We start from the raw sequence: 72,089 nt of genomic DNA on the forward strand, positions 1-72,089 counted from the left end.
CCCCTTATTTTCAATCTCAAGGTGTCTTTAGGTCTAAAGTGGGTCTCTTGTATACAGCATATAGATGGATCTTGTTTTCTTATCCATTCTGTTACCCTATGTCTTTTGATTGGAGCATTGAGTCCAGTGACATTTAGAGTGAGTACTGAAAGGTATGAATTTATTGCCATTATGATGCTTGTAGAGATGGAGTTTCTGCTGGTGTTCTCTGGTCCTTTCTAATCTTTGTTGCTTTTGATATATCTATATCTATATCTATATCTATATCTATATCTATATCTATATCTATATCTATAATGAGGAGAATTGCCCTTAAAATTTCTTGCAGGGCTGGTTTAGTGTTCACAAACTCCTTTAATTTTTGTGTGTCTGGGAAACTTTTTATCTCTCCTTCTATTTTGAATGACAGCCTTGCTGGATAAAGAATTCTTGGCTGCATATTTTTCTGATTCAGCACATTGAATACCTCCTGCCACTTCTTTCTGTCCTGCCAAGTTTCTGTGGATAGGTCTCCTGCAAACCTAATCTGTCTTCCCTTGTAGGTTAGGTACTTTTTTCCCTTGTTGCTTCATGATTCTCTCCTTGCCTGAGTGTTTTGTGAATTGGACTATGATATACTTTGTTGATGGTAGGTTTTGTTGAATCTAATGGGAGTCTTCTGTGCTTCCTGGATTTTGATGTCTGTGTCTTTCCCCAGGTTAGGAAAATTTTCCGCTATAATTTGCTCACATAACCCTTCTACCCCTATTTCTCTCTCTTCCTCTCCTGGGACCCTTATGATTCTGATGCCTTTCCTTTTTAATGAGTCACTGATTTCTCTAATTCTTAAATTGTGCTCTTTTGCCTTAATCTGTCTCTTTTCTGCTTCATTATTCTCTATAAGTTTGTCCTCTATATCGCTGATTCTCTGTTCTGCCTCATCCATCCTTACCGCTGCTGCATCCATCCATGATTGCAGCTCAGTTATAGCATTTTTAATTTCGTTCTAGATATGCTTTACTTCTTTTATCTCTGCAGAAAGGGATTTTAATCTATTTTCAAGTCCAGCTAGTATTCTTATTGCGATTCTAAATTCTGGTTCACACATCTTGCTTGTATCTGTGTTGGTTAAATCCCTGGCTGTCGTTTCTTTGTACTCTTTCTTTTGGGGTGAATTCCTTCGTTTTGTCATTTTGAAGGGAGGAAAATGAATTAATAAGGTAGTAAAATTAAAATTAAAAAAATAAAATTAAAAAAATATTAAAATTAAAAAATTAAAGACACACACACACACACACACACACACACAAATCTAATAAACGATGCTAGATCCTAGGAATGTTTTGGTCTGGGTGTTGAAAGTGGTTTGACAGATTAGAAAATAAAAAGCAGGGGGAAGGAAATCATTTGAGAATTTTAAAAAATGGATACACTGAAGTAGACTAAAATGAGATGATGGGAGTAAAATAGAATTTGAAAAGATTTACACAAAAGTAAAGAATATAGTAGAGAAAATTTTATAAAAATATTTTTAATAAAAATTAAAATAAAAATGAATTTTTTCTTTCTTTATTCAAGAAAAAGTAACAAAAAAGAGAAAAAAGAGAAAGAAGAAATCATTTAGAAATTTGAAAAAGTGAATACACTGTAGTAGACTAAAATAAAATGATGGAAGTAAAATAGATTGTGAAAAAATGTACATAAAAACAAAAATTATAGTAAAAGAAATAAAGAAAAATATTTTTAATAGAAATTGAAAATAAAAATGAGTGTTTTTTTGCATTCAAGAAAAAGAAAAGAAATGAAAAAGAAAAAAAAAGAAAATCCTTTGAAAATTTGAAAAGGTGAATACACTGAAGTAGAATAAAATAAAATGATAGACATAAGATAGAATTTGAAAAAAAATTACACAAAAGTAAAATATATAGTAAAAAATTAAAAATGTTTTTAATAAAAATTGAAAATAAAAATGATTTTTTTCTCTTTCTGTATTCAAGAAAAAGAAAAGAAGTGTAAAAGAGAAAAATAAAAAAAAAGAAAGAAAATTGAATAGATGTACCTGCTAACAGATTGAAGTAGGACTGAAATTACTTCGTTTACCCCTAGAAGTCAGTCTATGTAGTGCTTTATAGTCCATAAACTATGCGGCAGTGTGACTGTGTTCTTGAAGAGCAAAGTTGGCCCAGTTGGGTGGGGCTCAGTGTAACAGCTGCGTTCTCCACTAGATGGCGCTGCTAGCCTACTGGGGTGGATTGTTGCAGTGCTTGTAGGTGCATATGCGCATGCGCTGGAGGGGTGACAATGGCACCACCCAGCTACCCAGTCTGTTCTACCCGATCAGCATCACACACCAGTTCTCTGTCTTCAGCTTTCGTCCACTCCCCGCTTTTTCACTCTCCGTGACCAGGCCCCAGGCAGTACCTCTCTCCTGAGTTTTGTCTCAGATGCAGCCGTTTTCCCCGGCCCCTTAATTCTGAAGGACTGTGGCTTTGACCCGTTCCGCCCCTTTGTGGGAGGGTCTTACTGAGCAATGGCCGAATGTCAGCTGCACCCAGGAACGCTTGCTGGACCCTGCTGCTGCTGGTGCCCCGGGACTGTGACCAGGTGCCAGTCCGCCCCAGAAAAAGTTCACGAGATAGTGTAGCAGCAGCATTTCAGGGACTATGGAAAATCACAACACGTATCGGGCACCAGGCTTCACCCTTAAGGACCTTGTTTCGGCACCAGCGAATGTGGCCGTTTTCTGGGGTCTGCTGGGACCAGGTGGCTTCAACAGTCTCTACCAAATGACCTTCCTGCAGTGGAACCGCTTTTCCCAATGTGGCCTGAGAACCTCCCGGACCCCACTCTGTTCCTGGGGATTCACCCTTCCCACCAGAGCACCACCAGGTATGGAGCTGCGGAGTTGCAGCCTTTATGCTCCCCTTGTTTACAGTTTTAGTGGAATTTAAACCCTCTCCTTTCTCCCTTTTTAGTTTAGTCCCTGCAGCTGTTTCCAATTTTCCACTTTCTCTCCAGCTGCTTTTGGGGAAAGGTGCTTTTCCTGTATTTTCCCCCCTCCCTAGTCTCCATCCTCTTTCCATCCACAAAAGTGGTTCCCTACCCTCTGTGGATTCTTGCTCCCCAAATTCACCTCTACGCACCATGTACCTGCTGAATTCTGTGGTTCAGGTTGTGCAAATTGTTGTGTTAACCCTCCAATCAGTTTTCTAGGTGTGTAGGATGGTTTAGTGTTGGTCTGGCTGTATTTCATGGACGTGAGACACAAAAAAAACTTCCATGCTGTTCTGCCATCTTGCCTCCACCCCCGTAAACTATTTTTAACTAACTATAAACATTCTAGGAGGAACCAAAATATGCAAGCATAGACTGTAATAGTTTGGAATGTTTGGAGTTGTTTCATGAGAAAAGCTACAGAAAAATTTTATATCAAGGCAAATAATGTAGCTGCTGAAATATATAGATAATTGTGACTCAGAGAACTCTTTTGAGGTTGACATAAGATAAGGTGTATGAAGGTCCAAGAAATATATGTGATCCATGGCAAAATGTCAGGGATATTCATTTTCTACTTTCCTGTTAAAAAAGCAATTAACTGTTACTAGCTGAGACTCATTTTGCTCCTTCTATCTAAATAGGGCATTGGGAGCTTGACAGATTTTCATGAGAGAAGAAAAGTGAAATCTCAAAAAAAATTACTATGTAAGAAAGCCTCAGTGTTGCAAAAACAAAAACTTGGAATTTCTGATTTAGATTGTTAGTGTCAAATGATACAGTACTTAGGAACAGTGTTCTCAGAACGTCCATTTGTGGCTGGATGTATTTGACTCATTTTTCTTTCCTCTTTTCTTTCTATCCATTTCCTTCCTTCTTTTTTTTTTTTCTTCTTAAAATGTTTTGGTCACTAACTTTTTTTATATTGAGTGTTATACTTTCCAAGTAGATATATATCTAACACAATACCATTTATTTCTTTACATCCAATATCTGATGCTTTACTGTAATCTTTTCTTTCAGCCTCTTCTTGAAAACTTCCACTTATAAGCATTCCATACTTTTCTGACTATTTGACAGTATCCGTTCATCTCTGTTTGTAAATGCTCAGGTCTTTGTATCTTTGATGCACAAGTTCAATCGACTTTTCTTAAGTCATAGACACAGCTTAGATTTAGCTGAACACTCCATCACAATGTAATCATTCCTTTTGCATTATATTCTTTTTTCTGTCTTTTCTTTGAAATGCCTGTCTTTTATCTCTTTGTTCTTAATTTATTAATAATGAGGTGAGGCTCTACTTTTTTCCTTTGAACTAATTTTATAATCAATTCAATTAAATCAGTTTAATTAAAATGACATATATACATAGTGATGAGGTGAGAGAGAAAGATGAGAAAAATAGTGAAAACAAGCCAAGCATAATAGCATTTTTTAAATAATTTTTTGAATGTTTATTTATTTTTGAGAGAGAAGGAGACAGAGCATGAGCAGAGGAGGGGCAGAGAGAGAGAGGGACATGCAGAGTCCAAAGCAGGCTCTAGGTTCTGAGCTGTTAGCACAGAGCCCGATGTAGGGCTAGAACTAGCAAACTGTGAGACCATGACCTGAGCTGAAGTCAGACGCTCAACCAATTGAGCTACCCAGGTGCCCCAGTGGCATTTTTATTTTACTCAGTGTAAAGATTAATAATTCTTTACCTGGGCACATACAGCATTTGAGGTTCAGGTGGGTATATACTCTTTCTGAGAAAAAAATCAGACCTGAGAAAGGTCACGACTCAGTGGCCAAAAAATGAGTGGCTATTTTGTCTCTCAAAAAATATACAAACATTAAAAAAATTTTTTTAAGTACAAAAGAATATAATAGCTACTTTACATGGAAATGCAAGTAAACTCTTCTCGATACCCAAGGAGTAGATATGTGATTGTGACTGTGATCTGAGAAGTTAACATTTAAGATGGGTCCTAGAAAATAGGCAAGGGAAATTGAGAAGAATCATCCCTGACAGTGAACAAGAAAGACAGAAAAGTACATTCACACCATATGATTGGTAATAACATCAGACTCTAAGTTAGCACTTTCCATGTTCTAAGTGTTGTATACATATTAACTAATATAATCCTTATAAAAATCTTCTCCAGTTATGCTAGAATTGTCATTTTTTTGATGAGGAACTGAGGCAGAGACATTGACTAACTGGCTTGAATTCAGCAAAACTAGCAAATGATGGAGCCAGATTTTGGATTCAGACAGTATTAGAGAAAGTCACCACCTAGAGGACATGACCTCTGGTTGAGAGAGCTGGACCCGGCCATCAAAGGCTCCTCAACCCTTCCCTTGAGACTATGTGGACTGTACACGTGACTGACTTTAGTTAAAACCTTTATGTAAACTTTTAGGATTCTGGTGGGTGGATACAGAGATGTACTCATCTTGCAGCCACTCAGGACAAACCTTGTATGTAAATTTCTTTTACCTTAAACCTTCCACCTACCAATCTGGAATGGGCTGCCTCTTTCTTTGATCTCTTCTTGCCCTCTGTGTACAGGGTCCAGTTTCAAATTTCACCTAGCCAAACTTGCAAGGTTGAGAAACAACAGAAAAACTGGCTCCATGGCTATATTCTTTACCATTATGCTTTTCTACCTCCACAAGGCAGAACTGTACCATCTCATCCAAGGCAGATCCTTGGATGAGAATGGAAAGCATTACTCTGAATGTTCTCACTCTGCACAGGGCTACTATTGACAGACTTTGGCAATCAGTATTAGCAAACCTTCCCACTCAGCCTCAGGTTGCTTGAGTTAGCATACTGACAACCATTCCCAGTAAATAAGAACTGACTTGGGAGTTGAAAACTATGTGGTGTGCCTGCTAAAGCAGCAAATTCTCTCTTAGTATGAAAATAAAATAGCAGTCTTAAGAGCTGCAGATTGGGAGAATAATAATAATAATAATATATTTTTGTAATAGTCTGGGATAAACACACAAAATAAAACAAATTGGGGCTAGAAGAGTTTCAGTAAAATAGAAAAACACATCATACAGGCATTTTATAATTAAACTAGAAGCTCTCAGAAGGCAGGGCCTGAACCTTGCACATATGTCATAATCCTTTCTCAGAGAAAGAACTTTTTATTCTTGTTTAAGAGTAAAAATTCCACAGATTCTAATTTGGTCTGAGCTTCATAATGTATCATAATAGAAGGTGGGGTGCTAATTTTTTTACCCAGATGGAGAACATGAAAATATCAAGTGTATTAGGAAGGATTAGAATTAATGAGAAGGAAATGACTGTTCAAAATATTAGTAGTTTGAGAATGGCTTGCCCTACGCATAACCTCCTATGGAATTTTGATAGACGAACCCAAGCTTTGCGTAGAATTAGGACAGTAATCCTTTCTGGGTCTTCATATTATATAGGGTCTCTACAGACAAGTTGTGCAGTCTATCAATGTTATAATTTCACGTTCTTTAATTCAGTGTATGTAATGTGCTTTTTATCAGTTTAGGTAAATTTTGTAGTTGCTTTGTATATTTGCTTTATTTGATATCATTTTGCCATTTAAGCCTTGAATATTTAGTAAAGATATATTTTACATTTTTTTTACTGAATGTGGTATGATTTTCTGTACTCAAGCACACATCTTCAATTATTTCACATATTAATAACAGCCTTTAATGAACACTGTGTACCCACAGTACAGGGTATAAGCCTTATAGTTCAGTGTGTAAATATTTGGATTCTGGAGTAAGGAAGAACAGAGCATGTATCAATCTCTACCTCTTTAAGAATTCAGTTTCAATAAGAAACAAAAATCCAATTTAGATGTTTCACAGAAAAGGAAGTTGAGGAAGAGATCACCTGTAGAATACAGGCAGGTTTAAGGACAACAGCAAGGGATGTTGAAGCATCCTAGACCGGCATTAGCAGAAGCCATTAATTTCCTGGGAGCTGGAACAAAGGAAGGAGGAGGAAGAAGAACTGGGGAAGGAAAGGGAAGAGTTGAATGAAGGGCCAACTGGAAGCATCTATAGTCATAGAGTGATACAACTCCTCCAAAGCCTCTAGAAGAAAGGGTTAGTAAACAAACGCCTAAAACATTTTGTCCTCTTTTATTCTAATATATCCATGGCTTTCATTGATGAAACCCAACCAAAAGGCAATGGTAATGCAGGTGCATTCCATAGAGTTCGACTTCTTGAAGCATAAGGCAGGGTAAAAAAAGGGGACAAAAGGTATGGGTGGGAAAAGGCAAACAGATCATTAATTTACAATCAGTTACTCTCTATTAATCTCACTGAACCTCAGTTACCACATCTGTAAAACAAGTACAAAATAGTACCTGTATACCAGATATATGATTATTATATACAACTGAAGTAAGGGGCGCAGAGACTATTCATGTTAGGTGTTCAGTGAAAGAGAGCAGAAAATGAAATAGCTGAAAATGACAGCTTGGTGCATATTTATATTTATTCTAATACTTGGGCTCCAACTGAAATTATTGTAATAAATAAAAATTTAATACATTTGTAAGTGCAAAGAGAAAGAGCTAAGGTTCATTATACAAATTTCAAGAATTTTTTTTTGCAAAGTAGGTCAAGTGGTAACTGACGTGGCTAAGAAAAGCAATGAGTTGATAAAGGCACATGTCAAGTACAGAGCTCAAAACAGAGGAATCATTTGTTTGTTTTTAAGTTTATTTATTTTGAGAGAGAGAGTGAGTGGGAAAGAGGCAGAGAGAGAGAGATCGAGAATCTCAAATCAAAGTGCAGAGCCGGCTGCCAGCTCAGACTCATGAACCATGAGATCATGACCTGAGCTGAAATCAGGAGTTGGATGCTTAACCAACTGAGCCACCCAGGTGCCCCCCGTTTGAAAGACTATAACCATCAAACTAGAACATCTTTGCTCTGAGAAATGACATCAGCAACATATATGTCTCTGAGATAGGGAACAGGAGGTGTATTCTCAGGAGAATTGAACAGGATACATTCACAAGTAAATATGGCAGATATGATGATTTGGAAGTTTGGAGAAAAGCAGATTCTAAAATAAATAGAAAAAAATTGTCAGCAGATCACCAAATCCTCTCCTCTGCTTCAGGTGCTGAACACCAGGAATGGAGCATGAGACTAGAGTGTTCATCTTTCAATAAAATAGATAGAAGCACAGAAGAGAATTCTACAAATTGATATTTGGAGTGCCTTTAAATAAATGGTTTACTCCTATACCTAAACTTTAATGAAACGATTTTCTCCCAATCATCCTGAAATGCAGTCTATAAACCAACAAGGATACCCATAAGCACTTTCCAATCAGTGTTTTTTTTTTAAATACTCCTGAATATGAATAGACAAGAAAGATTCTCAGACTTACGGGAAAAATCCTTCACACCAAGCAGGGGAAGGGGAGAGAGGACAAAGAAAAGGGGAAAGACACCAATGTAAAAACTAGAAAAAATAAATACTTTCAGGGGCACCCTAGTGGCTCAGTCAGTTGAGTGTCCAAGTCTTGATTTTGGCTCAGATCATGATCCCAGGGTCATGAGATTGAGCTCCATATTGGGCTCTGTGCTAACAGTGTGGAGCCTGCTTGCAATTCTCTCTCTCCTCTCTGCCCCACCCCTGCTTGCAAGAATGCACACTGTCTCTCAAAATAAATAAATAAACATTTTTAAAAAAGTTTCAGAAGGAATAGAAATCATAGCAGGAGCATTAAAAAAACAGAAAAAAAATTCTACACTCAGATGTAAGAAGATGTAATAACCATATAACAAGAAAAGGGTGCTACAAATAAATAAAAACAAACTCAGAAAATAAGAAAAAACTTCTAGGGAAATATATATGCATATATACAAATATATACATATGTTTGGTAAATATGTATTTGGCTATTTGCAGTATATGTGATTATTTGAAATATTTAATTCTTCAAATAATCAAACTCAAGCTCACTAATAAGATAATCTTGAATGTTATGCTTCCTGTTGTAATGCATTAAGAGACATTCAATATCATCTGCCCAAACTGTTTAATTTCAGTTTAATTATGGGAAAATAGTCACATATACAAATTGAGGAACAGTCTATAAAACAACAATATTTAGTCTTTAAAAACAATCTTACAAGGAAGAGAATATGAAAAGTGTTATAGATTAAAAGAAGCTAAAGACTTTGGATCCCTCCCGCTCAAAGAAAGAAAGAAACAAAGAAAGAGAGGAAGAAAGGGAAAAACAATCTTGTATTGAGGGATATATGGAAAAATTTGAATATAGATTGTAGATTGAGAAATAGTATTATATTAGTGCTCTGTTGAAGTCAAATTAACTTGCCTCCAAGGGAAAATATTTTTAACCTAGATTCTACACCCAGCCAAACTATTAATAAATAGAAAATAATGGTAAAATTATTTTTAAACATATTTAGATATGGGTTTAAATATCTATATAGACATAGATATTTTCCGTGTTTTATTTCTTCGGGATATTCTGGAGGCCATGCATTCCAAAGCAGGAAGTGTGGGAAAGAATTCCCAAAAATAAAAAGGGGCAGAAAGGAACCTTTACTACATGTAAGCATTCATCCAAATGGCAGCAGGAATCCAGAAAAATCCTATAATGATCTTCAGGGGAAAAAAAAAAACTGTGACATATTAGAAAAGATACATGAATTGAAGTCATAGAATATGTAGAAAGAATTATGGACGCGTATGTACAAAATTATGCAAATGAAAAAGGTGAATTAAATCAAGAGGGTAAAACAACTTTTTCAAGAAAGGATATATAAAATACAGCTTTGGAGTGAACAATATTAAATCATCATAAGGCTGAAAATGGTGATTTCTAACTTAACTAAAAATAGTGAAGTTGCCTAGTGAAGTGACTTTAAGAAGATGGGGAAGAGGAGTTGGAGTTGATTATGCAAGTGAGCTAAGTTTTCATTTCTTTTAAGTGGACCAATCAAAGAAAAAAAATAAGAATATCATTAGGGAAATGAAGATAATCATCAAAAAAGGAGGTTAAAAAGCTCAAATTTTGCAACTGAGTAGCAGGACTGAAAACTGTGCAGTGAAAAATATATATATACATATTATTTTGATGTTTGCCTTTTCTTGCTTCCACTAATAGCAGACCTGAGACAAAGGCTTGTGTGTGAGTAACTTATCTGGGAATGAAGAACGAGGGTTAATGAAGAAGTAGAGTAGGAATAGAAAAACCAACTCAAGTATGTATTATCGTTGGTAGCTGTGACTGGTGGCTAAGTGCTCAGCAGATAACCCAGATGTAGAACAGTCAATATTTCTGTCAGAACTAAAATGAGAAGCCAAGATTTTGAACTAATTTTGCTTGTTTACATAATCAGAAAAGCCCATTAGGTAAAGAAATAAATGAAGGTCAGAAATACTTGAGTAGAGACCATGAATCTCCCTGGGCATCCATTTTCCTGGGCCACTTCCAGAGTCAACTCTTCTCTCCATCTTAAATTGTACATTCTGCATATGAATTGCATATTTCGCCAATTCCTTTACACTTCCATTGGGGGAACAAAACAGAATGGAATCAAGAGACTAGGCCATTCACTTCATATTTGTTCAACTCTGATTTTTAAAATTAGCAAGGTCTTCCAGAGCTTCAATTTTCTTATCTGAAATATAAGGAGATTAGATCCCTGCTAATCTCCCACATGATATAATTCTATCAACTGAGCAAAGAGATTGCAAAATGACTTCATGAAAGGGTTCACAGGTATTAAGTCACCTGAGCTTCATGCAAAATTTCCCAGTTGAGGGCGATCATACAGATAGGATTCAGCAACAGCTGAAGACACCCTGTCTGAAAACTGTGTTGAAGGCAATGCCAACTATCACTTACATCAGTTGTTCCTTTTCCCACTTATTTTCTTTCCAAGTATCACCAAAAATGACAATCCTAATTTGCATTATTTTTTCCCCCACTGGATGCTGCATCGGTGACATGAATTAGCTAAAAAGGAACACAAAGGGGCATTAAAAATTCTGACTTAATTTATGATTTGGATGGCATTCCATCAGTATAAGCCAACCATAGTAGGACACTTAGCATATTAATACCTCATAGTTTTGTTTGCATTTTCATTTTTAATAAATCTATAATGTGCAGCATTCTTGCTGCAGCTGTTTCCTTTGCATGTATTATTTATTGTAGTATACTTAAGTGTTGCTAGTGTGGCTTTTTATGTATTTTAATTAGTTTAATTGTGTTTTAGCCATTAGCATGGGGTAAAAAAAGTTTGGTCTCTTTAAGAAGTAAAGTTTAACAATGATTAAAGTGGCTACAATGAGGAAAAATAATAAAATATTACATAAAATTCTGGCTAACAAAAAAAAAGGAACCGTGAATAGGCTCAATCAAAAGTTCTTTATAAATGAAAACAACAATGAGATACTGCTATGCACATAGTAGAAGGACCAAAATTATTATTATTTTTTAATTGGCAATACCAATTACAGTAGGTGAATAATTAGAACTCTCACTCACTGCTAGTGGGAATGCAAAATGTATAAACACTTTGGAACATAATTTGGTAATTTCTTAGAAAGAAAGCTAAGCATAACCTTGCCATAGGATCCAAAAATCCTAGGTATTTACTCAATTTATCTGAAAAGTTATGTTTACACAAAACTGAATATTTATAGTGAATTTATTTATAATCACTGAAAACTAGAAGCAGCCAAGATGTCCTTCAACAGTTGAATGCCAAGACAAATTATGATGCATCCATACAATGGACTATTATTCAGTAATAAAAAGAAAATATAAAAGCATGAAAAGATATGGATGAATCTTAAATGTGAACTGCTAAATGAAAAAAAAAAGCCAGTCTGAAGGAGCTACATAGTATGTTATTCCAATTGTATGACATTTTTTTTAATATGTGAAATTTATTGCCAAATTGGTTTCCATGCAACACCCAGTGCTCATCCCAAAAGATGCCCTCTTCAATACCCATTACTGTATGACATTTTGGAAAAACAAAACTGTAGCTGAAGTGAAAAGACCAGTGTTTGCCAGGAATCCAGGGATGGGGCAGAGAGTTGATTAGGTGAAACACAGATGATTTTTTAGATAGGCAAAGTTATTCTGTGTTATACTTTAATTATTGATACATGGCATTCGGCATTTGCCAAAACTCACAGAACTGTAGAGCACTGAGAGGAAACCTTAACATGCCAATTTTAAAAATCAATTAGGAGGTCAGTGGAACTTGGGATGTAGAATGAGACAAAACAATAACTTTTTTATGAATGTAAGAAACAACCACATGGAAGAAGCGGGGAGGAAATGGTGCTGACCTAATTGACCTTGGGAACTCCTGGGATCTGTAAGAGTAAGGCAAAAAGAGCTATGTATAAGCACTAGTTGATAAAATTATTTTCCACCAGTGGTTCAGGATTAACAATGTTGATATCATTATACTTATAAACAGGAAATTGACCAATGAAGTAAAGGGTTGGTAGATGGTGGGAGCCAGGTTTCTCACAGTTGGCATACAAGGTTACCAACAAGCAAGAGAGAAGTGGACAGTGATCTATGTGGTGATGAATTAGAGTTGGAGACATTAGTATGAACTTGTGGCTGGCTTATTATAGATACAGATGTTTTCTTATAGAAATATGTATAGGTATGTGTCTATATATGGGTTAATATACACACATATATCTGCTCAGCTGAGATGTCAGCTGAGATGGCCTATAAACAATGACACTCCAGTAGCAACAAACACATTTGAGTCCAGATCTTGATTTCTGTACTATTCTCCAAGAAAAGGAACCAGGGTTCTCTAGAGAGATGGGTGATTCCAGAATTGGGGCAGTAAATGTACAACATGAACCTAGAGCTTATTTCAGTAACATAAAGTAAGAAAGTGCTCAAAACCAAACCCAAACAAACAACACATTGGGGCATGTCAATGGGACACAGGAGCCAACTCAAAGAGCTCCTAAATAGCTAAAATTCCAACAATTTGGGCCATTAAATAAGGCGATATTGGATTATATAATTCAAAATATAAAATAAATGTCAATTAGCCCATACTCATATAGATAAATTATCGAATAAACAAATAAATGGGGACAGAATAGACAAATATTCTATGAATAAGAATTCCAGATGATGTATGTAGGTATCCTCTTATCTTCCTCAAGCAGGTGGAGTATAACTCTCCCCTCCTTAAGTGGGAACTGCACATAGTAACTTCTTCCAAAGAGTACAGTATGGAAAGGGGGGAAAGACTAACTTTACAGTGGAGAAACCTCACAAACACTACCTCACTACCTCACAACACTACCTTTGATCAAAATCAAAACCAACAAAACTAAGTCACACTGATAGTATTTAACCTTGGTATGATGTGATGAAAATGACACTTCACCTCTGGAGTCTTCCTGCCAAAAACACATAACCCCTTATCATTGAGAGAGAATATCAGACAAATTCCAACTGAAGGGCATTCCAAAAAATACCTGATAAGTCCTTTTGAAAACTGTCAAGGCTATCAAAAGCAAGAGAAGTCTGAGAAACTGCTTCAGCCAAGTGGAGTCTGAGGAGGCATTACAACCAAAATCAATACAATATTCTGAATGAGATCTTGAAATAGAAAAAGGATATTAGAGAAAAAATAAGGAAATCTGAATCAAGTGGTGGCTTTTAAAAAATATGTCAGTGTTTGTTCATTAATTGTGACAAATGGACCATACTAATGTAAGATGTTAATAGAGGAAACAGTGCCTAGTGTATGCGAATTCTGCATTTTTCTTTTGTAATTCTAAAACTATTCTCAAAATACAATTTATTTTAAAAATTTAATGTTTGCTTGCAAATTGTCAATCAGTAAGCAAATATTTGTTGAGTCCCTTTGCTTGTAGAACTGTGTAGCCTTTGCCTCAGAGGGAAATTTAGAACCACTGAAGTCAGTCAGGAAACAACAAATCATGGTTTGTATAAATGGACAGGTAGAGATGAACACATTTAAAATCTACAGATACCAGCAATATCATTGGAAACTTTTAGATAAAGGAAAATAAAGTAGTAACAGATTAAAATAAGCACCTAATTGGGGGCTTTGTTGTAGGTAAGAATCCACATCCCCCTAACACTGGATTTGGAAGCAAGAAGGAATGTTTGTATTTTAAATAGAAAGCAAATTCTTAAGAATTCATGATTCCAAACCTCTGAGTATCAAACCTTCCCCAAACCTCTGCCTGCCTACACCCCTAGTTCTTATAAGGCATTTCCCTAAGCTGTGTGCTGTGTGACAAAATCCAGAATTTTTTTAGAGTGCATTTGCAAACCTAAAGATACTGCAATATAAAGATAGAGAGTGTTAAATTTAACAGAAAAGATGACTTTATACCTTAATTATACTTTTAAATCTTGACCCTGGGGGCACCTGACTGGCTCAGTAGGTTAAAGCATGTGAGTCTTGATCTCAAGAGTTGTGAGTTCAGGCCCTATTTGGGCATACAGCTTACTTAAAAAAAATAAAAAAAATAAATAAAATAAGATGGATGGTACTCATGAACATAGAAACATGAGTTTCTTGCATTTTTTAAAATGTCTTGCCCCTATGTCTCTGGGCTGTCTGGCTTAATCCTACCCTAAATAACAATGGTGTATTTAAGGTGTACCTAAATCATTTCCCCCACTTTTATTTCATATCATTATTCATACCTCTAAAAACAATTCACTCCTTGGAGAAAGTTAATAATTAACCAAGCAAAATCTATTTATGAAAGTGGTATATTGATTTTCTCTTTGAAAAGTGTATCTGTTTGTATTAACATCTTCTATTATTGAGCAGACAGCTTGGGTCACAAGGTCTTTAACACAATGAGATCAGTTTGCTTTGAAACTCCATGTCATATTCTGGTCAGTCTAGTGATGTTCCTTTATTTATTCCTGTGACTCTGCTGTTATCCACATGATTACATCTGTTACCAGTGCTTTCCCACTGAATTTTTACTCTCTGCTCTGAGAACTGTATCTTCCATTTGCTACCTTTTTCTATGCCCAGAAATTGATATCAATTTGCAACTCAGCTCCATTCCTTCCATTGAAAGAAAAACAAAATTCTCACACAATCTGCTATATCTGCTAGATATAGCAGATTCTACAGAAAGATTGGGGTGATAAAGGGGTTTACAAGTTACAAATGTAAAATTCAGTATTAACTATCTTTGGTGTAAAAGAATTTATTCAGTCACTCAGCTTCATCCTTCCATCAACCTTCCCCCCTTTCTTCCATCACCCTGCTCTCTGTATGTATAAATGAAACACAAAAAGGCAAAAATAGACATAAATATTTTCTAAAAGCAAATTCTTTCTCTTTTCTTATGTAGAACTGCATTTCTTTCAGGTTTCCTCCACACATTTGGCTTTGGTACAGTTTTTGTATAACCCACTATTTGCGGGATTATGTTTGTACTTACAAGCAAGACAGAATTATTTACTTTTACTCCGGGATTTAATTGTCTAAAATTTCCCCATGAGCTGCTGCTCCAGATATTACAATGGAATTGTACCAAAGCCACAAAACATGTAATTAACTTCATTTCAAACACATGGAAGAATGCCTCCTTTAATGTCCTACACATTGTTAAAATTTACAGTCAAAAATATTCTTTTTCTGATTTGAATTTTCAGAAGCATTTGACAGAGTTACTGACTTCCCCCTTGAAAGTTACTCTTCCGTAACCAGATAATCTTTATCAATCTTTTTTTTTTTTTTTTGCTGATTATCTATCAGCTTTTTGGCTTCTGAATATTGGAGTGACCCAGGGCTCTGTCTTTAGTCCTCTTTTCCCTCTATTTTCACTCCCCAGATGGTATCACTTTAACTCATGAGATTTCTCTATTAACTACAAGTTATGAGCCCCAACTTTTATCTCTGTCTCTAATCTCTCATGTGAAGTCTGCACTTGACTGTCTAGCTGCCTACATAATGTCTTCTTTGTGAAGTCTAGATCCCCTCAAATTTAACATATCCTCATACTGAATGATTTTCCCCCAAATCTTCACCTCCTATATTCTTCTCTTTCTATGTAATTTAAAGCACCCTTCTTCCTATTAAACCCCATGTCTTATCTGTCAGTGGTGTAACAGTGTCTTCTTTTAAAATAAAACCAAAGCTTAACTGTTTCTCACCACCTCACTGCTACCATCTTATCCATACCATTATCATCTCTTCCATGGAGAAATCCTTCTCTTATATTTGTCCTTTTACAGTGTGTTCTCCACGAAGCTGAGGAATCTTATTAAAATGTACGAAAGTATGTTTCCTCACTTCAACACCCCTCCAATGGACCCCAATCTCACATAGGGTAAATCCTAAATGTTTAACATAGCCAAAAATGTTTTGTGTAATTAGGCACTATATATATATATATATATATATATATATATATATATATATATAAAATTAATGTAATCTCTGACCTGATCTCTCATCCACCTCTTGGTCCCACATAATTATACTGACTCTCATGCTGTTTGTGGAGTAAATCAATCACATTCAGTCGGCAGGGCCATTTTACTTGCTGTTCCTCCAATGTTTCTATTCCCTTAGTCCAATTAAATTGCTTTGAAAATGGAACCTTGCCAATGAGGCCTTTTCTGTCCACATTATCTAAAATGATACCCCTTCTCACAAGCAACCTATCCCTCATCCTTCCTTGCTTTATTTTTCTCCATAATACTTTAACCTGGCACATTATACATTTCTTTGTTATATTTTTCTTCCAATTTAAAAGTAAGCTCAGTATCTGGCATATAGAAGATAATGATGTTTATTTAATTTATGAGTCATTTCTCTTCAATGTTTAAAATTTTTCTGAAAGATTTTATAGATAACTTACCATTCAGTGAATCCGTGTGTAGTCCTAAACTGTCCTATAGATACAGAATCTATGCAGAAAGAGCGTGAGTAGATATTTTATGTCTGTTTACTCGTTTCTGAAGAGACATTAAAATGCTGAGATTGTGTCAAAGTTTGAACCATTTTTCTCAGTATGTAATATTTAATATTGGCAGTAAAGGTATATTTAACTTGGATTGGGAAATACATGTTATCAGTAACCTGAGTCTGAAGTTAGGACTCTTTCAATCAAAGAAGCAAAGTGTTAAGATTTCTAAAATAATTTGAAGGATATAAAGGAAGTTATAGAGCAAGTATTTCTATTAGTAACCTCGTATTACTGTCTCTTATTCCTATTCTTGGTATTTATATTGGGACCATTAACTCACTTCCTTTTTCACAGCCCCTGACATTTAACTCTAGGCTTAAGAAAGCTACAATGTCCTCTCATTGATACTACTTTCATGTAGTCACATTATATGTGGCTTATCCCAGCCAATTTTAGCAATCCCAGCAAATTTTAGATAGACTCAATCACAAGATTTCTCGATGCTACCGCAAGGAGTCAATGGAGTGGCCAAAATCTAGATTCAATTTTATGTAGATAGAATTGCTCTGGAAGAGTCATCAGTGAAAAAAATCCACCTAAGGAAATTATAAACCAAAAGAAACAATTTCTTCCAATGAATATACCTACATATCTCCAACTAAGATTCCCAGAAAGAAAGAAAAAAAAAAAACACTATGAATATTCTTTCCTCCTTTCTGTAGAAAGGATTTCCTTATAAGACGAAGTTACTTATCTTTTGGGAAAGACACAATAAAACTGTTTCTCAGAAGTCTTAAATATTCATGGAATGATACATATTACTAATGTAATAATTTAGAGGGTTTTTTTTTTAGTGATGATCTTTGTCCAAATAGTAATTTATTCAACAAATCCAAGCCCTATTCATAAAACATGAAATAGAATTATCTGCTAAATATTCCCAAAGTAATGGTTTGAGTAGACTCACACAGATAATATAGAGCAATGGGAAAATTGGGTGAGGGAAAGTGAGGTGAGGCTTTTTTCATGAACTTTAGGGCTATATGTCTAGGGTTTCAAACCTGGCCAATTCAATTTAGACCATACAAATATTCATTGATACAAAACAATACACATATTTTGGGATGAGCACTGGGTATTGTATGGGAAACAATTTGACAATAAATTTCATATATTAAAAAAGATAATAAAAAGAATAAAAAATAAATAAATAAAAACCAATACACAAGTAAAAGCAAAAATAAATGTGATGTAACTCCAGTCTTCAGATAGCTTATAATTTTAATAGATACTACTAGATATGCAAATTAGAATAATATCAAGGAAAATAAGGTAAGCACCATTAAATATGGAGAATATATCGTGGTAGCTCAAAGTAGTGTAAGATTATATAGATAGACATGTTTTTTTCACATGTCATCTTTCTAACGATCATTTTTTTTTAATGTTTATTTATTTTTGAGACAGAGAGAGACAGAGCATGAATGGGGGAGGGTCAGAGAGAGAGGGAGATACAGAATCTGAAGCAGGCTCCAGGCCCGGAGCTGCCAGCACAGAGCCTGACGCAGGGCTCAAACCCACGGACCGTGAGATCATGACGTGAGCGGAAGTCGGACGCTCAACCGACTGAGCCACCCAGGTGCCCCCTAACGATCATTTCTATTTCTACTTATTTCCAAACAGGGAGCACCTACTTATATTGAAGAACTGCCAAAAGAGTAACAAGTATTAGTGAAATAGCTAAACTTTAATATGTATGTTCATATCTTCTTAAAAGTAAACATGACATTTCTTGATCAAGGAAAATTATTTCCTACAGCAATAATTGCATTGGTTGCCCTTGCCCTTATCTTCCCTTCCTCTGATTCTACCCATGACAGCTAGATGGACATCTCCATGCATACAACAGGGTCTGCATCACAGTAGATGAACTTCCAAATATGAATATGGCAGCTTATACATGTTGCACCTCTACTCTTGAGAGAGAGAGAGAGAGAGAGAGAGAGAGAGAGAGAGAGAGAGATCTCCCTGTTATAAACAAATTATCCTTGGGAGGAGAAGGAAAAGAATCCTGGGTCCTTAGTCACTGAAAGATAAATAAATGTCGACAAGGGGGAGATAAGACAAGAATCTCTGGGCTCACACACGTTGCAGTATTTTTATGGTTCTTGGTTTTATCCCCTTTTGAATATAAGCATGTTCTACATTGAGACAAAACTCCCAGAGTTCTCAAAACCTATTGAATCATCTTTTAATTTCCAAGCCTTGTTTATTTTTTTTTTAAGTTTATTTATTTGTTTTGAGAGAAGGGGGGAGGGGCAGAGAGAGAGAGAGGGAAAGATAGAATCCCAAGAGAGAATCCCAACACAGGGCTCAGACTCCTGAACCTTGAGATCATGACCTGAGCCAAAGTCAGGCGCTTAACTGACTGAGCCACCCAGATGCCCTCCAAGCCTTGTTTATTAACCCAACTTCCAATAAAATTTACTTATAAAGCCCTAACCATACAGAAACATAAAAATTATATCCTCTATAGAACCACCAATATTTTAAATGAAAAAGAATATCATTTTTCATAGTGATTAAATGATAATTGATTTTTATCAAATATCTTCAAGACATTTGTATTATAAACCAATTTGAGTCACAAAGAGAAAAATAATGGCATGATGTTCTCCTAGTCCTCATCATGGGATCATTCATTTTTCTGTACTCATCTATTAATAATTGGAGCTTCTTAAAGTGCATTTTATCCTCCTTTTTTCATTCAGATTCTTTCCCTAAGCTGTCTCACACACACCCATGCCTTGTACAATTCATAAAATTATATTTCTAAAATTAGATCTTTAACCCAGAGCTCTCTTCTGACCTCACATTAGTGCTTTCTTGATACCTTCTTTGAATATCTCCAAGAAACCTGAAACATAAAAAGCCCACTATTGAAATCATGGTCCTCATGACCACGAGGTGCCATTTTCCATGTTTCTTCCTTCAGTGAATGATGTCACTGTGAATCCAACTACATAAGCAAGAAACCAAGTCATCCTGATTCTTCCCATTCTTTCATCTTCATATTTTTTTTTAATTTTTTTTTTACATTTTTATTTATTTTTGAGACAGGGAGAGACAGAGCATGAACAGGGGAGGGTCAGAGAGAGGGAGACACAGAATCCGAAACAGGCTCCAGGCTCTGAGCCGTCAGCACAGAGCCCGACGCGGGGCTTGAACTCACGGACTGTGAGATCATGACCTGAGCCGAAGTCGGCCGCTTAACCGACTGAGCCACCCAGGCGCCCCTCATCTTCATATTTAAGCCATAGCCAAAATCTCTGAAATTTTATCTCATAAATTTTCTAATCTTTCTGTTTCTTTCCATCCCCACTGTCACAAGTGTAATCTGACCTGCTCTCATCTCCTGCTTGAATTATTGCAATAGTTTTTTTACACTGCCCAATATGGTAGCCACTAGTCACGCATAGCTATTTAAGCTTAAATTTAAATTAGCTAAAATTTAAAATTCAATCACTTTTCAGGGTGCCTGGATGGCTCAGTCAGGTAAGTGTCCAACTTTTGTTGTTGGCTCAGGTCATGATCTGACAGTTCTGTGAGTTCGAACCTGATGTCAGACTCTGTGCTGACAGAGCAGAGCCTGCCTGACATACTCCCTCTCTCTCTCTCTGCCCCTCCTTTCCTTACATTCTCTCTGTCTTTCTCAAAGTAAATAAAGCTTAAAAAATTTTCAGTCACATTTCAAGTGAATAGCCTGGGTATATAACATTTCTATCACATTTGTAACAAGTTTCTATTAGATTTCTCTATATCTAAAGTGCTCTATATAAATCTACTTTACTCCCATCTAGTTAATTATTCACATTGGACACAAATTTAGATATTTAAAGTACAATAAAAAAAACTTAAGCCATTCACAGACAGAATTTAAATATTTCATTGGCTTTCTTTCTGCTTTTAGGCTTTCACCTTCCACTAAATGAAAGTGATTACTTTGACTAAAAAATTCTGTACCAAACCCAATGGCTCCTGATTATTCTGCACACTATTTCTCTAGACTCACTCTATAATTTTCTATAATCTAACTATGTTGAATTTTCCCCCAATTTTTAAATGACCTTCCCCATCCTTCTTCCCACTTTAAGGAATTTGAAGTAGCAGTACCCAGATCATGAAATACTTCTGCCTAATACTTCCTTTTTTTGTTTAACCATTCAACCATTAATTTCAAATCACTTGTCAAAACCTCAGGAAAATCTGCTTTAGCATCCTTGATCAGGTCAAATCCTCCTGCTTTAAATAATCATGTATAATGTACCTCTTCTTGAAAAAATTTATTATAGCTGCAATTTTAAATGTATATGTGTAATATTTGATTAAAGAGGGCAGAGATGATACCTGTTTTTGCTCAATTATAGTGATTAGTTCAGAGAAGCTACTTATATATTTTTGTTGGGTGAATTAAAGTCTCCTTGTAACTTCACTCTTGTAGCTATGCTATAATGACAGCAATTTGACTATCATCAAAGGCATGCCAGTTAATGTGCTTTGTTGAAAACAAAGAGACTCTGACTATAGTGAAAGTCATATGGAAGGATATCTAGGAAGTCCAATAACCATGAAAAAGAGCTGCAACTAGCAAATCACACAGGCTATGTCATGTCCTTGTCATTCACAGAGTGCTGCCAGTAGCCCGGGCACATTGAACTCCCACTACTGCTGGCACCACTGGACTCTTAACTCCACTGGGCACTGAGTGAATAATCCTCAGCTCTTACTGCTCTATTGGTCCCTATTGAAAGCATCTGACTGGGAGAACCTCAGTCACAGTCCATTATGGGCCCAATACCCAGATGGGATATATAACCACTAATCACAAGATAAGAGTCATTTCCCTAAGCCTAGTGTCAGTCATTCCTTTGGCCGGAATTGAGACACACAGTTCAGTCTGAGACACACAACCACTGGTAGAGACAAGCAACCCATGGCCACGGTAAGAAGGGCTCCAAGCCCATATTCCTGTCATCAAAATTTCTGACTTTGGTCAGTTAAATTTGTAACAGTTCATGAGAGGCAGCACACAGCGCACAAGGGAACACAGGTCAAAATGCAGGCTTACTAACAGACAGCTACACAGCTCAATGAGCACTCTAGCCACAGAGTGCAGGCTCTCCAGGAGACAATGGAGCCAGTTAACAGACCAAAGCCAGAGAAGAAAGACTTCCAGTAACACCTAGAATCCCTCTCACATAATGCTATGTTAGGGTTCAGCCCATATCCATGGGATGACCACACAGTGTGCTTTTTCTCTTGTGGTTTCTACCATCTCTAATACCCAGCCATCAAAATCCAAGTTTCAATGGCCTTTCATGAAACCTTTGTGAAACCCAATTGGTGAATGATTTTAACTCTAGTGAAGTAGCATAATACTTTGTATATGATATAATATGCCATTAATAATGGGCTGTAATAGATGCAGTGATCACGCCGATGATGCTAGAAGTTCCTTTCCTGCAGAACAAGGGGCAAAATATGTTATAATAATCATTACCACTCTTGATACATATCCCACTCCTCCTAACTAGATCTCAATAACATTTGTTAAACTAATAACTACTTACCAATTGGATTAGCGAATGTTTATTTGTTTTATTAACAATGTCCAGAGTCATGTGTATACTTTATAGAAAATATTGACGTTGATATATTAGCAATAAAAAGAAGAATCAAGTTCGGTGGTTTCCCAAAACTTTATTATAGTTTTTGGATTCCTGTATTCAAAAAAAGAAAAAAAAAGCCTATTTGTGAACCATGAGAAAGCTAACCTTTCCAAAGGTGGCACGATTTTGACATTAGGCAATTTTTTATTTTTACCTTTCTGCCTCTGGTAATGACAAAAAGCACAGTCTTCTAACAGTGAAGCAAGATTTTGAAACTAGCTCCTTGGAAAAATTCAGTAGGCTCAGTTCTATTCTCAGTTGTGTTAAAAGGTTGACTGACCTGGGGCAGTGCAGCTCATCTGTGCCTTATTCTTAGTCCCTGGGAGAAAAACAGTGGTAGTGGTCTCTTAAATTTCCCTTCAAAGTTGTATTGAAATGACAAACATCTCTGAAAGGCTTTGAGTTGCTTAGAGAATGAGTATTTATGATATGATCCACTGTTAACTATGTTTAAGCCAGACTTCAAACAGGTAATGCTTAACTTTTTCAAAACTGTATCCCGTGATGACAATGAATCATTTTGGCACCCTTGAGAGGAAGTTATCAATTACATATAACAAAAACTTACGTTCTGACTCTAACTTAATAACAAAGAAAAAGTTTTGATATATACTCATCACACATAGTTAATATTATTTTATTATTCAATGTTGCAATTCTATGCAGAAATGATTAAATTAAATGATTAAATTTCAATCCTGCAGCTTTAGGATGGAGTCTCCTCTCTGTAAGAAACACTGTGCTTTAGATATAAATAACTCTGTCATATATTTCCAAAACAAGATAAGTGGATATTCATGAGTCCTGAGTATTCTCCCATTTGAACTTGAATCTTAGAAGCATCAAAGCTCTGATTATAATAAAAAAGCCTCCACTAAACCTATAATAGCAGACATTGTTGCTCAACCACAAAGGTATAAACCAGCCTCTGAAATGAACAGACTACATATCACCTCATCACCTTCAGATTTCTGATCAAAATTCACTTTTACAGAGAAACTGTGCTTTAACTATTGTATTAAATAGAGCAATAGCTTCGTCTTCTCCATCTCTCTCAATCTTACCTTGCTTCATTTTTTTTTTTCTTCATAAGCCCTCACCACACCTGACATCATGGGGGTTTTGTATTTGTTTTTCCCACCAAAATGTAAGATATGTAAGAGTAGGGACCCGTCTGCAAATTTTGTTCTTTTTACTATTTACCCCCAGTGCCCATAACAGCATATCAAAGGTGCTTAACAAGTGTGGCTGAATGGATGACCATGTTATTTCTGGTCCCCCAACCTACCCCAAACACATCTTTGAACTTAGTTGAAACACTAGGCTTATATAAGTGGTAAATTATCAAAGTGTTTTTATGTTTTTGACATTTTTATATTCTGAAATAGTTGATCAGTCAATACTAGAATTTAGTGAGACTAAATATTATAGAAAAGACATTTTATTTTTTTTTAAAATTTTAATGTTTATTTTTGAGACAGAGAGAGAGTGAGTGGAGGAGGGGCAGACAGAGAGGGAGACTCTAAGCTGTCAGCACAGAGCCGGATGCAGGGCTCGAAACTGAGCCAAAGTTGGACACTTAAGCGACTGAACCACCCAGGCACCCCTATACAAAAGACATTTGAAATCTCACATACACCAGAGGCCATCTGTCTGAAAGCAATGGAAATTGGTGGGCTCTGCTACCCCAACCCATTTCAATGAGAGCAGTTACTTTATATTTTTCTTGCTTAAATATAAGTTCCATTTTATCAAATAGTTTTGTGGCTTTAGAAAGTTTGAAACTACTTATATGAAGCTGTGTAAGATATCATTTTTCAAAGGACTGTAGTTGAATTTAAACATAAAAATAGTTACTTATTCAGAAGATATTATATTTTTAATATCATTCTAGGATTTTAAAAAATAGAGTATTGATTAAATAATGAAAACTATTGGGGCACCTGGGTGGCTCAGTCCATTAAGCATCCGACTTCAGCTCAGGTCATGATCTCGCGGTCTGTGGGTTCCAGCCCTGTGTCGGGCTCTGTGCTGACAGCTCTGGAGCCTGGAGCCTGCTTCGGATTCTGTGTCTCCATCTCTCTCTCTGACCCTCCCCTGCTCACACTCTGTCTCTGTCTGTCTCTCTCTCTTTACAAAAATAAATAGACATTAAAAATAATGAAAACTATTACCTTTGCTTTTAAATGGTATATGGTGTAGTTGTATGTTGGAGAGTCAAAATTAATATGCATAAGATACTGTAAGCAATACAAAATGTCATTGAATTAAATACAAAATTTAATGTGTCGCATATGCTAAATGACTTTGAGAACAGGGAAGGCGGACACAGGGAGATGAATAAGGAAAATTATACATGATGTTGCAGTTAATCATTTAGTTCTAAATTAAATTATGGCAATGAGAATGAAGGTTATTAAAAAAAGATGTTTCAAAAGAAAAAATGGAAAATCTTAAACTATGTTTAACATACTTTTTAAAATAGGTATTGAAATATCTGAGAAAAAAATTAAATAATACTTAAAATGGGAATAGTTAGATTATTTTGCACTTGAAAAGAATAAATTATTTTATCTGTAAAGTTATGCAGAATTTATAATTCTACCATGATGCTAAATAAATGAGATTCCTTTCCACTTTCTCATGTATTAGAATGTCAAATTGAACATTACGTATTATGCATTAGAGGCATGTTTATTTTTGTGTGTGCAAATTATGAAGAAAAAATTGTTTTTACATTTACTTATTATTTCAGAATAAATATGTAATCATTTCACTATGAAGTATATTTCAAAGGACATTATTCAGTTTGATTATGGAGCTGAGATGTTAAGGATTTGAAATTGAGGATTTCAGGATTCTGTAAAACTGTGGGTTGCCATGATGCAATCCTCAGAGAGGTTTAGATAATCATTTGCCTTTCATTACATAACTGCAGAAATACTGAAAGCCATATAATTATCATTTGTTTTGCATCCTTTTTCGTCCCTTGATCTTTTTGCTGTTGGCCACCTCTTCTTTCTTGCCAGTGTACCTGCTTCCCACCATGTGCTCGCTATCCCGCCAATGCGCTCCCTTCAACCTATTTCTAATTAACTCTGAATTTCTGGGTGACAGAACTTGAAAATACACAACTCATTAGATTTATGACCTATGACTAATTCTCATATAGTAAAATATATTAGCTCTATTTGCACATTGTAATATGAGGCTATTAAGAGATGTTTTTGTTTCTTTCTACATGTTGTTTTTATGTTATCGTTTGGGACAATAGAACTTCCTGGGTATGTGACCTCACAAAGAAAATACAAAAAGATATATAGGCTAAAATTCAAGTTCCATAGTAATATTTTTTAATATAAGAAAACAATAACTATAAAATGCTAATAATCATTTTTAGTGGTAACCCATTTGTGAGATTAATCTTTAGACCTTAAATATGCCTCAGGACAATGAACAAACAACCAAGACATAATAAAGAATAAACTAAAGCAGTGCTAAGAATATATCTGATTTCAAGTTGGACAAAATTTGTACTAGATCTATCACAAATATTTGCTAATAATCTTTGAAATTAATTATTACATAGACTGCAGACTGCATGTGGGCTGTGTATCTAAAGAAATATAAACATATTTTACAAAAAGAAGTTAATAAGATATCTACAACTCTTAATTTCCTGTTCCTGAATTACAATTTCATATATTGGATCAGATCTGTTAAAAAGCTTCTAAGGACACACTCTCCCTTGTGTGTGTGTGTGTGTGTGTGTGTGTGTGTGTGTGTGTGTAGATACACAAGCTTTCTGGAGATACGCATGCACTTTAGTATTATATGGTTAAGCGTTATGAAAGTCTGGGGCATCTAATTGTGTAGTTTTACTTATGCCTTCTGGATCTGATCAAATCAAATCTCATTATTCTATTTCCATTGTACAAGGGCTTGCTTTTTTGTTCTTGTGGCTTTACATTCAGTCAATCTAATAATATCCAACTCAAAATGGAGAATGTAGGTCCAATGGAGAGGAACCCAGAACACTGTGAGTTATTTTACAAAAAGAGAATGTGGTTTTTTTGTTTGTTTTATTTGTTTTTTTTTTTGTCACAAATGGCATTGCCTTTCCCTGTAACTTTCCTGGAAATCTGCTGTTGGGTTTACCAGACACTCCACACAGCATCCTTATGCAAATGTGGTATCTCTAACAGCACTGGTTTCCTGGGATATATGGCAATGATAGAGGCATCTTGCATTGCAACCTGAACCTGTTGCAATGTTTTCTTTTTCTCTGTGTCCAACTTGAGAATTCTTAGTCATGAGATTGGTAGGTTGGAACAGTATGCCCTAGTTTGGTATATGTTGCCTCCAAAATCTAAACAAACAAACAGGAAGTTTTTTTAATGATAGGCAGTGCAATTCATGGTCACTTTTTTTCTACCATATACTCCTGGACATAGACCCCTAAAAAATTTAAACAGTCCATTATTTGGCACACTTATAGAGGCCTAAGTTATCTACCAACTTCTGTTCACCAAATTCAACTAACATAATGCCATTCCTAGAGTGTACCAGTGGGATGCAGAATCTGACAGCTGAATATAGTCCCAGGGCAAAAAAGTGAATTATACTCCTGTTCTTCCCATGCAAAATCAAAATACTTTTGATTCTCTGTAGTGATTAGTAAAACTTTAAAATAAATTGAGGGGCATGTGGGGGGCTCAGATTATTAAGTGGCTGACTCTTGATATCCATTCAGGTCATTATCTCACGGTGTGAAATCAAGCCCTGCATCAGGCTCTGTGCTGAGCTGAGCATGTGGCCTGCTTGGGATTCTCTCTCTCCCTTTCTCTCTGCCCCTCCCCCGCTTACACTGACACACATGCATGCACGTGCATGTGCTCATTCTCTCTCTCTCTCTCTCTCAAAATAAGTAAATAAATTTAAACAAAATAAAATATAAAATATATTGAATTTTAGTAGTACAGGCACCAGTATGTAATCTTTTCCCTTCAGGAAGTATTGGCTATTTTGAGGCCTTTTCCACTATATAAAAACATTAAAATCAAGTTGAAAACTTCCTCACAAAATCCTTTTGGATTTTGTTTGGAAATGTCCTCATCCTAAACTACATTGGAGGAGAATTGACATCTTGTCAATATTTACTCTTCATATCCATGAATATTTATGTTTTTATAAAAGTCTTTCAATATTTTTTAAATTTTTATTTATTTGTTTTGAGAGAGAGAGAGAGCTCAAGAGAGGAGAGGCAGAAAGAGAGGGAGATAGAAAATCTCAAGTGGGCTCTGTGCTGGCAGCATAGTGCTCAATGTGGGGCTCGAACCCACGAACCATGAGATCATGACCAGAGCAGAAACCAGAAGGTGGATGACTAACCGGTTGAGCCAACCAGGCACCCCTTTCAGTAATTTTTTAAGTTATGTACATATAGGTCTTGAAAATATGTTACTTTTATTCCTGATCAGTTTTTGTAATTCATTAGAAATGATATTTTAAAAATATATTTAAATTTCTGATTATGATGGTACATATAAATGAAGTTGAATATGCAGTATTGACTTTAAATCCATATCACCTGCGAATAACTATACAGTTGTTTCTTTCCAATCCTTATGCATTTTAATTTCTTTTTTTATTTTTCTTACTCTGTTGAGTAGTACCTATTGTACAATGTTGAATAGAAGAAGTGGTAGTGTATACTTTTGACTTGTTCTTGATTTTAAAAATCACATATTTTCCTTTGTTTCTAATATACTTGTGAGGCATAGAAATTTAGAGTAGAATTTGTGGCTTAAACCACAGATTGAAAGAGAGTTAAAAAAGCAAATAATTATATAGTGTTAATTGTATACCAGGAAATGTTCCAAGTATCTTTTATATATTTTCATTTATCTTTATTAAAAAAAAGAAACATACAAGGTAGATACTTTTCCTTCCATTTTAAGAAGAAAGAAACATGGTATTGAGAGTATTATGCAAATCACATATTTAACAGGGGGCTAAGCAGGGTTTAGCAATTGGGTAGTTCGTCTCCTAAATTCATATTCTTAAAACTATGTTATGTTTTATTAGAATGTTAATCAGGAATTGGGGCACCTGGGTAGCGCATTCGGGTCAGCATCAGACTCTTGATTTCTGCTCAGGTCATGATCTCATGGTTTGTGAGATTGAGCCCCACATTGGGCTCTGTGCTGACAATATGGAGCTTGCTTAAGATTCTCTTTTCTTCTTCTTTCTCACTCTCTCTGCCTCTCTCTCTCTCTCTTTCTGTCTGTCTGTCTGTCTCTCTCTCAAAAATAAACAAGTAAACTTAAAAAAACAATGTAATCAGAAATGTAGTTTTTGCTTACCTACAAAGCTCCAAATTAGAGGGATTTTCCTTGATTTTATTTCATCTCTACATATGCAAGATGAAGCAACATAGGAATTTATGTATTTTTAAGAAAATTAGCACACACATACATATTCTATATGTAAAACTTTCATATATTTCAAGACAATTATTTAATTCATTTTTTAAAACCAGAAGCTTCATAACCATAAACAGTAAGTTTTCGATCTAGATCTACTTTTTAATGGTTTCATCGTAGTCTTAATATATATATATATATACATATATATATATATATGTACTTTTTGAAAAAAAGAACAGTCTAATAGCACTAAATTTTTCAAACTTCAATCTGATAAGCACAAATTCAATCACCCAGTGTTCTCTGGGAGCTCAAAACCAGAAGTCATAGTCACACATGGCTGCACACTGCACTGGGAGCCTCAACTGCTTGCTAGAGCAGGCTCAAATTGATGTTTAATCATTCTTTCACATGCTCTGAGTGGCAAATAATTTTTAGAAATACATAAATGAAACCATGAAGTTTAAGGTGAATCCTAAAATGTTCAATATACAAATACTTTGTATAAATGTGATAACATTAAAAACCACAAATCACTGATAACTTCTCAAGGATTTACCTTCAAGGGCAAATCAGTGCTTAACAGTAAGTATCAGAAGAAGTCTATAATATGATATTTGCACCTGGAGAATGCATCAGTATTACCTCAAAATGTAAGTGGAATAAGAGTAAGGAGGTATTGGGGTGCCTGGGTGGCTCAGTCAGTTAAGCATCTGACTTTGGCTCAGGTAGTGATCTTATGATTCATGAGTTCGAACCTCACATCTAGCTCACTGCTGTCAGTGCAGAGCCTGCTTTGGATCCTCTGTCTCACTCTCTCTCTGCCCCCCTCCCACTTCCATTCTGTTTTTCTCTCTCTCTCTCAAAAATAAGTAAACATTTAAAAAGGAGGTTAGGTAGAGGTATTAACTTTTTTTGATAGATACATGTTTTCTCTACTACAATTTCATAGTGAAGGGAAAGGAGAAAATAGTTAAAAGGCAATGATTATTCTTGGAATTTACATCCTATAATACCAGTTATGTTTTCCTCTGAGCAAGTTCAGAGAGCAATGATGGTTGAACGGCAATCTCAGTGGAGTTTTTTTTTTTTTTTTTAAGGATAGAAACCTTTGACCTTTTGGCATGTAGTAGAAAGACTGAAGCCAGATTCAAAATACTGAGCTCTTGTCTCAGCAATGCCACTTAGTAGCTGCATGCTTTTAGAAAATTTTCTGAAGCATTCTAAGACTCAGGCTTTTTATCTGTAAAGTGAGGAAAATGCTTTTTGACTTCAGATATTTTGAATATGATTTACAATATTGTAAATACCTCAAAGATTTGTAAGAATACGTAGTTATCACTGGGTTTTAATACTCAGGTAATAGCACCTTGAGTAGCAGTAACATGTACTCAAAATGCATTTTGATTTTAAAGTAAATAATGTAATGGTAAGAATTAAAAGAGATCATTTCTGTGAAAGAATTATATAAATCTGTTGATAATGATACAAATTTTTGCAATCATTATGTTTGTCATAGGGACATAATTAAAGAAGAGTGATTAAGATCACAAGTTCTCAAAACTCCCAGGACAGTCACTGCTCTATGCTAATAGAGCAAGTTATGCTAATTTTCTGTGCCTCAGTTTCTACATCTGTGCAACAAGAGAAAAAAGACATCTACATCACAGGGTTGCTGTGAAGATGAAACACTTAGAATGGACCTGCCACTCAGTATGATATGGGTATTAGTTATTTTGGTTACAGATACAGATTTGCAAAGGATTTATTAATTTCAACAGAATTTATAAGATATATAATTTAATTCACTGAACCTTTATAGATAAGTGCATTCATCTGGCACAATACTCAAAGCAAATAGAATAAGCATATTTGTATTTCTATTTGTTATATATAAGTATACTATAGACTATACTATAGTATACTATACTATAAAGTACTAACTTTATATACGGCCTATAAGCTGGCATCTCTCTGGATTTTATTATAAAGAATGCTTATTATAACATGATTATGTGGTAAAAATACAAGAAAACAAAGCAAAAAGAAAACCCTATAAAGCCAACATTAAGGAAAATCAGTGTTGGGAAATGATCTTTTGTTCTTTTTCAGTGTGAGTGTATTTATGTTTTTTTTTACAATATTAAGAGACATAATTTGATGTAATTTGAAGTCTGATATAAATTATATGCAAATTATCAGTGTTACTATTGTAAAGAATTTTTTTTCAGATAACTCTGATTAAGCAACTAGCAACATAATGAACCTTTCTACGACTTCCTGACAAACTTCCTTCAAAGAGAGCTTAATACATATTTTAATCACTACCATTATTTTGTTACTTCATACATTGACCCAAATTTCATCAATATCTAACTTTTCTGGAGTATTCGTAGCTCTGCTTTCTGTGATTCAAACTGCACCGTTTGTGCATGCCAGCCACTGGCACCCGGCTGTCACCCCATATTCTAAGACTTACCGGCTGACTTGAAGAAGGAGAGGGGTACATGCGTATAGACCAAGGGCGGGTTGCCACTCACCTTGTAACAGGCTACAGTGAGAGGTCCCGCTGGCAATTTGAGGTTCTCTGAGATGAGGTGATACTGACCCCGATGGCAGATGAAGGAGCCCCGGAGGCCTCCTAAGCTCAAGGAGGAGAGGCTCTGTAAACAGCTAGCATGACTCTGTTCCTATCTCTCTTGAATGTGTTGTTAAGACAGTGTTATTCTGGGCCTTCTTCAGACCCCAACCCTTGGGTTGGACGGGGAAAGCATTATTTAAAGTGACTAAATGCAAAGATGTTTCTATTCCTGCCTCTTCTCAGACTCCTAAGGAGTTGGCTATCCTGCTGGAGTGCTCCAGCTGGGAGACTTGTGTTAGACCTTGCTCAACATGGCAAGGGCACCTCCCAGGGACGAGAATGGAGTCCAAACTCCTGGGGCAGAGGAGACAGAGGAGAGGAACCAGTGGAGGGGAGGACCTTGGAGAAGAGAGTAGTGTCGCCAAGTACTGGGGTCATTTACCTTCTCTGCTGTGACCACACACAGAATAATCAAAACAGAAAAAACAAAAAAGCCAAGAGGCTAGTTCTCCCTTGAGAGAGAAAACATATATCCTCTCTTTTATCCTGAGGTCCAGGCTATCCTTAAGGATCTAGCCCAAAAACGACATGAAAAAGGAGTTTGTGCACCTTTGACACTTCTTGCTTCACATGGGTAGATAACAATCCCCAAGTTTCATAAGTAGCCAGGGCCACGCACCAAAGGGGCCCCCATATCACTCTGCTCACTAAACAGATGGGACGGATCAAAGTCCCTTCCTTTTCTTATCTATTCTCCTGGCTGTCCCCACAGAAAGGACAGACTGGCTGTGACTGAATTTTGAAATCCTCGCTTGTGCTTTTCTAGGATTCTGGGTACTGGAAATGCTTTATCACTGGCTTCACATTCAGGCACTACAAAGCAGCATACACTTTAGATTATAAGACACCTTGGGACCAGGGATGGGTTATTAGATAAATAAGGCAAAAAGATGGTTTCTGTATATTGGCCCCTAGGTTGTTTATTCCTTCACTGCAGGCTGAAACCCATTAGCTCAAAAGCCATCCAGTGCCAAACTAAAATATTTACATATCAAGTTGCTTCTGAAATAACCCAAACAAGCAGATTTTTAGCTATTTGGAGCCTGCTTTCTTTGCATACCCATGAAACCTCACCAACATCTGGTAGCAGTAGATAGGATAAGCCCTGGGCTATAAAGACCCCAAGCCACTGCTGCCCTTCTGCAGCTCTCTGACATGCCATCATCCAGACACATAAGCCCCTTCTCTCCTGAGAGTTCCCCGGCCTGCCCCTTCTGAGGAGCAACCCCACATAAGCCTCCCGGGACAGACTACTGTTGAGGGCTTCCTACCCCCATACAATACACACCTGTCAGAATGTCACCCAATAAATCTGCCACCTCATGGCCATATCTTTTTCCTTGATCAGCCCCCAAATCCCTCAAATGCCTCAAAATATGTCATGTACATGCTAATTAAAAAAAAAAGCTGAAAAACCTCTGTTAATATAAGATGAAGCAGACTTCAGAACAAGGAAGATTATCAAGGATAAAGAGGGACATTGCATTATGAAAAAGTAGTCAATTCTCTAAGATAATTTAAGGATCCTGAATGCATTTGCACACAAAAGCTGAGCATCAAAACATATGAAGAAAATCTGATAGAAGAAAAAGGAAAAATCAAAGAAATATCCACCATCACAACTGAAGCCTTCAATATTCCTCTTTACTGATTCTCTGGTCAGATATAGCAGACCTGAAAAACCCATCTACAAACTTGACCAAAATTATACAACACTTCACCTAACGGCAATAAAGCAAGAATTCTTATCAAGTGTACACGAAATATGCACCAAGGTAAACCATATTCTGGGCCACAAAACAAAACAAGTTTAAAGAAATAGAAATCACACAAAGGACTTTCTCGGATAACAATGGATTAAGCTAAAATGAATAACAGAAAAACAGATTAAGCTAAAATGAATAACCTGGAACACCCCCCCCCAAAATGTTTAACAATTAATCAACACACTTCTATGTAATGTGTGGGCCAAAAAAGCAGTCCCAGGAGAAATTTTAAAAATATTTACTTAATTAAAAAAAAGGCATATCAAGATTTATGGGATGAAGCTAAAGCAGTGTTTATAAGGAAAATTGTTACTATTATTTTTAAATGTTTATTTATCTTGGAGAGAGAGGGAGAGACAGAGTGCCAGCAGGGAAGGGGCGCACACACACACACACACACACACACACACACACACACACACAGGATCCGAAGCAAGCTCCGGGCTCTGAGCTGTCAGCACAGAGCCCAGAAACCAACATGGGGCTTGAATTCACAAACCACAAGATCATGACCTGAGCCAAAGTTGGACATTTAACTGACTGAGTCACCCAGGCAACCCTATAAGGAAAATATAATGTTAATTGCTTATATTAGAAGATCCTTCTAATTATTCACCTGCCTCCTATATTAAATTATCAATCCAAAAGAAGAGTTTCTACATGGAATTAGACTATATCTCTGGCTGTCCATCTCACACAGAATGAAATCCAAAAAGCTTAGCGTGGCCTTCAAAGCTGTGTATGATATGGCACCATGATACGTCTCTGACCTCATTTCCTCCCACCTGAGGCCAGTGCTTCAGCAACACTAGTCTCTTTACTTTTCCTCAAAACCAACAAAAATACCCCTGCCTCTAGTTCTTTGCAATTATTTCTTTTCTTTTTAAAGTTTATTTATCCATTTTGGGAGAGAGAAAGAGGGGGAGAGAGAGAGGGAGAGAGAGACAGCACAAGCACATGAGAGGCAGAGAGAAAGGAAGGGAGAGAGAATCCCAAGTAGGCCCCACACTGTTAGCTCAGAGTTGTCGCAGGGCTTGAACCATGAACCGTGAGATCATGACCTGAGCCGAAACCAAGAGTCCGTCGCTTAACCACCTGAGCCACCCAGGTGTCCCACCTTTGCAATTATTTCTTGCTTTGACGCTTACACTCTTCTTTTGATGGACACATGACTTGGGCTGTCAGCCCTACTTTATTACGCTTCTCTAACCAGCCTGTGTGAAATACCACTCCACTTGCTGTGGGTAACTGCAGTGGTATGGCACCTAGACCCGAATACAATAGAAGTTTATGATTTGCTCACTTGACATGAGCATACCACTATACCCATGGTATGACTTTCCTCCACAGCTTTGCTCAGATTCACAGGCTGAGTGGAACTAGGCTACCATTTTCAACACCAAACTTGCAAGCTTGCTGAAGTCATTGCCATCCCGCCAGTGAGAATGCAAAAGAGCATGAAAACAGTAAGAGCAAAGCAGCTTTTTGTTTTGTTTTGTTTTGTTTTGTTGTTTTTTATGGGCCAGACCTAAAGGCTATACACATAATTTCTGCTCACATTTCTGTGAATGAAGCTCCATCACATGACTATACTTTACTCAGCTGGAGGCCGGTTGATACCGCTAAGCCACTTCCTCAGGTAAAGGAGTACCTTGTGAATTTTGGTGAAAATTAGGAGTCTTTATTAACCTCTGCCTTATTTTTGTCACAGCATTTGCTAACGCCTTGTACACTATGTGTCTGTTTGCGGTCTGTTTTACTGAATAGAATGAAAGCATCATGAGAATAGGTGTTTTGGGTATTTTTCCCTTTGCCTGAGAAGTGATCACAAATGCCTTATTATTTACACATTGAGATGCTCAAATAGGCTTAGATACTGAGACTTTCACAATTACACTATGGAGATATTGAATGGTAGTGAAAATAATTAGTAACATCAAAGATCTAAAATCTTTTGGGGAAACAGAAGGTGGATGCTGAAAGTATTCTTAATTCTGAGGCACTTTACGTATATTCTGTCATTTTGGTTTCTTATTAATGAGCATGTATAACTCAAGTCATAGTTCTTTATCCAGTATGAGGATTCTACATATACTTCCTGCTATTTACTCTCACAGAGGAGGAAAAAAAATTTCCTTGACCTTCTTAGGGTCTCTGGCTGGGTCTGAAAATTAAACTGACACAGACAGACAGGAGAAAAGCATACAGATTTATTTACTGTAAATTTTACATGACATGGGAGCCTTCATAAGGAAACGAAGACTAAAGGAATGGTTGGACCTGTGTGTTTTTACTCTCAGTTTGATGAGGGATACATGTGGAGGTTGTGATAGACTAAGGAGTATGGAGCAATTGTAATAAACTGGGAGATGATTAACAAGGCAAAGCTTGTTAGGATTCTTCTTGGCATCTCTTTATCTTCAAAGAGACAGATGCTCCTTCTCTCTGGGTATGGGAAGAGGGCATCTCTCACATGAGGGTTTTTATAACCTGTTTCAGAAAAGAAAAGTGGGTAGGGGAGAGGTCAGTGACTTTCCTGTGTCTCCTGTTATCTCAAACTCCTTAGCTTAAAATATGCAATACACCAGGGTGTCATACTTTGGGGATACATTGTCCTGAACCCCATGACACTGAAATATCCAGAACTATAAAAACTAATTCCAGAGAAGTTTTCAAACCACAATTAAAATCATTATACCTGGTTTCAGGCTTTCAATAAGTGAGGCTAGTCCTCCATTTCTGTCCCTACCATAGTAGAAAACATAAGCACCACTTCATGGATGACATGGCAACTAGATGTTGTAACACAGGGATGCAAGGAATAGAGGAACATAAATCATACAAGGTCAACTGCATAAGAAATTTTCAGAAGTACATTTTGTATTGTTTGTATCATAAGAATATGGTAACTTTACATATGTCCTTTACAAGTCTATCCAGATGAGAAAAGAAAACTACAGATTTTAGAAATGCCAGTCATTAGCAGGTACCCAAGGTAGGTAAAGTGGTGGATGGTAGGAAAGGGATAGCATGGGAAAAGGACAATAAGGCTTTAAAATGAGACATTTCAGTAATGCCTCACTCCTGGTTTTCCCAGAGGCATTAAAAATTAATGTATACCTTAACAGTAAATACCTTGCTTGTACAGTAACATAAGAGTAAATTTCTTTTTCTGCTGGCATCACACTTATGTCATCATATTTATCTGATTTGGGGAAAAAAGCTACAAAGAAAATTAATGTGCTTTTAACAGGGAAGAAGAGTGTAGAGTTGAAATAGAATTGCATGAAACAAAGCACTTATCTTTATTTTTCTTCTTAGGCATCAGTTTATAGGTACATATACAATTATCATAAAATTTAAATTATAAAAGTATGTATTTTGTCTTATTTCATACTATCCTAAAAAACATTTTTCATCAAAATCATGTTATATGTTTATCCTCAGAATGTAGCTATATTTTTTGTATGTGTTATTTATCAGAGTAGACTGCTGTTGAGTCTTGTGGTCCTCCAATTGATTACACAACAATATCCATTATGTTGTAGACACTTTTTGTTAGCGTATTAAAGGTTTTCATTAGTGTGTGTTGCTTTATTGTATCACTTACCTATGTCTCCTGTAACAAATTACTTAAAACAACACAAATGCATTCCTTTATAGTCTTCAGGTCAGAAGTCTAAGCTCAGTTTCAATGGGCCAAAATCAAGGTGCCAGCAGGGCCACACTCCCTCCAAAGGATCTAGGGGACAATCCATTTTGTTGTTAGGTTTTTGAAGTTATATCACTTGCATTTCTTGATTCAGGTCCCTCTTCCATCACCAAAGCAAGCAGAGTGCCATCTCTCTCTGCCTCTGCTTGCTTGCTTGCTTTCTTTCTTTCTTTCTTTCTTTCTTTCTTTCTTTCTTTCTTTCTTTCAATTCTCAAGTTAACACACAGTGTAGTCTTGACTTCAGGAGTAGAATCTAGTGATTTGTCACTTACATATAACACATAACACCCAGTGCTCATCCCAGCAAGTGCCCTTCTTAATGCCCATCACCCATTTTCCCCACCCCCCACCCCCGTTGACCCTCAGTTTGTTCTGTAATTTAAGAGTCTCTTATGGTTTACCTCCCTCTCTGTTTTTATCTTATTTTTCTTCTCCTTCCCCTCTGATCTGCCTCTGCTTCCTTCTGCCTCCTTCTGCTTCCACCTACTTTGGTCACAAGGTCTTCTTTTCTTTGCCAAATCTCTCTTTTCTTCCCTCTAATAAGGACACTGATGATTGCATTTAGTGCCCAGCCACATAGTACAGGATAACCTCTCATTCTGGAGATCATTAACCTAATCACACCTGGAGTCTCTTTTTGTCACATAAGGTAACATTCCAGGCTGCAGGGATTAGAACCTTTGGAGGTATTGTCCAACTTCTCACATGATCCAAGGAAGTTTAGGTTAAGAATTGTAGCCAAGGACCAACCCACTAGTCAATTACATTTGAGTCGGTCCTTCAGTTCTCATAGTGGCAATTTAATTAACCTGAGATTATCAAAATTAACATTTTTCCTGAATCTCAATGATGATCCTAAATCTGATTTATGTATTTTCCAAAAAAAGTTTCATTTATTTCAACTACCACTTACTTAAGTATCCTTCAGTTGATGTCTTACAGTTCTGGTGACTGGAACTGATCCATCTTTAGGAACAAAAAACAAACAAACAAACAAACAAACTTCTTAATTTTTTTCTACATTCTAGAAAGCAACTAGCCATCATAGCTACTTTAATTAATGAAATGGTAAAATGTACTAGAGAAAATATTACCAGCTTCCCCTCCTTTGTCATGAAGAGGGTATTATTTAGGGGTCTTCTTATATTGCCTTTCGAAATTGGATACCATTTTCAGTTTGTGCAGGAAGAAGTTGCTGCTAAAAAGGATGAACATTTCCTAAGGTTTTAGAAAATATGTGTTTTTCTGCACGTTGCATCAAGAATTTTAAGACTGACAAGAAAAAATAAGGTGTTAGCTGAATCACCTAGGTGAACACAACTGAATTATTTTCAATTTGTAGAAATATACTTGAACACTTGTTGCTAATTTCATACCTTTTAGGGTAGCCATTGAGGTTTTAATTAGTAATATGGAAAGAAATTTACAAAATGAATGTGAAATTATGTTAAACATAAATCAAACTTCTACTAGCTATTCCCGCTCCCCCCCCCCCCATAATATGTGGATATGTAATGGAGGAATCTACATGCATAAGCTTAACAAAGTTAAACTTCCGGGAATACTGAGACTTGTATACTCTAGATATTATATCTGTAATAATGGTTTGTACTGTGGTGAACATTGTGTAACAAAGTAAATTGCTGCAGTTTGCTATGGAAGATAGACAAACAATACTCTTTTTGTTTTAAAAACAAACTTCCTTTGCTTCCAAGAGCTTATTAAAATTCTAATAGAGCAATTACAGCAAATCATCTTACCTAGAAAAGAACATACATACATTTTATTTCACAATATTATCTCTCCTTTTTGAAAATAGCCTGAGAATGAATTAAATCATTTCATCTCATTATCCAATCTCTATTATAGAAAATTTGATATCCAGAGTCGCAAGTTTTTCTTGTTCAATCTCACTATTATATTTATAATACATGAATAGGTGGCAATAATATTTTAATAAAAGCACAACAACATACAACAAATACTGCAGGACAGATATTTTCACAATTAAGCATCCAATGAAATTAAATTTGCCCAAGGCTAGATTGGAAATACATATATATACGTGGTTTTAGTATTGACTCCTTCATTTAGGAGTTGTTTCAACTTTGGGAAAACACTTGACTTGAAATCCTCAAAAATATCTAGAAGGGGAAAGGCACATTACATTAATGCCAAGACTATTCGTGCTGTTGCATTTGTTCATTCATTTCTTGAACATATTTTTTCATATTAAGTTACTTCTATGAATCAAGCATTGTCCTTGGAACTGACAATACCTCAGTGAAAAAAATTATAGACAATGGTACCTGGAGCTCACATTCTATCTGAGAGGGTAGGGAAGAGAAAACAGTAGATAAACAAAATGAATAAAATCATGGTATATTAGAAAGTCACAACTGTTATGGAAGAAAATCCAGCAGAGCCTGGAGGCAGGGAGAATAGGAAAGTCAAGGGTGAAGAAGGAGTACTGCAAGATTTAAAAAGGGGAAAAAGCAGGCCATAAGGAAATACCATGTTGTCAAGTCTTGTAGAAAGAAAGGAGTAACCTTTATAGATACCTGAGGAAAATGCATTCAATTTAAAGGACCTCAGGCAGACCAGCTGGGACCAGAGTAAGGGGACAATTGGATTTAACCAGCTTGACGCTAAAAGAACGTGAGAGAGGTGCAGAAGAATTGAAGACACATGCAAGGGAATGGTTACCATATTTGTGATTTCCTGTGGAATTTACCCTAGTAAGGAGAGTGTTAAATATATGAGGAGGCTGTAGGAGCTTGAAAGGTTGGTATGATTAATGGATTGGAAGTCTGTGGGGTTAAACGATTGGCAGAATCTTGTGCCAGAAACGGTTAGCGTATAAGAAAGGATGTGGTGGTCAGAGAAGGGGATAATTGAAATTGAGTGCATGGAAGGGTTATAGATTGGGTAATGGCAAGATCTAGGACTCCATTCAGTGATGACTGGCTGAAGTAGGTGTGAAGATGAGAAACAGGAAAAGAACATTACAGGAAAGAAGTTCAAGGAAATATGACACCGGGGTCTTGATGTAATGCTAATTGTGGATATAGTACTCATTAGGCATTAAGAGAGGACTGGTGTTGAAGAATATGATAATAATATAGGAGTTAAAACCTTGAAAAATGAGAGAGATGATGTGAGGTGTATGTAGACGACTAAAAAAAAAAAAAAGAAAAGAAAGGCAATGGCTGTATGGTCAAATCAGCAAAGATTCAGTGCTGAGAGTATTTGTAGAAGAGAGGAAGAACAGTTTGGATATGGAAATGTGAAGCAAGAAAGACTCCTAACTCATCTCAAGGCTCATGGCCATGGAGAAAAAAAAAGTGACCACAATCTAAAAGGTTACAGGGAAATTAATGTCATCAAGGAGAAATCAAGTCTCAGGCTTGTTCAAGAAAGCAAAGTTTCAGAGAAAAGGATAAGTATAAAGGGCTTTCTGCTGTTGCCTAACTATTGGCTTAAAAAGGTAATAGGCAGCTTCTAGAAATGTTATGGAAGATGAGGACTGAATAAAGGATGAAAAGAATTAGGAGGAAACTAGAATGCAGGATATGAGATAGTATCCTAGGAATGTGTCTCCTCTTCTGGTGCGTGACAGAATTAGGAATGAAAGAGATAGTAAAATCATTTATGCCAGTTTCAAGGTAGAGAGTATTGGCACAGCTCTGAATGTTAGAGGTAGAGACGGAAGCTTGACTTCCAACGTAAGAGCTGTGTGAATAATACTGTAAACAGTGTATGTAAGGTTCTAGATAGTCTGTTAGGAGTTAGAGTTTTGAGGTCTGGAAAAAGATTAATGTGCTTACAGGGCCACCTTCTCGTATGTGGTGGAGGCACCTCATAAAATATGAAACAGAAGCAACAGATTAGATATATGCATGGTATTATGAGTAGGTACTAAAACTGGAGTATTTCCTGAAAATATAAGAATGGAATAAAATATTAGATAATACTATTTCTGTAAATTAAAAACATACTTGCAAGATAACAATATAGAGAAGTAAACATAGGAAAAAAATTTTGTGACTTTGAGGTAAGTAAAGAAATCTTAGCAACGACATAAGAAACATTAAAAACAATAATAAATCAGGCTTCATCAAAATAGAAATTTCTCCTTTTCAAAAAATCTTATAAGAAAATAAAAAAAGTAAACGAATTTATTAGAAATAGATACATGTGATATAGGACTTTCATACAAAATAATGAGCTATTACATCTCAATAAAAAAAGAGTAATTATTTTTAAAAATGGACAAAAGAGGGGCGCCTGGGTGGCGCAGTCGGTTAGGCGTCCGACTTCAGCCAGGTCACGATCTCGCGGTCCGTGAGTTCGAGCCCCGCGTCGGGCTCTGGGCTGATGGCTCAGAGCCTGGAGCCTGTTTCCGATTCTGTGTCTCCCTCTCTCTCTGCCCCTCCCCCGTTCATGCTCTGTCTCTCTCTGTCCCAAAAATAAATAGACATTGAAAAAAAAATTTTTTTTTAAATAAAAAAATTAAAAATGGACAAAAGACTGAACAGAGATGTCACAAAAGAAGATATATTAATAACCAATAAGTACATGAAAGATGCTCAAGATCAAAGTCATCAGGTAAATGCAAATGAAAATAATCAGATATCACTGCATACCCACTAGAATGGCTACATTAAAAAAACTGAAATACCAGTACGGGGCCCTCATACATTGCTGCTAAGAATGTAATATAGTGCAACCACTTGATATTCTCTTAGAAAGTTAAAATATACTTACTATATGACACAGATTTGCACCCCTAGATATTTAGCTAAAAGAAATAGAAAGATATGTACATAAGACTTCTACATTAATGTTCTTAGAACTTTTATTCACAATAGTTAGAATTTAGAAAGAAACTAAATGTCTATTAATAGGTGAATGGATAAACAAATTTTGGTCTATTAATATAATGGAATACTACTAAGCAGTAAGATGTTACAATAAAAACAAAAAATAAAACAAAAGCCTATTGACACATACAATAAGATGAATAAATCTTAAAAGCATTATGTTGATCAAAGGAAGCCAAACATAAAAGAGTACATTCAGTATGATTCCATTTATATAATATTCTAGAACAGGCAAAACTAATCTATAATGACAGAAAGATGGTTATCCAGAGTAAGCGATAGGCCTATCTCTGAAAAGGACAAAAAAGAACTTTCTGGAGTGATTAAAATGTTCTACACCCTGATTATTGTGATGATTATGTATTTGATAAAAACTCATTCAACAAAAAATGGACTTATTTTAAGTATATCTTGATATAGTTGATTGAAAAAAAACCCAAACCTAACCCTTTATAATAGCAACATAAACATAAGCAAAATATAGATATACAAATGGGAAAAATGTTTGCAACTCATATCAAAAGCACTAATCTTTCTAATGTATAAAGTCTCACTAGAAATCATAAAGAAAAGTCCAATAAGGAAAACAAAAAATAAGCAAAGAAAACAAAGGAATGATTCACCAAATAAAAAAACAAAAGGAAAGAAAGAAAAGAAAAGAAGAAGATGAAAAGAAGCATGTGGTTAGGATTAGAATTGGCTTTTAAACATTTACAAATTCATCCTCACTGATAATTAGAAAATGTATTTTTAAAGTATCTGAAGAGAACACTGTTGAATATAGCACATTGTCACAAATCCAAGTTAGAAAACATTTTGTCTGGGAAGACTTTGGGTAAAGTAGGTAATCTGATGCGTTGCTAGTGGGAGTGTAATTGGTGCATGACTTTTGTAGCACTTTGAAAATATCTATCCGAAATAAAAATGTAGATACCTTTTGAACCAGAAATTATACTCTGGGGGCTTTTTCTTACAGATATATCACATATGTATAAAATAATATATGTAAGGTTATTTTTGAACATTAATTATTATTATTACTATCGTTAATAAAATTAAAACACAATATAGGAAATTAGAATTTGTTAATAGAGCACTGGTTATATAAGTTTTGGTGTATCTATAAAATATTCAAAGAAAGGGGAGCCTACGTGGCTCAGTAGATTAAGTCTCTGACTTCTGCTTGGGTCATGATCTCGCAGTTTGTGAGTTGGAGCCCACATCTGGCTCTCTGCTCTCAGCACAGAGCCTGCCTTGGATCCTCTGTCCGCCTCTCTCTATGCCCTTCCCCAGCTCATGCTCTCTCTCTTTCTCAAAAATAAATAACATTTTAAAAAATGCAAAGAAAATCAGGAAACCCTTATGCGAACTAGAACGTTCTCTTAAATATACATTGACATGAATAAAAGAAAGCATATTACAGTGTGTTTCCTTGCCTTACTCAGATGAAAATATTTGAAGATGAAAGATGGAGGAGTATCTTTCACATTTTTCACAATATGAAATATTATTTCATAGTTTTTATCCTTTTCAGTTTTTGAGTCACATATATGTTGAAGCATTTTAAAATTAGTATAGTAACTTAAAATTTAAAATTGTCAAGGACTGCCTGAGTAGCTCAGTTGGTTAAGTGTCTGACTTTGGCTCAGGTCATGATCTCACGGTTCTTTACTTTAAGCCCTGCATTAGGCTCAGTGCTGACAGTGCAAAGCCTGCTTGGGATTCTCTCTCTCTGCCTCTCTCTCTCAGTCACCATCTCTGTCTCTCTCAAAATAAATAAACTTTTTTGAAAAAAGAAAGAAAATAAATAAAATGTCAAAATCACTGTTTTTAATTATCCAAATTAATTTTTTATAGGTGGACAAATTCAATTGTACTTCATCACATGTCTTATTTCAACAAAATATCTACATAATCTGTGTAACAATCCTTAAAGATTTGCTCACTTCCCCCATTTAACTAAGCTATGGCTGTTATGAATCCAATTTACAATTGTGTTTTGGTTTTCCATAAATTGTAAGGGTATTTTAGCATAGACTTCAGGTAAAGTAAATGGCCAATTTCACACACAAAAAAGATATTAGAAGGATTAGTACAGGAAAACAGTTTGTGAAAAAGGTATAATTTTACTTCATTATGGAGTAATTGAAAAAATAGCAAAAATGTGTACACAATAATATTATCCGAGACCAGAAAATATATTAAGCAAATATGTTATTATGTATGAAGACATTTCTGCCTATATTGTTACTATTCTTTTCCCCTGTTGACAGATGGTCTTATTATTCTGAAATATTGTGGAAACAACAAGCTAAGACATCAGCAATCAGCTGAGAATATAAACAAGCTTCTTCTCATTGGTCTCAATCTGCACTTGAAAGCCAGGTGGTTCGTTCCCCTTCGGTTCAGGATTTTAATATTTGGAGTTTTAAATTCATCTCATGTGGTATATGCTGAACAGGCCATTTGTAACAGTAAAAGATTGGGAGGAATTGTCAACAAGCAGAATTATATTTGAGCAATATTTTTGAAAAAATTCAGTATCTCTTTAAAAATACTAACTGATTTAATATTTGTCAGTCATCTTTTCTAAAGACTAACGTTTGTTTTGCACGAGAAGTCATTAAAACTTACAAATTAATTGCCCATAACCTAAATTCATATTATGTCCCAGATGGCATGATAAACAGAATTTTCAAACATTTTTTTTAACCTCTATGATAGTAAGACTTACTAACCAAGTGTTATTGATTGAAAACAGGTCAGTGTCACCAACCATAGCACGCTACCTATCACAGTGGGAAAGAATGATCTACAACACAGCAGTCGTGAGCAATCAATGCAGAAGCTTATAAATTTACATCATTGGCTTCTAAAACACAATTAATTCGTGCATGTTTTCCTAGCAGCAATTAGCAGCAGGCAGGAGTTTTAATGAAATAAAGTCGTGATTCCCACAGGGACTATTTATAATGAACATTACAAAACAAGAACTTCAAACTGTTTACATTAAGAATTGATTAATAACAAAGCCATTAAGCTACATATTAGGTTACATATTGTGCCAATTTAAGGGGTGCTGCTAATTAAGTAATCATAATCGTTTGCATGTGGCATATCTAATTAACTTTTTATATCTCTTTAAGTTTTTCCTTCAGGACCAACAACATTCAAGTGGCATTAGCAAAAGGAACATTTAGGCCATTTCTTGGAATATTGTTTTCCAATAAAGTAGATTTCTATGAAAACACTTAGTTTAATCAGAGTAAGTGGCTTTTCATGACAATTATTTTGAGCTGCACCAAGTTTACTCTTGAGGGAATGAATTAACATTAGGCTAGGGTTAAGTAGGATTTTAAAATGTTGCTATGTAAATTAAGTTTGGAAAGCAGTTTTAAAACTTCTGAAAAACTTTAACCCAAGAGTTGTAATGCCCAAAAAGGATTATATTGATCTGTTTTTTATGTGTGTTATTTACAGACTACTATATATGCATCCGGGAAGATTCCTAAAGATTCTTGACCTTGGTAATAAGAGAAGGCTTAATAGACTTCTTCATAGGAAATGATATCTCTGAACTAGTTCCACTTTCACAAATAGACTTTATGATCTATTCAAACTAATTTTAAATTATTACTTTATCACCAAACAGTAGCCTCTATAATTAGCTTAAATTTTTTCTTTTAATTAAACATTTATTTCAATTCCAGTTAGTTAATATATAGTGTAATATTAGTTTGAGGTGTACAATATACTTATTCAACATCTCCATACATCACTTGTGCTCATCACAAGTGCACTCCTTAATCCCCATCATGTGTTTCACCATCGCCCATCCACCTTCCCTCTGCTAACCACCAGTTTGTTCTCTGTAGTTAAAACAGTATGTTTCTTGGCTTGCCTCTCTCTCTTTTTCTCCCCTATGATCCTTTGTTTTGTTTCTTAAGTTACACATAAGAATGAAATCATACGATATTTGTCTTTCTCTACCTTATTTTACACTGAATAACATATTCTGGTGTACTGTTTACCATAAACTCGAAGGGTAGATTTGATTTATCATATTATCAATTACAAGATAAAATACATGTTGTTGTTCTTGATGGTGCTTTCTTCTCATGCTGCACTGCTGCCCTGAGTTGCCGGGAATTTCACTACCAATCTACCAATTGTTCAGTGATAATAGCTGCAAGATATTGAATGTTTGCTATGTTCACAGCACTGAGCTATGTCTTAACACAGATTGTTCTAATGCTTAATCTTATAAAATAGGTTTTATCATCTTCCTTTTGTAGATGAGAAAACAGAAAGTGAAATATTAAGTAACTTCTCTAACTCCAAGAACTAACAAATGGCAAAGCCAGGATACAAACCCAGACTTATCTAGCTCCTCTCTAGCTACCTCAAACTACCTCTCCACGTAACCTATTGCTTCAATTCTTAAAGGGCCTGCATCCATCACCTTCTTACTTATTGATGATATTGAAGATTTTTTTGAGTATTTAACTGTAACTGTATATTTTTTTAAGTTTATTGATTTCTTTTGAGAAAGAGAGAGAGAGAGAGAGAGAGAGAGAGAGAGAGAGAGAGAGAGAGAGATGGTGAGCAGGGTAGGGACAGAGAGAGAGGAGAGAGAGAATCCCAAGGAGGCTCTGTGCTGTCAGCACAGAGATCATGACCTGATCTGAAAACAAGAGTCCTATGCTTAACCGACTGGGTATCCAGGTGCCCCAAACCATATTTTTTTATATGAATGAGTGGCTGATTAAAAATGTTCATAAAATTACTTGGCACTCATTTTGAACCCACATGGGCTCTGTTTTGGTCAACCGGTTTCTGGGACCACTTACTATCTTTTGGAATCTCTCTTTGAGAGTTATGGACTGACCTTTAACAATTCCAAGTACCTTGAGATACCATGCTAGATGGGTCAAAATAAGCCCACTACTCAACTCTTCTAACTGAGCCCAGGCTTTCTGCTATTACTATGAAGGGTTCACATAAGAGATTGATACTGTTTCAGACCCTCCATACCAGCCCATCTAAATGTTTAATTCTACCAAGTGACCCTAGTGCATACCAGGTGGAGGAGAAAAAAACACCTTGCTATGCTCTGTCCAAATTCCTGATGTACACAATTGTGAGATATCATAAACTATACTTGATTTGGTTGGAAAGATCTGAGCTGGATATAGCTGGATGCTATAATGGTATGACACTCTGGGGGGCATCAGTTGGGGTGAGTTTATTTTGCATGCAGAAGGAGAGTTGCTTATTGAAAGGATCCACTAATTAAAGTTCTTATTAAGAACTCTTCCCTCTCTTTCATTCCAAAAGTAATGATTGGTGATGTTACAATATTCCCATAGAGTAAAATGGTTAACAAAGATTCACTAGGAAACCTGTCTTTGTTTTTTTGTTTTGTTTTGAGTTTTTGGTTTGTTTTTGGTTTGTTTTTAACACATTCAGACCCTTGGAAAGGGCTCAAATATGTAGACTTCAATTGTAAAATAGCTCTGAGATCCCCTGGAGGAGATAGTCAAGGCAAAAGAACACAAAGAAAGAAAAATAAAGCAAAGCGTATTTTATCTTTTATACAGTGGAATATTTTCCACATTTTATGATGAGTTTCTGCATTTCTCTACAATAATAAGGCAATTTGCATTAAATCGTGTCAGTGTGCCAAAAATAAAGTCACGACACAAGTACCAAGAAAAAAGTATCTAAAAGTATAGCTTGCTATTCTTAATTTTATATTATATTTGCCTGTGATATTCAACAAGAAAATTAATATTTATCATTTGATTTTAACAACTACATAGAAAACATTAAATAAAGCTTGTCATTCATTTTAGCATAAAGTTAATATCAAAATTTTGTTTTAAGTAATATTTTCAAGATAGAAGTATTTATTTCTTCATGTTGAAATTATGATAGGAAAAATTTTCTTACCACATTGCTATTGCTTACACGGATTTATTTTTTACATTTTTTCCCCAGATATATAAAATGTGCAAGAAGTAAAGAAAAATCTGAGAAAAGTCATGAACATCAGAATTTCCACATGTACTAAAATGTTCAGAATGTCAGTTGTATGAGCCAAAGTTTAAGTAATTAAGTACAAAAGGAGTAAGTCATAAGACTGCTCATTATGAGTATTATATTTCCCACCCTTTAAATTTTCTATGTATATGTAGTTAAGAAACCATGATTTCTGATTGCCCATTTTCCACTAGATACATATTCAGGTGCATAATTACTACATTTAAGAAAATTCTGAAAAATGCAGAGGGCCTTTTTAATGGGTTCTGGTACCAATTACAATGTGGGTAGTGGTGTAGAGGTGGTTTCCCATACCAACAAGCAATTCTCAGACACCGAGTGTCCTATGATTTAACTCAATTCTGACACTATCTACCCTGAGAGAGGACCAGATTCCACAGGTTAAATGTTTAGTCCTACAAATCTGTGTACCACACTCCATGGTCCCTGCCCAGACTTCAGACAGCAGCCAAAAGCCTGGGGTGATACCTGTGCTTCTGACCACAGGCTTTCTAATTTTTTTTAATTTTATTTTTTTTTTTAATTTACATCCAAATTAATTAGCATATAGTGCAACAATGATTTCAGGAGTAGATTCCTTAGTGCCTCTTATCCATTTGGCCCATCCCCCCTCCCAAACCCCTTCTAGTAACTCTCTGTTTGTTCTCCATATTTATGAGTCTCTTCTGTTTTGTCCCACTCCCTGTTTTTATATTATTTTTGTTTCCCTTATGTTCATCTGTTTTGTCTCTTAAAGTCCTCATATGAGTGAAGTCATATGATATTTGTCTTTCTCTAATTTTGCTTAGCATAATACCCTCCAGTTCCATCCACATAGTTGCAAATAGCAAGATTTCATTCTTTTTGGTTGCTGAGTAATACTCCTTTGTGTGTGTGTGTGTGTGTGTGTGTGTGTGTGTGTACACACACACACATATATACCACATCTTCTTTATCCATTCATCCATCCAAGGACATTTGGGCTCTTTCCATACTTTGGCTATTGTTGATAGTGCTGCTTTAAACATAGGGGTGCATGTGTCCCTTTGAAATAGCACACCTGTATCCCATGGATAAATGTCGAGTAGTGCCATTGCTGGGTCATAGGGTAGTTCTATTTTTAGTTTTTTGAGGAACCTCCATTCTCTTTTCCAGAGTGGCTGCACCAGCTTGCATTCCCACCAACAATGCAAAAGAGATACTCTTGTCCGCATCCTCGCCAACATCTGTTGTTGCCTGAGTTGTTCATGTTAGCCATTCTGACAGGTATAAGGTGGTATCTCATTGTGGTTTTGATTTGTATTTGCCTGATGATGAGTGATGTTGAGCATTTTTTCATGTGTTGGTTGGCCATCTGGATGTCTTCTTTGGAGAAGTGACTATTCATGTCTTTTGTCCATTTCTTCACTGGATTCTTTGTTTTTTGGGTGTTGAGTCTGATATGTTCCTTATAGATTTTGGATACTAACCCTTTATCTGATATGTCATTTGCAAATATCTTCTCCCATTCTCTTGGTTGCCTTTTAGTTTTGCTGATTGTTTCCTTCACTGTGCAGAAGCTTTTTATTTTGATGAGGTCCCAGTAGCTCCTTTTTGCTTTTGTTTCCCTTGCCTCCAGAGACATGTTGAGTAAGAAGTTGCTGCAGCCAAGATCAAAGAGGTTTTTGCCTGCTTTCTCCTCAAGGACTTTGATGGCTCCTTGTCCTACATTTAGGTCTTTCATCCATTTTGAGTTTATTTTTGTGTATGGTGTAAGAAAGTGGTCCAGGTTCATTCTTCTGCATGTCGCTGTCCAGTTTTCCCAGCACCACTTGCTGAAGAGGCTGTCTTTATTCCATTGGATATTCTTTCCTGCTTTGTCCAAGATTAGTTGGTCATATGTTTGTGGGTCCATTTCTGGGTTCTCTATTCTGTTCCGTTGATCTGAGTGTCTGTTCCTGTGCCAGTACCATACTGTCCTGATGATTACAACGTTGTAGTGTAGCTTGAAGTCTGGGATTGTGATGCCTCCTGCTTTGGTTGTCTTTTTCAAGATTGCTTTGGCTATTTGGGATCTCTTCTGGTTCCATACAAATTTTAGGATTATTTGTTCTATCTCTGTGAAGTTTGCTGGTGTTATTTTGATGGTGATTGCTTTGAAAATGTAGATTGCTTTGGGTAGTATTAGCATTTTAACAATATTTGTTCTTCCTATCCAGGAGCATGGAATCTTTTTCTTTTTCTTTCTTTCTTTTTTTTTTTTTTGCATGGTGTGTGTGTGTGTGTGTGTGTGTGTGTGTGTGTGTGTGTGTCTTCTTCAGTTTCTTTCAGAAGCTTTCTATAATTGTCAGTGTACAGATTTTTCACCTCTTTGGTTAGATTTATTCCTAGGTATTTCATGGGTTTTGGTGCAGATGTAAATGGGATCAATTCCTTGATTTCTCTTTCTGTTTCATTGTTAGTGTATAAGAATGCAACTGATTTCTGTGTGTTGATTTTATATCCTGCAACTTTGCTGAATTCGTGAATCAATTCTAGCAGTTTTTTGGTGGAATCCTTTGGGTTTTCCATATAGAGAATCATGCCATCTGAGAAGAGTGAAAGTTTGACCTCATCCTGGCCGATTTGGATGCCTTTTATTTCTCTGTGTTGTCTGATTGCATAGGCTAAGACTTCCAATACTATGCTGAGTAACAGTGGCCAGAGTGGACATCCCTGACTTGTTCCTGACCTTAGGGGAAAAGCTCTCAGTTTTTCCCCATTGAGGATGATATTAGCGTTGGGTAGTTCATATATGGTTTTTATGATCTCGAGGTATGCTCCTTCTATCCCTACCTTCTTGAAGCTTTTTATCAAGAAAGGATGCTGTATTTTGTCAAATGCTTTCTCTGCATCTATTGAGAGGATCATATGGTTCTTGTCCTTTCTTCTATTGATGTGATGAATCATGTTAACTGTTTTGTGGATATTGCACCAGCCCTGCCTCCCAGGTATAAATCCCACTTGGTCATGGTGAATAATTTTTTTTAATGTATTGTTGGATCCAGTTGGCTAATACCTTGTTGAGGACTTTTGCATCTATGTTCGTCAGGGAAATTGGTCTATAGTTCTCCTTTTTAGTAGGATCTCTGTCTGGTTTTAGAATCAAGGTAATGCTGGCTTCATAGAAAGAGTTTGGAAGTTTTCCTTCCGTTTTTATTTTTTGGAACAGCTTCAAGAGAATAGGTATTAACTCTTCCTTAAATTTTTGGTAGAATTCCCCTGGAAAGCCATCTGGCCATGGACTTTGTTTTTTGGGAGATTTTTGATTACTAAATCGATTTCCTTACTGATTATGGGTCTGTTCAAATTTTCTATTTCTTCCTGTTTCAGTTTTGATAGTGTATATGTTTCTAGAGATTTGTCCATTTCTTCAAGATTGCCCATTTTACTGGCATATAATTGCTCATAATAGCCTCTTATTATTGTTTTTATTTCTGCTGTGTTGGTTGTGATCCCTCCTCTTTCATTCTGGATTTTATTTATTTGGGTCCTTTCCTTTTTCTTTTGATCAGACTGGCTAGTGGTTTATCAGTTTTGTTAATTCTTTCAAGGAACCAGCAGGAACCAGGATGAAATGTTCTGAATGTCTGTTAAGTCCATCTGGTCCAGTGTGTCATTCAAAGCCATTGTTTCCTGGTTGATTTTTTGATTAGATGATCTATTCATTGCTGTGAGTGGGGTGTTGAAGTATCCTACTATTATGGTACTAGTATCGATGAGTTTCTTTATATTTGTGAGTGATTGATTTATATATTTGGGTGCTCGCACACTTGGCACATAAATGTTTGCAATTGTTAGGTCTTCTTGGTGGATAGACCCCTTAATTATGATATGTCCTTCTGCATCTCTTGATACAGTCTTTTTTAAAGTCTAGATTGTCTGATATAAGTATGGCTACTCTGGCTTTCTTTTGTTGACCATTAGCATAATAGATGGTTCTCCATATATGTATATACATATATATATGTATATACATATATATAAATATAAAGATATATAATTATCTCTCTCTATATATGTATATACATATATATATGTATATCTTTTCTCCCCTTAAAATTTCTTGAAGTGCTGGTTTAGGTGGTCAAACTCCTTTAGTTTTTATTTGTCTGGGAAACTTTTTATCTCTCCTTCTATTTTGAATGACAGCCTTGCTGGATAAAGAATTCTTAGCTGCATATTTTTCTGATCCAGCACATTAAATACCTCCTGCCACTCTTTTCTGGCCTGCCAAGTTTCTGTGGATAGGTCTCCTGCAAACTTGATCTGTTTTCCCTTGTAGGTTAGGGACTGTTTTTCCCTTGCTGCTTCCATGATTCTCACCTTGCCTGAGTGTTTTGTGAATTGGACTATGATATGCCTTGTTGATGGTTGGTTTTATTGAATCTAATGGAGGTCCCCTGCACTTCCTGGATTTTGATGTCTGTATCTTTCCCCAGGTTAGGAAAGTTTTCCGCTATCATTTGCTCACATAACCTTTCTACCCCTATTTCTCTGTATCCTCTCCTGGGACCCCTGTGATTCTGATGTTGTTCCTTTTTAATGAGTCACTGATTTCTCTAATTCTTAAATAGTGCTCTTTTGCCTTCATCCCCCTCTTGTTTTCTGCTTCATTATTCTCTATAAGTTTGTCCTCTATATCACTGATCCTCTGTTCTGCCTCATCCATCCTTGCTGCCGCTGCATGCATCCGTGATTGCAGCTCAGTTATAGCATTTTTAATTTCATTCTGGCTGTTTTTTAATTCTATTATCTCTGCAGAAAGGGATTTTAGTCTATTTTTGACTCTAGCTAGTATTCTTATTATCGTGATTCTAAATTCTGGTCCAGACATCTTGCTTGTATCCGTGTTGGTTAAATCCCTGGTTGTCATTTCTTTGTGCTTTTTCTTTTGGGGGGAATTCCTTTGTTTTGTCATTTTGAAGGGAGAAAAGGAATTAATGAGGTAGAAAAAATTAACATTAAAATACATTAAAATTAAAATGTTAAATTTAAAAAATTAAACACACACACACACACACACAAATTGAATAAATGATGCTAGATCCTAGGTGTGTTTTGGTCTGGTGTTGAAAGTGGCTTCATAGATTAAAGAAAAAAGGGGCAAAAAAAAAGGAACTCATTTCAATATTTGAACAAATGAATACACTGTAGTAGACTAAAGTGAGTGAAATGAAGGAAGTAAAATAGAATTTGGAAAAACTTACACAAAAGTAAAGAATGTAGTAGAAAAAATTAAAGAAAATATTTTTAATAAAAATTAAAAGTAAATATGAATTTTTCATGAAAAAGAAACAAAAAAGGGAAAAAAGAAAAAATGGAAATCCTTTGAAAATTTGAAAAAGTGAATACACTGTAGTACACTAAAATAAAATGATAGAGGTAAAATAGAATTTGAAAAAAAATTACATAAAAGCAAAATACATAGTAAAAAAATTAAAAATATTTTTAATACAAATTGAAAATAAAAATGAATTTTTTCTCTGTCTTTATTCAAGAAAAAGAACAATGAACCAGAGGAAAAAAAAAAGAAAATTGAATAGATGGACCAGCAAACAGATTGAAATAAGACTGAAATTACTTCATTTTCCCCTAGACGTCAGACTATGAAGCGCTTTATATACCATAAAGTAAGCAGGCGTGAGACTTGTGTTCTTGAAGAGCAACGTTGTCCCAGTTGGGTGGGGTGTAGTATAATGGCTCCGTTCTCCACTAGATGGCGCTGCTAGCCTACTGGGGTGGATTTTGGTGCTTGTAGGTGCATATACACATGCGCAGGAGCAGTGAAAATGGTGTCACCCAGCTACCCAGTCTCTAGTATCGGAACTCTGTTCTCCCTGATCAGCAATTGAGCACCCCTTTGTCTTCAGCTTTCATCCACTCCCCACTTTTACACTATCCATGACCAAGCCCCAGGCAGTGCCTCTCTCTCGAGTTTTGTCTCATATGTGGCTGTTTTTCCCAACCTCTTGCTTCTGAGGGCCTGTGGCTTTGACCTGTTCTGCCCCTCTTTGGGAGGGTCTCACTGAGCAGTGGCTGAATGCCAGCCACACTCAGGAGACTTCGCGTTATTGTGCTGCTGCCAGTGCCCCAAGACTGCGGCCAGGTGCCAGCCCTCCCCAGAAAAAGTTCTCAAGATACTGTAGCAGCAGCATTTCAGGGATTATGGAAAATCACAACAGGCATCTGGCACCAGGCTTCACCCTTAATGACTTTGTTCCAGCACCAGAGAATGTGGCTGTTCTCTGGGGTCTGCTGGGACCAGGTGGCCTCCACAATCTCTACAAAATGTCCTTCCAGCAGTGGAACCGCTTTTCTCCATGTGGCCTCAGAACCTCCCAGAGCCCACTCTGTTCCTGGGGATTCGCCCTTCCCACCAGAGCGCCACCAGGTATAAAGCTGAGGAGTTGCAGACTCCTCGCTCCCCTTTTTTACAGTCTGAATGGAATTTTTTTAATTTTTTTTAACGTTTATTTATTTTTGAGACAGAGAGAGACAGAGCATGAATGGGGGAGGGTCAGAGAGAGGGAGACACAGAATCTGAAACAGGCTCCAGGCTCTGAGCTGTCAGCACAGAGCCCGACGCGGGGCTCGAACCCACGGAACGTGAGATCATGACCTGAGCCAAAGTTGGACGCTGAACCGACTGAGCCACCCAGGTGCCCCTCCTTTCTCCATTTTTAGTTTAGTCCCTGAGACTTTCAATTTTCCACTTTCTGTCCTGCTTTTGGGTAGGGATGCTTTTCCCATATTTCCCCCCTTCCCCAGTCTCCATCCTCTCTCCGTGCAAAGGCAACTCCCTGCCCTTCGCAGCTTCTCTCTCCCCAAGTTCATCTCTCCATGCCGCGGACCTGGTGAATTCTGTGGTTCAGGTTGTGCAGATTGTTGTGTTAATCCTCGGATCAGTTTCCTAAGTGTGCAGGGTGGTTTAGTGTTGGTCTGGCTGTATTTCATGGATGTGAGACACACAAAAAACTTCCATACTGTTCTGCCATTTTGGCTCCCCTTCCTGACCACTGGCTTTCAATCAGAGGTTCCCAAGACCCTCTCCTTGTCTTCCATTAATTTACTAGAGCGGTTCACAGAACTAAAAGAAATGTCTTACTTTCTAGATTATGGATTTATTATTAAAAGATATAGCTTAGTGGCAGCCAGGAATTAGAGAAACGTAGGACATCATGGGGAAAGGGTACAGAGCTCCAATGCCCTCTCCAGGTGTGCTGCTCCACGTGTTCACCAATCTGGATGTTCTCCAAACTTTGTCCTTTTGGGTTTTTATGGAAACTTCATTACATAGTCATGGCTGATAAAATTATTGGCCACTGGTGATTGCTTTAACCTCCAGCCCTCATTCCCTACTTGGAAGTTAAGGGGGTAGTGAAAGTTCCAACCCTCCAATCACAGGATTGGTTCCAAGGGCAACTGGCCCCCCCCATACTTAGGTTACATAAGGGCTTTCCAGAAGTCACCTCATTAACATAAAAGAAGACTTTTTCATCCCTCTTATCACATGGAATTCCAAGGGTTTTAGGTCTCTGTGCTGGAACAATGGAAGACTGATTATATATTTCTTATTATAAATCACAATATTACACTTTTTATTATGATTATGCATGGTATTCTGGGTTGTACATCATAATTCCATCACATCAAAAGAAAGTAGCAATAGATCTTTAGTAAAAACCCTCTATTTGCAATAGGTTGGGAGATGAGTAGTTATGATAATTAATTTTAAACTTTCTCTTGACTTTGTGACAAACCATGTTCCTACACAAACTCCAGAAAGGAGAGTTTACCTTAGGGGGAAAAAACATAAAGAAATATAACATTTAGTAACTAGCAACTGCTGGGGTTATGTCTTTAAGGGAAGCAAAATATACCACTTTGACATACTGATTATTTTGAATTAAAGTTAAGAAATAGCCAGTTTTAAGAAGGACACTCTGACCCCCTCTATGTCACTCTGAAAACAGGATATAAATCTCTCATGTGAAAGTTACCCTCCTTGTACCAGAAAGGTAGAAGGCATCCTTGTCACCAGGGAGAGGAAATTCAGGGACTAGAAACTTGTATGAACAAATCTTGTTACTTCTTCACTAATTTACTACCCCAAACCCAAACTTCTTTATCTTGTTAATTCTTCACAAATTTATTGTTTCTTTGTCAAAAAAAGTATAAAAGCTACCTGCTTTGGTCATTTCTTTCAGTCTCATATTTTTATGGGCTCCTGTACATAGGAAATTAAATTTGTTTTTCTCCTGTTAATCTGTCTTACGTCAATTTAATTAATAGACCAGGCAAAGAACCCATAAAATGGAGGAAGGAAAAAGTTTTCCTCTCTTACAGTATATTATTAGACTTATGGCAAATATTAAGACTGCATTGCACAACTGCATTTTCAGGAAACACCTAATTATAATTTACTAGTGGGGAAGCAGGATGGGAGGGGATAACATTTCTGTCATTATAGAAAAAGTATTGGAAGGCCACTTTGTTATTGTTTGTTTTGTGTAGCAACAATTGGGAGATTATATACTTTACAAAGACCTATTTCTTAGATTTTAGGTGTACCTTATTTATGTAATATTTCTTAAAATTTGCATATGAAACAACTGAGAATTTTGTCACTTAAAACTTATTTTGGATATCCCAGAAGATATTACTAGTTACATAAACCCTTCTTTATAAGTTGGTAAGATTTTTATGCTTATATTGATGAAGTCATTATTTTTCCCCCTCTACGCTTTAGTTTTTTTAATGTTTATTTACTTTTGAGAGAGAGAGAGAGAGAGACAGTGAGAGCAAGCAGAGAGGGAGACACAGAATCCAAAGCAGCTTCCAGGCTCTGAGCTGTCAGCAGAGTCCAACATGGGTCTCGAATCATGAATGGTGAGATCATGACCTAAGCCTTAGTCAGTTGCTTAACTGACTGAGCCCCCAGATGCCCTTCTTTAAATTTCTAAGTTCAGGAACATTATTACAGAGTATAAACCTCTATTTCACATTTTTATTACTCATTTTTTAATGTACCTTCAACTCAAAGTCTAAACAAAAATGTTATACTGAGTTTTTCCATAGCCTAGTTACAAACTTGTGAATAATTTGGGCATCTTGTAACCCTCCCCGTTATATCACGGAGCCATCTCAATCAGTCCTGCATGCTGATGATTTCCAAATCAGATCTCCAAATCCCATCTCCCCATAATATACAAATTTCTATTTCCAGCTGGCTTCTATGTATCTTCATGGGAATATCTTGAAGCAATCTGACATTCAGCATGTCCAATAGTAAACTCATTTTATCATCCCCATACCTCTTCTTGCTCTTCTTTTACATGTTCTCTTTCTCTCTATTACCATCAACACTGACTTAGTCTACTGTATGTAACTTATTGCCATCTGAGTGATAGCAATAGCTTTTTATCCCACCGTCCTGGTCCATCCATTATTGCTATCAAAATTGTGTTCTTGTATACCACATCCTTTAGCCACATTAGACACATTCTCAATCCTAAACAAGCTTCTGTGGCTTTAAGGAAAGATTTTTGGAATGCCCAATCCCTCCTTCCTTCCGGGAAATGTCATCATTTAAGATTCAATTCATTTTTCATTTTTCGTATCAGTACAGAACTTCCTAAAAGGGAGCTAAATTAATCACCTATTCCATGGTAGTCTTAGAGAATTTAACATATATCATCTGTATGATACTTAGTGTCTGTTAGGTGGTAAGGGCTCAAAAGTGGTAGTTGTTTTATGAATTTTATTAAAATGATCTTTCCCTGTATTTGTCTTTTAACGTCCTGAGAGCATAAGCTTTATTCTGCTATTTATTTTATTATAATTCCAAGCCTATTACTTGGCATTTAGTAGTAGATGCTGTGCATCTACATTCAATAAGTATTACCCTGACGAGGACTGTAATTTAGAGTTAAAAATGCTAGTCACTATTATTATTAGTAAGAAAATACTTTCTCATAGTAGTTTGAAAGTATTGAGTGATATGTTTTAATAATATTACTATTACAAACAGGAGAAATATAATTCTGAAAGTTTTTTTAAGTCATGAGTGGACATATGGATTTTATTTCTATATGGAGTGATATTAATAAAAATATTTTAGAATGTAAGAATACATACACAAAGTGAAATAATGTCTCATCTCTGAGTTAAATATGATGAATTATCTTTCAACAATTAGTCATTTTTCTCCCAGGGATGTCTGCAAAAATTATATTACTTTTGGGATCTCAACAGATTTGCTTTCAACAAAATATGCTTATAGCTTCTCCAGAAGTATTAGAACAAAACATATTTAAATGATTGTTACAGGATTGCCCTTGGTTACATCTTTTATCTAGGATATCTGATTTTATTCTGTAGGCCTGCGGCTGAACTGTAAATTGTTTTTGTTCTCCTATGAGAGTATCTCACCAGTCTGTCAACGATTCAGTTCTGCGTGCAGATTAAGAGGGAAATAGGATATAATCAAATGCCCTTAGGGGAAAATTATAGGTATACTGTAGGTCCATAGTTGTTCAATATTCTATAGATACAGCACATGAAAATACATTATCCCAGTCCTTTAGGTGTGAACAACATTCCATGGGTGAGGGAATACACATGAAAATGAGAAATGTTCTCATTAATGGTATAACCACTAAATTTTAAAGTGGTTACAATACACAACAGTATTTGACTAGATGTTGACATGTGTTAGCAGAACTACTTATTATGAAATACAGAGAATCAGAATGTAAGGGCTTCTAAAAGCAGTTTTAATATCATGATTTTGGTTCCTTCACTCTGCAGTGTATTTAGGTCGACAGGAGATACTCATATGTCACTGGAGAGAGGGGAAGTAGTGTTAGAGTACCCTCTTTGTGTTCTATAAGAATGTTATATCTCTTAGTGAGGACACATTAATTCGCTGTTTACAAAATTATAATCAGTCCCCATCATGATCAGCTTCATCATCATTAGAGCACATATATTCCATGTTGCTGTTCTGGGCATTGTACAAATTAGGTTAAAAGTCAACTTGTAAGTTTTTTTGTAAATGTACATTTTACATCATCTGTTGGTTGATAGATATCCAGTGGCTACTTATCTATCTACATATCCATCTATCTATATTTTTTATGTTTTATTTAAGCAATCGATGCCCAGGTATTTTAAGATCACAAGAGTTATATTAATCTAAAGGGACTCACACATAAGAGAATTTTAATTGAGTGCTCTGAAGAAAACTGGATGAAATATTACTGTGTAAGTAATAAGATTTGCAAACTCATTTTTATGATACTCTGTGTTCAGTTTACATTATGGACTACTAAGGAAATTAGAGCTACACTGAACAATAAGGAAGCTACTAACTAGTACATGTGGCTATTGAGCACTTGAAATCGGCCAATTTGATTTATAACATGCTATAAGTGTAAAATGTACACTGGATTTTATAGACTTGGTATGAAAAACAGAATATAACATAGGCCATTACTCATTTTTTATATAGATTACATATTGAAATGATAATATTTTGGATAAATGGTTAAAAGATAATTACTGAAAGCAATTTTATTTTTTTCTTTTTACTTATTTTGGCTACTGGAAAATTTAAAAGTCTGCATGTAGTTCACATTACATGTATTGAACAGCACTGGGTTAGAATGTTTGACATTCATGTCACTAGGGTCAAGTCAATTTCAAAGAAAAATGGGGGAGATTTAGTAAAAGATATATTAAATTAATTCTGTAATCTTCTAAATGGCATCTGCTGTGTGAAAACTACCTTAAGACTGGATTTAAGGAAGCTGTTCAGATACTGTTATTTGTGATCAAATAAAAGTGTCAGGCACATTTCTCCTGTGTACTGGAGAAATGTGCCCATCACTTCTGAAGTTCAAATAAAGCCACATTCCCAGACTGTGGAATTCTCCCTTATGCTGAAATATGCTTATGTTTACTGGAGTCCAAAACTTATTTGGAAAACTAAGCTTCAAAGATAAATAAGCACTCTATATGGCCACATGATCTTGATAAATTGATTGTAGAATTCATTAATGTTCTACCTTTAAAGGATGCCAGGAAATAAGATAACAATGAGGAACAGATGAACAGCGAGCTCTGTTATCTTTACTTTTCACACATTCCTTATTTCCAGACTGTTTTCCCGTATCTGTTTATATATGTGGTTGTAATGAGAATTTATGACATATGAAGCTTTCTGTTTCTAATTTTCAAGCCATATATATATACACCATATATTTTCATATCCAGACTTAAGACATATATTACATATTGCTTTCTTGGTTACTTGCGGCAGAATGGTATTAGTCATGGTAATTCATTGTGATGATTCTAGATTATATTTTTTTATATTCTTTGTTGTACTTTGTTTTCTCATCTAAAAATAAAAACTAAATAACAAAAAATTCTACATAATACAGAATTCTAAAAATATTTCTTAAAACATTTATTGTACTTTATCTGATTGAATAGAACACCATATCCAATCTAACATGATATGTGTAAATACTTATTAAAGATTGCAAACTGGGAAAATATTCATTACTTTTCAGTTACTAAGGGTATGATTGTCATTAGCAGAATGACTGTCTACAAGTTTTAAATTAAGAGGTTTAAAAAACAATTATTTGGCCTAAATAGAACTTACCAAATAACCAGTTTTAACTACTGGGGCATATCATATGCCAGTCTTAAATCAAATAATCTCTGTTTTGTCCCAGCCAAATAAATGAAAAAAGAAATAGCATAGGACATTTCATGGGAAAGAAATTGTAGTGACCTTCCCTAGGGCAGATCCTAGGTAAAAATTGCAAAGTTAGTAAAGGTGTTTTGTTTAAACCTTTTTTGATTCCTTATGGTAAATCTCCAGCTGAGGGAGTGATTCCCAGCTCTGTCTGCACATTACAACCTACTGGGAAAGACTTGAACACATAAGGCTGTTTGGCCCAACTTACACAGGATCAGTCAATACCTGGTCCAGAAGAAGGGCACACCTCTGTATTGTTTAAAAGCTCCCCAGGTAGTTCTAGTGTGGACCAGTTAGAGAACCTCTAATCAAAAAGCAACCAGAAACCCTGTATTCCTTCTCAGTTTTCCACTGTGCTGTTACTGAAGCCTGAATCCTAAACATTTCAAATGAAGCTAATACTCTGCACCTTGCCCTGCTGATTTCTTACTGCTAAATGTCACTACTAATTTGTTTTATATTTTCAAAGCCTCATTAGGTTAGTGGCCTGCTAATTACATATCCCAATTCATAATAAAACACTAATGGGTGAAAATGATTTAATGTGTGCTGCCTTTCTAATTAATGAATTTGCCTTTTAACCTAGTATTTAACATATCCTAAGGCATGAATGGATAAATAAAGTATGAATTTTAGTCATTCTCACATACCTATGTGGAAAGACTTTAACTCTGGTGGGACGCTCAACTTTCCTTAAAAATTTCTACATAAGGATGATTTTAAAGGGAGCTCACTATCATGCCCCCTTTATTGTCACAAAACCGCAGAGAAAGGACAGAGATTGCAGGATGAATATAGAGTAAGAATATGTAAGGAAAATATCATAAGAGGTAACTAAGTTGAAGATTCAGGTAATATAATATGGGAATCTGTGCTTGTCACTATGAGTATTTTCAAACCATGTTACCTGCTTTATTTGAAACCATTTTGATTTCTTGTTTCATGAATAGCACTGTGATGGAGAAAATTAGATAAAATGCAGTCTTTTTTCCTTAAAGAGTATAGATTCTTTGTAGGAAAACATGAAAATTTTAAATAACTATATAAATTTATAAGACAGCAGTGCTAGAAAAGTCAAAATGTACCACACAATCAAAGGTCATATAAATATTAGTCAATTGATTAGGTGGATAAAATTATTTAATCATGAAAAGGATTGTCTCTGAATTTGGACAATAGCATAGAAAGTGTGACCTTCATTAAAAATAGAAAAATTCATACAGATAAATGAAATTTATCCTTTTTATAGGATTTTCTCATAGTTATTATATCATTAAAGTAGAATTGTATGATGCTACTTGCATAGTCATTAGAAAGACTTCATTTTAAAATTTAATGCATTTTAAAATTTCACTACTCCATGTTAGGAAGAATGATTGGATATTTCAGGGGGAATCAACGATGGTTCATGTAATGACAGAGGTTTTTGCTCACTGCTAAGAATGATTGAAAAAAGAAATATGGATATAATTAATTTGTTGGTATGTCTCCACCAGTGGTAAGGAAGGAGGTTGGCCATTAATTGTAGTCCCTGGTTTCAAATTCTGGTCAATCATTTATTTTCTGTTGACCTTGAGTAAGACACTATTCTACACCTCAAGTTTTTTGCCATAAAATGAGGATTGTGTTTATCTTTACCTTACTGGTTTGTATTTAAGAGAGAGGAGTTTAAATGAGTTTATGAAAGTAAAATCTTTAAAAAGCACATGGAACACAGTAAGCAATATATAGATATTGGTATTACTAAATAAATATGCAAAGCTACATATGTTTCTATTTTATCTACAGTTAAAACTATACACATGTAGTTATGGTTTCAAATGACAATCTCTCACTCAAAATAATTTACAAGGTTTTACTGTTCAGAGTGTCCCATGCCTTTTTTCCCTGTGATAAGACATTGTAATATTTTGTAAATTCAGTTTGAGTCATTGTGCTTTGTCCCATTGTATTGATCTGATATTTTCTGTTGATTTGTATCATAATGTCTCTGTCTCTCCGGATGACCTGTCAATCTTTGAAAGTCTTGTTACTATAATTTATTTCATGTCTAATCCATGAAATTAAGTGTTTATTGCCTGTATTTTTATATCTACTCTATATTAATCCTTCAGAATATCCAGTTGGATGAGTATATTCTCCTTTTGTAGATGGGGAACCTTGGCCTTAAATGTTAAGTAATTGATTGCAAATTACTCATTAAATGTCTGAGTCAGAATTCAAATTCAGACAGATATGTCTAATCCCAAAGTTTATATTCTATTGGTCTGACCTCCCCAGGTTTCCTCTTGGTGCTCTAATTATCAACCATACTTCTCAGTTTGCTTTCTTTCTCATTCATATGTCTGACCCCTACCTTTCACATTTAATTGCAAGTATGAATTGATGTAAAAGTTTTAGATAGACAAATATACAGGTTAAATGCAATTATCTTATTTATCTGTAACATGATATAGATCATGGAGCTATAGTTTCTGCCTAGCAATTTAGTCAACAAGAATTTACATAGAGAACTGGGACATTTTCTTAGTAAATAATTTTGATTAATAAATGTTTAGAGCAAGAAAAGAATACCTGTTCTATTGAAATAATATGAGTGTATGAGGACTTATTTTCAAATTATTATCATTTTCCATCTGCTTTTTAAAAATTATTTAAATTTTAGTTAATATACAGTGCAATATTGGTTTCAGAAGTATAATTCAGTGATTCATCACTTACATACAACACCCAGAGCTCATCATAACAAGTCCCCTCCTTAATACCCATCACCCATCTGGCCCACCTCCCACACACCTCCCTCCATCAACCCTCAGTTTGTTCTCTATCATTAAGAGTCTCCTATGGTTTCTTTCCCTTTCTTCTGATTTCCTCCTCCTTCCCCTATGTTCATCTGTTTTCTTTCTTAAGTTCCACATATGAGTGAAATCATATTATATTTTTCTTTCTCTGATTGACTTATTTCCCTTAGCATAATACATTCTATCTCCATCCATGCCATTGCAAATGGCAAGTTTTCATTCTTTTTAAGGGTTGATTAACATTACATTGTGTGTGTGTATATATATATATATATATGTGTGTGTATATATATATATATGCCATATCTTCTTATCCATTCATCAGTTGATGCACATTTGGACTCTCCCCAGTTTGGCTATTGTTGATAATGCTTCTATAAACATTGGGGGTGTATGTACCTCTTCTAATCTGTATTTCAGTATCCTTTGGGTAAATACTTAATAGTAAAATTGCTAGATCATAGGGTAGTGCTATTTTTAGTTTTTTTGAGGAGCCTCCATACTCTTCTCCAGTGTGATTGTACCAGTTTGCATCCCTACAAACAACATATCTGATAAAGGGTTAGTATCCAAAATCCATAAAGGACTTTTCAAACTCAATACCCAAAAATCAAACAACCCAGTTAAGACATGGGCAGACGACAAGAATAGACACTTTTCCAAAGACATCCAGATGGCTAACAGATACATGAAAAGATGCTCAACTTCACTCATCATCAGGGAACTACAAATCAAAACCACAAAGAATACAAGATGCCACCAAATGCCATATAAGTCAGTAAAAATATTAAGCTAGACGTTTTTAGTTAATTGAAAAAGGCTGAGTAGGGTTAGTATGAAAGAAATTCCCCAAGAGTCACAGACATAGGATAGTTATGTCTTTGCAGGGTGTTTTCTCTAGGAACCCCACCAGGTGCTTGGGGAATATCAAGGAGAAATCTGAAACAAACCAACAAAACCAAAAAACAACTTCCTTCATGGTTCTTGCTGGGGTTGCAGAATGATAGCCACTGCCAAAACTCTACCCAGACCCTCTCTCTCTCTCTATCTCCATTGAAATAAAAGGTTTTTCTGCAGAGGATTTTGTGAGTAGGAAGACAACCAAATTCGTAGACCAGGTGCAGAGTGGAAATTCATTGCAACTGAAGGTGGGAACTGGTGGCTGTCATTCCCATCTGAGATGCATCCCAAAATTTTTAATCTTCAGGAGTTAGGGCCTCAAAATTGTAAACTAAGGGCACTAGTAGAGAAGCACTGCAGTTAATGAGGGAAACAAGGAATTTTTAAAAAATGTTTCTACTTTGAGAAGGAGCTAGAGAATGTGCTAGCCCTAGCTTTGCATCTGGAGAAGAGATCGGATACTTAAAAAGGGCACATGCCTGAGATCAAGGTTCATAGTGTCTGCTTAAGACTAAGGCTTATCAGAGCATCAAACACCCCTACCAACTCCCTATCAACAAGCTGACATTCATCTAGTACAACTAACAGTGGGAGACACCTGTGAGAACTGCAAGACACAGGCTTTCTCTAGGGGGAAGTGCAAAGGAAAATTCAAAACTAAGTGGAGAGACAAAAGATATCACTAATGGAATCTAGACTCCAATGCACTGAGGATAACCAAAACAACAACAAACCCAGCCCTACATCACAACCAAGTGAGGTTCATCCCAGGAATGCAAGGCTTGTTCAATATTGAAAAAAAAAGTTGTTTTTTTTTTTTACCATGTTAACAGAGTAACTAAATAAGAAAAAAAAATATTGTAGCAACACATGAAGAAAAAAGCATTTGGAAAACTCAGACATCTGTTCCTGATAAAGGCTCTCAACAAACTAGAAGCAGGGTACTTCCTTAATCTCATAAAGAACATCAACAAATCCTCCAACTAATATCATATTTAATAGTGAGAGACTACTTTCTGCCTCAGATCAAGAATAAGGCAAGGGTATCTCCTCCCCCTACTCATATTCAATGTTATGTTGGTTTGCTAATGAGATAGATTTTCAATAAGGCAAAAGGAAAAAGGAAAATAAAGAGCATATAAATTAGAAAAAGAGAAGAAGTAAAACTACATCTATTTGCAGAAGATATGATAGGCAAAAGATATGATTGTGTATACAGATAATCACAAAGAATCTAAAAAAGAGCTCCTAAACTTTAAATATGTGCAATTCATTTTATGTCAATATTTTTTAAATGGCTTTAAAAATTGCAAGCCAACAAAGCATATTAATTTGCCATATGGAGTCATTTGATAATGACTCCTTAAATATTAAAATATGCTTCCTAAAGTCCCAGCCAGTTCCTACTGTAGTCACCTGCCTCCTCTTTCCTTTCAACATGACAGATGGCTCTATGTCCTTCACCAAGGACTTCCTAGAGGGTGGAGTGGCCGCAGTAGACCTCCAAGACATAGTAGAGCCCATCCATTGGGTCAAGCTGCTGCTGCAAGTGCACAGTGCCCACAGGCAAATCACTGCAGATAAGCAGTACAAGGGCATTATAAACTGCATGGTTCATATCCTCATGGAGCAGGGAGTCCCGTGCTTCCAGCATGACAACCTGCCCAATGGCATCAAATACTTCCCCACCCAGGTTCTCAACTTTGCCTTCAAAGATACATACAAACAGAGCTTCCTGGGTGGTGTGGACAAGAGAACCCAGTTTTGGCACTACTTTGCAGAGAATCTGGCATCAAGTGGTGCTGCTGCAGCCCCATCCTTGTGTTTTGTGTATCCTCTTGATTTTGTCTATACCCATCTAACAGTTGATGTGGGCAAAGCTGGAGCTGAAAAGAAATCCCAAGGCCTCAGTGACTGCCAGGTTAAGGACTACAAATCTGGTGGGATGAGGGGCCCGTACTAGGTTTTAATGTATCTATGCAGGGTATTACCTACCAAGCTGCCTACTTCAGTGTCTAGGACACTGCAAAGGGAACACTTCCAAATCCCAAGGATATTCACATCTTCATCAGCTGGATGATAATACAATCCATCACAATGGATGCCGGGTTGATTTCTTGTCCATCTGACACTGTTCACTGCCATATGATGGTGCAGTCAGGGCACAAAGGAGGTGACATCGTGTACACAGGCAGGCTTGACTGCTGGTGGGATATTTCTTGCAGTGAAGGAGCTGAAGCTTTTTTTGAGGGTGTATGGTCCAGTGTCCTCAGAGGCATGGGTGGTGCTTTGGTGCCTAACTTGTATGATGAAATCAAGTTCACGGAAGTTAATTCCGAGTTTTTCCCCCTGTGAACAGGCATGTTGTATTATGTAACATACCTAGAGCATTCTTGACAGACTGTTGGCTCTCTGTCAGTGGCAACTATTTACTGGTTGAAAATGGGGAGCAATAATATTCATCTGACCGGTTTTCTCTTAAAGCTATTTCTATGATGATGACGCTCAATTATATTTTTTATTTCAGTCACTCCTGATAAGTAAATTTGAAGAAATAAAAAATACCTGAAATTTTAAAATACCTCTTAAAAACAACTACTTTTACTTTTTTCATAAAAAATATTGATCCATTTTTTTTTTCAAACAAGGGACAGATTCCAAAATTCTTTGTAACTGATTCATTAAAATGGTATGATTAGGTCCCAGGAATATACTTATCTTATTTTCTTTTGAAAGGGCCTGGTATTTAACTAAGACACTATCACCCTATGAAGGCAAACATTTAAAATGAAAAGTTCTCAACTATATTTCAATTCTTTTTTACACAATTTTATTTCAGTATAATCTTCTTTTTTAAAGAATGGCCCTAAATTTCCTTATTAACTTTCTCAGAATGTCCCTGATTTCAGTAATCTCGTATTTATTTGTGTACAGATTTTTCTTTGGCTTTATCTTACTGTTAATCTTAACTATTACGTTACTTGCATACCACCTGTTATAATTGTTTCACTATGATTTAGTCCCTTTTCCATTTAGCACTGGGAGTAACTTTGTGTTTAGTGCTCTAACCTTTTAGTGAAACCTTCTACCATAATTCACCTACGGGTATGAAATAGCTAAGAAATCAGCTTTATATTTAAATACCCAAATTACTTAAAAGAACATCAATAGGGTTGCTTTAGATCATGTGTCCCATATAGACATTGCCCATTTTCCTAACCAATAATATTAGTTTGTAAAGGTCTGCATTTCTTTTTTTTCAACGTTTTTTTTTTTTTTTGTTTTGTTTTTTTTTTTTAATTTTTGGGACAGAGCGAGACAGAGCATGAACGGGGGAGGGGCAGAGAGAGAGGGAGACACAGCATCGGAAACAGGCTCCAGGCTCCGAGCCATCAGCCCAGAGCCTGACGCGGGGCTCAAACTCACGGACCGCGAGATCGTGACCTGGCTGAAGTCGGGCGCTTAACCGACTGCGCCACCCAGGCGCCCCAAGGTCTGCATTTCTTAAGAGAAATTGTTACTAAGTAATGTTTACATCTTCTTAAAACTATTTCAATACTACTACTTCAAATGTTTTCACTCAATAGCTCTCCTAGGGCTCTCTGAACTTTCTAGTGGAATATAGAATCATTTATTTAAAAAAAAAAAATAGCTGAATAGGGGCACCTGGGTGGCTCAGTCAGTTAAGCATCTGACTTTGGCTCAAGTCATGATCCCATGGTCAGTGGGTTCCAGCTCTGCATCGGGCTCTTGTGCTGACAGCTCAGAGTCTGGAGGCTGCTTTGGATTCTGTGTGTCCCTCTCTCTCTGCCCCTCCCCTCACCTCTCTGTCTATCTGTCTGTCTGTCTCTCTCTCTCTCTCTCTCTCTCTCTCTCAAAGATTCATAAACATTAAACAGATTTTTTTAAGTAACTGAATATATGAGCAAATATCAGTATATTACAAGTAAAAGTGAGATGAAGGATGCATCTCTTCCTAATTGTATTGACATGTGCAAGAATTCAAGTGTTTTCCACAGATTGTCTAAACTTAATTCCTTAGAGAAATTGACCATCTATTGTTTGTTACATGAACGCTTCCTCTTGGGTCATTGAAATTATTAGAATACTATTTCCTGGAGTGTCTGGGACCACTTTCTCACTTTGACTGTAACCTATGTAGAGGAGTGAGTACAATTGGTTATGTGTACATAATAATTTTATAGACTCCATGCAACCTGACTTGAGATAAACTTTTGGGTTTAGAGGAACAAGTTATTCATCATGTCTACTAAATTTTTACCTTATTTTTTGAGCTGTAGATATAGCTCATTCATATTCATATTCCCCCTCAGTACGTAAGACATTGTCTTTCATAGTAAGTGAACCCTGAATAAAAATTGTCAGGACCGGTCTTTCCTCCCACAGTTAGAGAAGTCTACTAACTTTGTTTTTGAAGTACATTTGTCACCTAAGACCAGTGATTCAATAGCTGCTTCTCTCATCAAGAAAAATATCAGCAATTGTGAAACCATTTCCACAGCTCACAGTAATGAGATAGTAAGTACATTTTACTAAAAGAGATGCAACACATTTATTCTCTAAATGTTTTAAGTTTTAAACTTCAGATAAGTCAGAGCACTAAAGATTTCAAATCTAAATGTTTTATTCCTTTGTTAAATTAGTTTTATACAACTATGACAATATCTATTTAGCCTATAGTAAGGAACTATAACAACTATGTTGTTATATTTACTCTACATGTTTTAGCAAATCAGTGCTATAAACTGATACACATTCATTGAATAATGTCTACGGGCAGACAGTAATGCTATTCAACACATTTCATGGTGCCATTTTCTAGGAAACTCCTGAGGGGATTTTTCTCGGGTGTTTTCAGGACCTGAAGAATATTCTTATATAGAATAAATGGTGAATTTTATGGCTGAATTAATCTGATTAAAATAGCTGACTTTGTTTCATTTTTTTCAGGTGATGTAATTTGTGACTTACCTCTGGCTAGTGTGAAGGATGTGACAGTGTGTATTTGTATAGTGATCTTGCCCCCTGGCTTTATCTTCTTTTTGTCCTCTTGTTTTTCTTACATCATAAGTATCTTCATTCACACAGAGCCTAAGGCAGACTTGCCTGGTAATAGTGCTATTCCTGCACTTCAAAATGGCGACAGTAAAACTATGAGACAATGACAATATGGAATGTATCAAGCCTTTGACAAGTATTTGTCTGAAGGAAACAAATAATGGAGGGGATTGGCAGATGCTCTGCTTCTGATTCTCATGAGCAGCATAAACACGTGAGCTTCCTTCTCCTGAGGTGGACAAGAGCTGTTGTCTGAAGCTAGATTTACTATATTTTTACCATTTTGCTGTCCATATTTTCAGTACAAGCTCATGTGGCCTGGGGAAAGAGGCCCCCTTAGAAAGTATGTGTCAAAAACCTAAAACTCTAATGACCTTATTTCCTACAATTAAATATAAACTCTCCAAAAAAGCTCTTAGTATATTTAACATTGCAATTAGGTGTTTCATCCATACTGTTCATCTTTATTTTTAGATACCTTGTAAATATATAGCTCATTTACTCCACCAATCCCTTATTTATCCATTTATTCAATTAACATGTTGATATTTATTAGTTTTATAAGGTAATGGTTATTTAAAAAACTACCATTATGTATATAATTTAATACTGCCAGCATTATCCCTCTTCTACATTATTATTTAAGATTAAAAATGTTAAGTTCCTGAGAAAACCAGTAATGCTTGACTCCCAGAGGAGTGACTGGTAGTAACTCCTAAGTCTAAATTAAAATACTTTTACTTTTGTGCTAATGAGCTATTACAAAAGAAGAAGAGACTAAGAAATGCCAATATATTTAATTTATAAAGATTTTATGATGTTTTATTTTTATGTTTAATCTTTGTTTTATAATACTACTTAGAATGTATTTTAATTCAAACAACTTTGAAGAATGGAAGTGAAAGTTCATTAAAATGTTACTCTGGGGAGACATTAATAAACAAGTTACAATAAACATTATCTATGTTATATTGAACTAGAAAGCCAGAACTCACACTTCCAGTAAGTTAGAGCACACTATTCTATTATGGTGAAGATGTATGAATCCTCATGTCAAGATGTTTGGAGGGAACCCAGATAAAAACAAAACAAAATGAAACAAAACCATCAATTAGCCTCACTAAGTCCAAGGTAAGACAGGACCAGCTGAGTGGAGTGGAATGATTATTCATGCCAACAACTGGGTAATATATATATATATATATATATATATATATATATATATATAGAGAGAGAGAGAGAGAGAGAGAGAGAGAGAGAGAGATAGCACTCTGCAACTCAAGATGTGGTGCATTATACTGACATCATTTGGAAGCATGCAAAATAGCAACACTCCCCCTCCTTACTGAATCCCAATGCATTCTTACCAAAATGCCCAAGTAGTATGCATGCACATTAAAGTTTGGGAAACACTGCCATAAATACTATGGAGACTAAGACAGAGATACAAAGATTGTTAGCCTCCCAGAGAGGACAAATGGACTCACAAAGAGTAATTAAAGAAATGTTATTGAAGGGACTTGCTATGGGCTGTTATTGTGTACCTCCCCTGCCCAGAAATTCCCATGGTAAAGCCCTAGTACTTCAGAATGTGTCTGTATTTGGAGATTGGGATTTTAAAGAGGTAATAAAGTTAAAATGAGGTCATAAGAGTAGGCCTTAATCCAATGTGACTGGTGTCCTTAGAAGAGGAAACATGGGCACTGTTGGAAGACCATGAGAAGATATAGGGAGAAGACGTCCATCTAGAAGCCAAAGAGAGAAACCTCAGAATAAAGAAACATTGCCAACACTTTGATTTCATAGTTCTAGCCTTTCAAATTGTGAGCAAATAGATTTGTGTTGTTTAAGCCATTCAGTCTCTGGTACTTGTTCTGGCAGCCCAAGCAAACCAATACAGGTCTATTCGTGAATGTGTGGACAGAGATAGGAATGGTGGAGTACTCACAGAATAACAAATCCGAGAACTATCTCTACTCCTAGGTCCAAGGGCAGCTGTAATTGTAGGAAAAGATTGCCTTTGTAGAAGCTATGGCCTCAAGAAGTTGAATGCAGCTGCCAAAGAATTATAGGCTGGCAGGAAAGAAGCATGGAAAATAAATATCCATAACACTTACTACTTCTGTCCTTCAATTTTCTTGTTTATCTTAATTGGCAGCCAGAGGGCAAGGGTGTTCTGATGATGCAGTTTGTGTAAGTTAGCCTCCTGGGGGAAAAACAGTAGACAATGATGTGAAGTAGACTGGAAGAGCAAATAGAAATTATGCAGCAGAATTGCTTATCTTTCTTCCTTCCTTTTAAGTAAATGATCCTCATATTACTTCAGAGTAGGAAAACACCCAGCTAAATGACTGCTTTTCTAGTCATTTAGACTAGTCTAGTTCCTCTGCATCTA

General features: G+C 35.9%; 1 long non-coding RNA gene and 1 pseudogene across 1 annotated transcript; one reads left to right on the forward strand and one right to left on the reverse strand.

Annotated features, from left to right (window-relative positions):
* Positions 1 to 35,679: 35,679 nt before the first annotated feature.
* On the reverse strand, positions 35,680 to 38,163 carry LOC123379368. Its single transcript, XR_006583757.1, has 3 exons — positions 38,110 to 38,163; positions 37,095 to 37,226; positions 35,680 to 35,974 (listed from the first exon to the last, which is right to left on the reverse strand). It is a non-coding gene; the product is annotated as an uncharacterized LOC123379368 (long non-coding RNA).
* A 27,890-nt stretch (positions 38,164 to 66,053) lies between these two features.
* LOC101084893 lies at positions 66,054 to 66,970 on the forward strand (annotated as a pseudogene).
* Positions 66,971 to 72,089: the final 5,119 nt, after the last annotated feature.

The sequence above is a fragment of the Felis catus genome, chromosome C1, assembly GCF_018350175.1.
Source record: "Felis catus isolate Fca126 chromosome C1, F.catus_Fca126_mat1.0, whole genome shotgun sequence".
In the NCBI taxonomy this organism is placed as follows: Eukaryota; Metazoa; Chordata; class Mammalia; order Carnivora; family Felidae; genus Felis; species Felis catus.